The sequence below is a fragment of the Mauremys mutica genome, chromosome 25, assembly GCF_020497125.1.
Source record: "Mauremys mutica isolate MM-2020 ecotype Southern chromosome 25, ASM2049712v1, whole genome shotgun sequence".
NCBI classification, from domain to species: Eukaryota; Metazoa; Chordata; order Testudines; family Geoemydidae; genus Mauremys; species Mauremys mutica.
The window spans coordinates 2,391,935-2,463,480 of record NC_059096.1 but is presented as its reverse complement, the minus strand read 5'-3'; the positions used below and the strand labels follow the sequence as shown (position 1 = coordinate 2,463,480).

The 71,546-nt window shown below is 43.2% G+C and overlaps 3 protein-coding genes across 3 annotated transcripts; all 3 read right to left on the bottom strand.

Annotated features, from left to right (window-relative positions):
* Positions 1–7,468: 7,468 nt before the first annotated feature.
* On the bottom strand, positions 7,469–14,014 carry LOC123356435 (keratin, type I cytoskeletal 15-like). Its single transcript, XM_044999692.1, has 8 exons — positions 13,412–14,014; positions 12,400–12,482; positions 11,023–11,179; positions 9,954–10,115; positions 9,525–9,650; positions 9,188–9,408; positions 8,132–8,157; positions 7,469–7,563 (listed from the first exon to the last, which is right to left on the bottom strand). Exons 1-8 carry the CDS (start codon positions 14,012–14,014, stop codon positions 7,469–7,471), a joined length of 1,473 nt encoding a protein of 490 aa, XP_044855627.1.
* Positions 14,015–22,810: 8,796 nt separating this feature from the next.
* On the bottom strand, positions 22,811–31,985 carry LOC123356439 (keratin, type I cytoskeletal 19-like). The gene is made up of 8 exons (XM_044999696.1): positions 31,329–31,985; positions 28,784–28,866; positions 26,854–27,010; positions 26,415–26,576; positions 26,163–26,288; positions 25,782–26,002; positions 24,907–24,935; positions 22,811–23,116 (listed from the first exon to the last, which is right to left on the bottom strand). Coding segments are annotated over exons 1-7 (1,176 nt in total). The 5' UTR covers positions 31,755–31,985; the 3' UTR covers positions 22,811–23,116; positions 24,907–24,934.
* Positions 31,986–60,649: 28,664 nt separating this feature from the next.
* Positions 60,650–70,242, bottom strand: LOC123356429 (keratin, type I cytoskeletal 13-like). The gene is made up of 8 exons (XM_044999680.1): positions 69,568–70,242; positions 66,668–66,750; positions 65,719–65,875; positions 64,834–64,995; positions 63,242–63,367; positions 62,776–63,002; positions 61,475–61,923; positions 60,650–60,766 (listed from the first exon to the last, which is right to left on the bottom strand). The coding sequence occupies exons 1-8, from the start codon at positions 70,240–70,242 to the stop codon at positions 60,741–60,743; spliced, it is 1,905 nt and encodes a 634-aa protein (XP_044855615.1). The 3' UTR covers positions 60,650–60,740.
* Positions 70,243–71,546: the final 1,304 nt, after the last annotated feature.

The window sequence follows — 71,546 nt, the reverse complement described above, 5'->3', positions numbered from 1 at the left end:
TGTTGAAATGGTAAGAAGTTCAGCACCTTCAAGAGAATAGGACTGAGATTCGTAAAGCCAACTAGGGGATTTAGACACCCATTCCCATTAACTTCCCTTGGAAGTGTGCATCCAAAGCCATGAGGTAGCTATGAAAATCTTAGCCTAGGCTCTTCATGGTAAGTCTTGAGTATAGTGTATTTTCTCTACTACCGTTCTGTGTCTTTGTCCTGATGCCTTAAATCAGTGTTTCTGCTGCTGAGGATTTTCAAATATGACAGATTTTAGTGGTGACCCAGGTTACTGATGAACAGGGACTGCGGCCTGATGCACAGGCTGGTGCACAGGGATTGTAGCAGGCCAGAGCCAGGTTTGGTTCAATCATTGGAACACAGAGGCTGCAGTCAGGAGGAAAAGCTCATGCACAGATTGGTTCTGGTGCACAGTCTGGTTTGCAAACTGATGAGCAGATGGAGGTTGTACTTTCTGAGTTACAAGGGTAGTGAGGCAGCCTGGTAAAACAAAATCATTTTGGATAGATTTAATGTGAGGTGAATGGACTTTACAGAAATCATCGTGAAACAAAAAATAAGCAATGTGGGAAATGTACAATAAAATGCTATATAGTAAATCTAAATCTAGAGAACTCAACTTTGAGCAATTTGAATCCTTTCCTTTATATAGCCGAAGTTTAAAAAAGGGAAAGCTGGGCTGCCTTGGAGTGCAAGAGGATTTTCTTTTATAATTCATTTTAAGGTATGTCTACACAACAGCTGGAAGGGAGATACCCATGGAGGCTAAAAATAGAAGTGAAGGCATGAGGGGCTAGCTGCCTTGAGTATGATCCCATATGAGACCCTACGTACATACCTGGGTCAGCTAGCCCTTCCTGCTGCTTGTATTGCTGCAGCTACATTTCTGTTTTTATTGTGATAGCTAGATCAGACTTAGAGTGGGTATTTGCACTCAAGCCGGAAATAACACCTTTCCTGCAACAGGGCAGACATACCCTTAGAGGCATAACCTCAGCATCGAGGACAAGACTTCCTAATATGTACCTGCAGCCCTTTCCATCCAGAAGCCTCCAGTACGTACTGATTGCACAGTCCAGCTGGCACTTGGCACCCAGGAGGACCTTGTACTCGCAGTTTTGGTGTTCTATGTCTGCTGTTTGTGCCACCCCACTGCTGATCAGGCACTGGAGCTCTGGTAGCTGGTTACTACAGCGAGTTTCTGTTTCTGCCAAGGTGTTTTACAGAGCAGCGTTCTGAGACGGGGAAAAAATGGAAGTAAGGGATATTGTTATTCATGCAAGCCAGGGCTTGCAAATATGAGTACCCGGTGTTTGCCTGTGGTCTACAGACAAACCCACATACTCCTGTTCAATTCTCAGGGTCCGGAACGTTCTAATCTATAAAACCTGATGACCTGTCACGTGCCCTGTTTCTAACTACATCTTATGAAGATGCACTTAACTGGGAGGCTGCCTCTCTTCAAATATACCTTATTCTGAGAATGGAATAAACATCCACTAAAGACTAGGCTGAGAAAGGTGAACTTTTCTGTCTAATTTTAAATCCATTCCATGAGAGATGAAATGGCAGTGCCTTATTCTCCCTGTGCTCCAAAGCAACTTGTCACGTATATGTCTGAAGGGTGGTTGCAATTGCAGTGTAGCAAAACGCTCAGATATACCAATAAATATACAGCCAGCCGTTATTTCGGGCTTCCTCTACAGTGCTGTGTCATATCTGCCTGTTAATTCATTTTCAGACATTCCAGAAATGTTGTGAGTGCTTTGAGTGTTACACACCATACTGACAGGTTTCAGAGTAGCAGCCGTGTTAGTCTGTATCCGCAAAAAAAACAGGAGTATTTTTTTAAATACTTTTTAAAAATTTTAAAAAGTTAAATTTAAATTTAAAATTTAAATACTTTTTAAAAATTTTAAAAAAATTTAAAAAACACCATACTGGTTTGGGCCTGCAGGTCAATTTCCAGAGCCTGAACTGTGTGTCTTAGCTCAGTGACCCATGTCTGGCAGCTCTGCAGGCTGTTCTCCACTGGAGATCACCTCCTTATTCAGTTCCTCTGTCTGAAATACAAATAAGGTGAAAGCAAACAGTCAGAAAATGCACTTTATAGGCAGTCTGGCACCCTCTGGCTTTGGAATTTGATTTTGATTTGTCTACCACAAGATACCACCTGGGCACAGTACCAATCCTCAACTTCACACCGGTTCTTTTCAACTAAGATCTCATAATGATATCTTATCTCTCCCAGGACCTTGTTTAGGTCACATGATGGAGCTGCATCCACCTCCACTTTGATTCGGTCACCAAACTGACTGCGAAGTAGTTTGGCTTCCTGAGGAGATCAAAGAGTAAGAGGTTGAACAATACAGAAAGGATCTTTTCCTCTTATTGATCACCAAGCACCCTCTGAAATTTTCCTGACCCTCTTCGTGATCTCTCCCTGCTCTCACTTTTCTATCAGAAATGACCCACATTTTCAGATGTACTGAACCCAGTTCATTATGAATGCCAGTAGGCCCAGTACAGAAATAGAAGCGAATGCCCTAAGCATTTTAGAACTGCCACCAAAATCCACTGTGTATCCCAAAGGGGAAACATAATATTCCTTCTTTGTGTGTGTGTGTGGGGGGGAAATATTTTTGTGGAAATAACACCTTGTTGACTAACAGACGTTTTGCAGCATGAGCTTTCGTGGGTGAATAGCCACTTCGCCTCTTGCATCCGACGAAATGGGTATTCACCCACGAAAGCTCATGCTGCAAAACGTCTGTTAGTCTATAAGGTGCCACAGGACTCTTTGCTGCTTTTACAGATCCAGACTAACACGGCTACCCCTCTGATACTTAACACCTTGTTGTTGGCTTTGAGTGCAGTTAGTGTAGAGATGTGATGAACAGCCAGTTGGAAATCACACCTTTTCATCTCTCCTCTTTTTTGGCGGGGGGGGGGCAGTTGTCAGTGAGGTTATAGAGAAACTGTGTAGATTATAAATGTATTTGGGTCTATGTCAAAGGCAAGATTTGCTCAAGCTTGGAACAATTTAGACAAATAATAGTGAAATATGTGTATGGAAAAAACTGTTCAAAGAAGTATGAGGAGGAACTAATAGAAAGAGGTTAGAAGGGAACTCAGCCACTGAGGTATTGAAGAACATTATTCAAATAATGGCTGAGAGTAGATGAATTTTCTATGCTTCTCTCTAGAGATATAACATTCCTTTATCTACTTTGTATTTAATAAATACCCGTCAGTTCTCATACCCTAGTCTGTTGCAAGTATTGCAAGTGCTTTGGAGGATAGGATTAAAATTCAAAATAAGTTGCATAAATTGGAGAAACGGTCTGAAGTAAATAGGATGAAATTCAATAAGGACAAATGCGAAGTACTCCACTTAGGAAGGCAATGGGAAATGACTGCCTAGGAAAGAGCACTGCAGAAAGGGATCTGGGGGTCATAGAGGATCACAAGCTAAATATGTGTCAACAGTGTAACGCTGTTGCAAAAAAAGCGAACGTTATTCTGGCATGTATTAGCAGGAGTGTTGTAAGCAAAACACGAGAAGTAATTCTTCCGCTGTACTCTGCTCTGATTAGGCCTCAACTGGAGTATTGTGTCCAGTTCTGGGCACCACATTTCAGGATGGATGTGGACAAATTGGAGAGAGTCTAGAGAAGAACAACAAAAATGAGTAAAGGTCTAGAAAACATGACCTATGAGGGAAGATTGGAAAAAAATGGGTTTGTTTAGTCTGGAAAAGAGAAGACTGAGAGGGGACATAAGTTTTCAAGTATGTAAAAGGTTGTTACAAGGAGGAAGAAGAAAAATTATTTTTCTTAACCTCCGAGGATAGGACAAGAAGCAATAGGCTTAAATTGCAGCAAGGGAGGTTTAAGTTGGACATTAGGAAAAATGTCCTATCTGTCAGGATGATAAAGCACTGGAATACATTGCCTAGGGAGTTTGTGGAATTTCCATCATTGGGGATTTTTAAGATCAGGTTAGACAATACCTGTCAGGAATGGTCTAGATAATTAGTCCTGCCACGAGTGCAGGGGACTGGACTAGATGACCTCTCGAGGTCCCTTCCAGTTCTATGATTCTATAATTCCTTGCAAATCTTGAGGGAGCCAAAAGATGGAATAAGGCCCTGAAGCTGAAACAAAAGATGTTGCACGACTTCAGTGATATGAAAATTTTGCTCAGTCACACTAACAGGGATGTGGGCTGAGACTCATACACAAATGAAGACTTTGCATTTTAAGGATTACCCTAGTTCAACTATATGATGTTTGAGCCAACAGTGACATGAAGGAAACCATCACCAGAGTAGTGAGGCAGCATAGCCAGTTGAAAACTGAGCTTATGTGACTGGGTCATGGTAAAACAGATAGAGAATGACAAGAAGCTGGGTACACTCTAGTTGATCAAACCCATTTAACAATTAATACTGCTGCACTACTGCAGTCTTACGCACCAGAAGAAGATGGAGACAGATTTCTCATATCTGTTGACTAAGGTGGAGAAAGCTGTACAGAAGTCCTGGAATATTGAGAGGGCAAAGATAGCTGAGAAGCAAAAATGAAAAGTCATTGATATGCCCTGTGAGAGAACGTGAGAGCCATAAATATATTCTCAAAGAACCATGAAAAAGAACTGACAAATAAATATAGGGGTATGTCAGCCAGGTGGATGCAAAGAAAAAGTTGCAGTGGGGGAGGTTTAGGTTGGATAGTAGGAAACACTATTTCACTAGGAGGGTGGTGAAGCACTGGAATGGGTTACCTAGGGAGGTGGTGGAATCTCCTTCCTTAGGAGTTTTTCAAGGCCTGGCTTGACAAAGCCCTGGCTGGGATGATTTAGTTGGGAATTGGTCCTGCTTTGAGCAGGGGCTTGGACTAGACACCTCCTGAGGACCCTTCCAACCCTGAGATTCTATGATTCTATTCTGAGATTCTGTGAAAAAAGACTTGGAACAAACCAGTCTTGCAAAAATACAAAACTAAACCTAAAAGTAGAACGAGGTCAATGGAAGAACGTGAATGAATTGCACCAAAACAGATACAATTAGTATGGTGCTCGCCTTGGCAATGGAAAATGAATGTTGCTGAAAATACTGAGAAGTGCAGAAGCACACTCAGATTTCCTAGAGAAAATAAATGTTGTTCAAAAGATACATTGTGTTCTAAAAGCAGCTGGAATAAAGGCCACTGGGGTCAGAAACAATTAAATTGAGTCTGCTTTTACCAAGCAAAGAAAATACCATGGTTAGAGGGCAAAATTAGATTTGATTCCTTTACTATCTTATGCTTTATTGGAAAATACCTAGAAAATAAACGGTGCTGTAGTGGTGGAACATCAAATCTATACACAAGTGCATGGCCAGCCCAATAAGAGGTGAGAACACTGAATACTATACAAGTTAAATGATGGAAAGGGGATGGGGAGAAAGCAAAGAGGAGAGAGATGCACTGTGCTGTTGAAATATATTAACTTGAAAAATTGTATATGCTTCTGAGTGTCCAGGATTTAATGGTGCACCTTCTGTATGATTGTTTGGACTGGTCCCTCACTGTGGGCTGGCAGGGGCTAATAGCATTCTGATTGCAGTGTGATCAGGTCCTGTGGGAGGGAATGCTGTTACTTTTTATCAATCCTTCTGGTTGATTGATAGCGTTGAGGGGTTTACCGTTGACGCTTTGGAGGAGTTGTAAACAAGGAGACAAATGGGAAAATATTTTTTCAGCTAAGCTAATGGGGATTTCCCATTGCAGTACCTTACTGTTGCATCGGGTGTGGTAGGACATGGCCCAGGGCAAGAGGTGCAGGAGATGGGTCTAACATATGCCATCCCATGCTATCACACTTTCAGAGCCCTGGGCTGGGATCCAGCAGAGCAGGAGGTCCTGGATCCCCCTAACAACCTCAAATTCCCCTACGCCTAGCCCTAGGATAGGCAGGATTAGGGGATTATCAACAAAGAAGCTGACCCAGCTGAACACCATTCAGGGAGCTCAGAACACATTGAACTAAAAGGGAGACTGGAGCAGCAGGCTCTCACTACTAGGCCTGCTGACTGAACAGCCAGCCCTGCTACACAGTCCTTCGGTCCTTGTATAATTAGGACTCCATTGTCCCACTGTTCTCGGTCAGAGTACTGTTTATTAATCTGTCCCATAAATGGGAATATGCAGAGGACAATCAAAGGAGAAATGGAGGTTACTTACCTGTAACCGAGGTTCTTCAAGGTAGACTCTGCATAGTCACAGACCCCACCCACCTTTCTCCACTACCTCAGAGTCCTACTTTCCTATTTCAACGCTCCAAATGACATTATAGGGAAAAGGAACTTCCTGATCTAAAAGGGCACGTCCGTTTCTCCTTTTCAGGAAGTAATGAAGACTCCATATGAAAAGGTGCTAAGCAGGGCTTCAGCTGTTTGGAGGTGGTTATTATATTTGTCCTATTGTGTCCCTAGTAAGCCATGGCATAAATGTTTAGTTCTTTAAATCTTTCCTCTTAAATCAGTCTGTCCAGTTCCTTGATCATTTTTTTCTTATTCTTTCCTAAATCCTTCCAGTTTCTGGATATCGTTCCTCCACTGAACTGGTGCCTAAAGGTATATCCCAGGTGCAATCTCAACATTACAGGTATAAGCACTGAATATCAAGGGACTATTGCCTTCTTGCACCATGACCTAGTGCCTGTATGTATGCAGCCCCAAATCATACTGACATTTTGCTTCCAAATCACATTATAAGCGCATGTCTAGCTTGCTCTCCTCTATCATCCGTCTCTGTAAGCATTACTGCTTTCCAGGGTTCTCCCTCACCTTCACTACCTGTATTTTAGATGATTTTCCCCAGATGTATTAAATGTAGCCTAATTTTGTTTTATTTCTGCCAATGTATTATTAGGAGTAGTGTTGGGAACTTAATAGTATATAGAATTATTCATATCTGAGTTACTCCAAAAGCTGTTCAGAATTAGAGACAATTGCAGGCAGATGTATGATGATGGTAATTTGGTTTGGATTGTCCTGGACACGTGACATGGGGGCCACACCTAACACACAAAACCATGTTGCTGATTATGAAAATGTTTTAAACAAAAACTTAACATACATTTATTTCAAGCCAGGAGAGAAATTTTATTATCCAGACTCATACAATACAGTAAAGCTGCTGCTATGCAGTAAAATGAGCCCTTCACCTCAGGATTTAAGAACAGTCAGTGTAAAAGACAGAGAGGAAATTATTATAAAGACACCAAGCTGTGTGCACTGTTGGATTACACTGTTATGACTATATAATTATCATTTCCGTTAGCATTTTCTAGTGTGCGTATTGAACAGATTCCTTGTTACTCTGTTGGCAGGTATTTCGTGATTCCCCTCTCAGATGCCTCCTGTCGTTAGAGCTGGTACAATACAGGTGGTCTCATGTTGGTGAAGGGAATCAGTATTTCCTTTCCTGGGTCGAAATTACTTTTCCATCTACTGAATCTTCCACACTGATGCGAACCTTACCGCTGCTGCTGCTGCTAAAGGATGCTGTGATGAAGAGAAAGGGAAACAGTAATTACAACTGGGAAAATAAATATACATTCATAGAACACTGAAGAATCCTGGTTTTCTCCCACTAGAAGCTTCCTTCACTTATCATACACACAGCCCTGCCTCTTCTCACGACATTAGACTGTCACAGTCTTGAAATATGAGGATCATGAGATCTAAGTAAAGCTTACGTAATTTCCATATGAAAATTACATATCAAAATTGGCAGTACCTTACTGTTGGTATGACTCAGCAGAAGCCGATCAAGGGACAACCCGCTCTCCATAATTATTTAGGTTTCAGAGGTATGAGTACAAGTGATCAGGTGCCTACCAGTTTGCTAGACCAGGGATAAAATAATTTTGGTCCTAAAAAAGCTGTGGGGGCTATGGAGACTGTATGATCAATCTTTGGGGGGAGAAATGGAGATACTGTCTGTAATCCCTCTAGTCAATAGAGGATGGGCTTGTTCAGTTCTATTTTGCCATAAGGATGGTGGTTGCATCCACCAACCTCACTACTAAATGTATTTTATTTCCCCTCTTTATTTCAAAATCCTCCTTACCATCCTTAGAGCTCCATCCCGACAGCCTGTGGAAGAGAAGAGATATGGGATTAAACTAATGAGTCCCACTGCAACTGTGCACTGTGCAGCAGATTCAATCCTACTGATGTAGTCTGACCATTGAACGGCCTCTAAGTTGGAACATGCAAATTTTGTGTACAAAAGATCAACTGTGAAAAACTGCAGATGCAAAATGGAGACTCTTTTGAAAATGTGGCCCTTAAATGACCATTCAGTAGTTACAATGTTTTGGTTGTTATTGATCTTATTGCTTATCCTTTTTTGATAATTCTGAAGGTCCAGTAACAGTAAAGAACGTGAACAGCAGTCAGTACAGCTGTAGCTCTTTAGATTCCTATTCCCATTCTTGACATTTCTACATTTTTACTTCTCTTAAAATTTCATTATTTAAAAAAATAAAAACTAAGAGCTGATTTCCCCCTCAAAAGTAGTGCTTCAGTGCACCCACAAATGTCCGACTAGCATTAATGCCAGTTCTGTTTGTGGATCAGAGTCCCCAACAAGTGAAAAGTTTATTTAAGAAGTGTTCTACACACTGGAAACATGAGGAAATAGCTTAGAATTACACTGAATAACAGTGCATATTTTCATCGTTCTATAGAGGAAGCAGGAGCGTGACATTTACAGGAGTAGTGAGAAGAGACTTTAATAGATGGTTCTATACTTATGGCAATGATTCCCATGCAGCAAGAAACATGCAGGACCTTTATCTATTGCTCATCTTATAGCTCATCTTAGTTAATATGAGTCCATTCCCACTTGCATAATTAAAGTTTTCATTATCAGCTCATTTGCCTTTGAAGATGGACTTGCATTTTGGCAGCCTTTGGGGTTTTCCTGGACACCTATTGACAGCCCACAATAGGCCCAGCACCCAGTCAGTACAATTCAGAAATCTGCAGTAGTTCTGGTTGTAATGAGGCTCAAGTCCACCTAATTTCAGGGCAGATTCCATACATTACAGTTATAACATATGCCATGTTAACAAGATTATGTAATTGCCATTAGGGTTTTCTTTTGGACATAGTTACATACTGGGAGTCCTGGCCTTCCAACAGACGGCGGTAAGTGGCAATCTCCTGCTCTAATCTGGTTTTGATGTCCAGGAGCATCCTGTACTCTTGGTTCTGCCGTTCCATGTCACATCGAAGCTCCGCCAGTTGCTCCTCAATGCTGGTGATCATGGCCTGAAGTTGTGCTAGCTGTGCACAGTATCTTCCTTCTGTTTCTGCCAAGTTGGCTTCCAACCCAGCTTTCTAATATAAAACAGTTAAAGTGGGTTATCATACAGATTCATTCCGTAGTAGAGCAAGAGATCAAAGGGAGGCATGTGCTAATAGTGACTTATTGTGTGCATGGAACAGCCACATACCATGCTCAGCTGGGATTGGAGTTCTATCTCCAGGCCCTGCAATGTGCGTCTCAGTTCTGTAATCTCGCTCTTGCTGGTATGTATCTGTTCAGTACTGGTGGCTACTTCACGGTTCAGCTCCTCAGTCTGGTAGAAAAACAAATACAGTAAAAAATCAAATGCAAATTGGATTATCAAATGTTTTATTTCCCAAAAGGAAAGTACCATTCTAATCACCGTCGTAGTGCTGCTTGCTTTGGATCTGATTCTAAGCAATGGTCCAATGGTGAAAAGAGGATGAATGTTTAAAATCTTGGTAAGTGTATCAGGACTCTTAGCTTCTTACCTAATGCAGAAACTGATCAGCAAATGCAGGAGTGTTGCAAAGAAATTGAGGCCATTGATGAGCTGCTAATGCATCAATTTTTTTGTTCATTGGGATAGCCATACCTGTTTATAGAACCAGGCCTCAGCATCTCGACGGTTCTTATCAGCCAGTATTTCATATTGCTCTCTCATCTCAGCCAGGATACTGGTGAGATCAACCCCAGGAGCAGCATCCATCTCTACGCTGACCTTTCCACCCAGCTGATTGCTGTATTCTTTCATTTCCTGCAGAGACAGAAGGACACAAAAGAGATTATACTTTCTTCCCTTGTACACTTTCTGCCCTCAGCAATCTATATAACTTAATTGGGAAATGTGTGGTTTGAGTTATGGTTATTACATACCTCACTGCCTGCTACCCTTAATTCCCCATTTCATTTTAAATGGGCTCCTACAGCATGTGTAAATCCCTTATGCTTAACAATCCGTCCCAATTTGTAATGAGCTCAGACACTGTGATTTCCTTCCCCAGACTTGAAGATGAACTCTGAGAAGCTCGAAAGCTTGTGCCTTTCTCCAACAGAATTTGGTCCAATAAAAGATATTACCTCACTACCTTGATACAGGTTGCAACATCCTCTGTTAAATTAGAAGTTTTTATTTTCTTTCCTTATATAGAATTTAACTTTAGTATGTATAATTTCTGTTGCATGTATTATAACTTTAATATCTTAACTCATGGGTTCTTTAGCAGTTCCTTTTCATAAAGAAATTTATTCAGACATTGAATTTTTGTTTCCATATGTGGTTGGAGCTGAAATTTTTAAATGAAATATCTTGATTACTGTGGATTGATGTTTATCTATGTATGTGATCTTTTTTTAAATAAAATGTCTGGAAAAGTCATATTTTGTTTCTAAATGAATGGGAACATTTCATGTAACAAATGTTGTCTATGGAGTAATTTAAAAATTTCTGATCGCACGCTCATGCATGTCAAAGCAGGTACACAACTCACATCTTTAACACAGTTTGGAATCAGAGGGATGTTAGCCTGGGGATTTGTTTTTAAGGTTAAAGATATTTTATAAGTCATCCAGTTGTGAAACTATCATTCCTTGGGGTATTTTTTAATCCCAAACTGAATTCTAAATGTGGATGGTTCTCCCCACTCCATGTTTAAAGCACTCACTTCCTCATGGTTCTTCTTGAGGAAAGCCAACTCTTCCTTCAGGTTTTCGATCTGCATCTCCAGATCAGCTCTGGACAGAGTCAGCTCATCCAAGACTCTACGCAGGCCATTGATATCAGCCTCCACACTCTGGCGAAGGAACAACTCGTTCTCATATCTGCAATTTTAAAAAAAGAAACAGACATTTGAAAACACATGGCTTTGTATCCTATGTAATTATAAAAACAGGGAATCTTATGCCTGTTGTGTCAGAGAGGAACAGGACAACAGAAAGTCAGAAGAGAGACCAAAAATAGTAAGCTAGACTGTTTGTTCCAATTTTAAAGTATGCTATGCAAAATTTGTGATAGACATCTTGGTCCTTTGTTGACATTTGACGCCATCATACCACCAAATAAATTGGCATTTTCGGCAATCCCAAAATGCCAGCACCTAATTACAACAGTGATACAGTGATTAGTACTATAAGACAGACTGGCAGACAGATCAGGATTTAGGTGCAATGCCTGAACTGTATGTGGGAACTTACAAAATGTCCACCTACTGGGTTATCAGGCTGGTGCTCACAAGCAGTAAGAAAATCACTATATTTAAAGAGGAAAACTTGAAAATAACAAATGTATTTGGACTTGAACTAGATTTCTGAAGTACTGATAAATATGAGCTTTGTGTGTTTGTATAACTAGAGGGGGATATTAAGATCTATAAAAAAGATAATGGACAATCCAGTTTTAGTGACCTGTCAGTTATGAAGAAAGGTATATGCTGTTAGCTTTGCCCAGGCCACTACAGGAGAAAATATAATCCCAGAGCTACTTCATTGTAAGAGAAAGTAGTTGGTGGAATCTTGGTATCTTGACAGCAGTGCCCTGAAGACAAGCTCATTTCAACAGCGTCCCTGAATGTCAGTAAACAGTCACTCTTTGGCTTTCCTATCTAGCTTTCCTCTCCTAATGCCTACATCCTCTGAGAGAGAATGAGTACAAGAAAGAGATTATCCCCCCCATCCTATCATGCCACTTCTAGCTGAAAGCAAATTCAGACCCTTTCTCATTTTAATATCTTTAAGTGATAATTTTTTCGGCGAGAATGAACTGTACCGAAAGTTAATAACAGTACAGAAAGCTAAGACATGAGGTATAACAAAACAGGAAAACATCTTGATTGGCTTGGTGTCATTGCTGATAACGTTTCTTCTCCCATTTCTTCCTTTAGCATATCTATTCTTTTGCCAGGATTTTCTCTTGTAAATTATAAGGGAGAAAATTCCATCCCTAAACTTGTGAGCAGCGGTTGGGAATCCATACTCTCTGCTACTATGATGAGATATTCAGCTTCAGAAATATTCATTTGAGACAGAGAGCAAAATTAACTTACTTCAGTCTGAAATCATCTGCAGCCAGCCTAGCATTGTCAATCTCCAAAATGACTCTGGAATTGTCAATAGTAGCTGCAAGAATCTGGCAATTGGGAGACAGAAAAAAGATTCCTGTGAATAATGGCGAAAAATGACTGTACAGGGATGGGCAAACTTTTTGGCCTGAGAGCCACATCTGGGGATGAAAATTGTATGGCGGGTCATGAATACTCACAAAATTGGGGAGGGAGTGAAGGCTCCGTCTGGGGGTGTGGGCTCTGGGGTGGGGCCAGGGATGAGGGGTTCAGGGTGTGGGAGGGGGCTCCAGGCTGGAGCAGGGGGTTGGGATGCGGGAGAGGATGAGGGCTCCGGCTGAAGGTGTGGGCTCTGGGGTGGGGCCAGGGATGAGGGGTTTGGGATGCAGGAAGGGGCTGTGGGCTGGGGGTGGAGCAGAGGGGTTCGAAGTATGAGAGGGGGCTCTGGGCTGAGTCAGGGGGTTGGGGTGTGGGAGGGGTTAGATAGTTGTAGATAGTAGATAGCTACTGAGACAAGTAAAGCAGTAAAGAAGGGAGAAGGATTGGATCTGGGTGATAAATCATTAATCAAAACACAATTTAGGGATTCCAAAAAACCACATTTCATTATATCACCCTTACCCCACACCATACTATTCATAGCTTATACATGGAAAAATAAAAAAAAGCTAAACACTATTCATATTCTAAACATGGACCCGGGAGCTGAGTGGATAAACTTTAATGTATTGTGTCACATTTTGTTACCATCTTAGAGCTTTCAATTAACATAAAAAAAGCCTCCGTTTTCAGTGTGAGACTTTTATTTCAATACAATAAACAGCAATAGCTGTTCCCTTCTTTTCTGCTGGAGTGTTTTTATCTGCAACACATTTACTTTTTTGGAAAGAAATTATGACTTTGTAATTCTTTCTAATTGGTTTAAAAAGTTGGAATGTGAAATTCACTAATAATAACAAATTGCTATAACAATCCCTTCTAAATATGAATGACATACCTTGTCTCGGAGTTCATCAATTATCTTGTAATAAGGACTGTAGTCACGGTCTGGACTAGTGGGGCCTTGGTTCTTATACCAGTCTCGGATTTTGATCTCTAGATCAGAATTTGCTTGCTCCAGAGCTCGCACCTTGTCCAGATAGGATGCCAGACGATCGTTCAGGTTCTGCATAGTTATCTTTTCGTTTCCAGATAGGAGGCCTCCATCACCACCACCCAAGCCACCACCAAAGTCATAAACACCACCAAAGCCACCACCAGCACCTCCTCCAAAGCCGCCACCAGCACCTCCTCCAAAGCAAGCACCAGCATCTCCTCCAAAGCCAGAATAAAAGCCACTACTTCCTCCATAGCCCCCACCCAAGCCAGAACCATATCCAGCCCCATAGCTACTCCCCAAGCCACCACCATATCCACTTCCAGAAGAGACGTACTTAGTGGAAGAGACAGAAACACCTCTGCCACCAGATCCTCCATGGATACTTGGGGCTCTGTAGGATCCTCCCATTCGGACTGAAGAAACACGAGAGGAGCCACCGCCCCCACCCCCTAGACCACCACCATAGTTAGAAGAGGTGCTCTGCATAAAGGAAGTAGCCATGGCAGCAGCACTGAAGGATCTGGTGTCAGTTACTCAGCTTGGCCTAGGAGAAGAGAGTAAGTCTTTGCACTGTAGTGGTGCTCCATTTATACCAACCACGGTGGGTGTTATATGACAAACCCACTCTCCAACCCTCCCCCAAAAGATCTCCACCCTTAAGGATGGTGCCAAGTTATAATAATTTTGCTTACTAACACAACTGGCTGTACATCCCACAGCTGGCTGTACATCCCGAGGAGTGGGACTTTTTTTCTTCAGTTAAACAAAAGGTATGATTCAGGATGAATGCATGTGTTTTTTTCTTGAGGCTACAGTTCTGACACTTGGATTATGTTTTACTTTTTTTTTACATTCAAGAAAAGAAAAACCAAGTGAGTTTGACCACACCCAATTTATGCATTAACGAAAACTGCTGTAGTCGCTTTAAGAAAAAGTCTTCCACAAAAGTGAAGTTTATTTTATATGAAATTCCACAGTCATTTAAAATGCATCTTTAGCAGCTTATCCATTGCTGCTGCTTGTCCTCCCACCCCTTTTGAAAAAATAAATCAATCATGGTTTGTTTCCATCAAGACTTTGGAATCAGCTACTTTTTTATTTCTATTCTTTGCTCAGAATCATCCTTAAGGGTTTGGAACTTCAATGTTTAAGACATAAAACACATAATCCTGCTGGTGTGTGAATCTCAAATGAACAGTGATCAATGACCAGGAGACAGTATTCATAGTTATTAAAATAACTGAATAATTATTGGGAGGTAACAGTCAAGAGAAAACAGAAGAACGGGGATGATACGAGATGAGTGAAAAGTAATTAAAAGGCTGCTGCAAAGAAGAGGTGGCAGAGCTTCCCACTGCTAACTATTGTGAAAGCTAAACATACTGGATAGAACATTAAACAGAAAAGTTTCAGTCAGATAGAAGTTAACGTTTTAATGGTGATATCCACTTGGAAATTGAACACATTTCTGAAAATGAAGGTGCAATCAATATCAAATTGTTATTGTAAAAATCACAGCCTGAGGAGTACCTATCAGAAATTATCTTAAGATATTAGTCCTGCATTAAAAGCAGGGGAGTAAACTATGTGTCCCTTTCAGTCCTAACAATTCTCTGATGAAATTCCACAACACAGATCAATCATCTGTTAGTGTAATTGTGCAACATGAACTGGATGCTGTTAAGAAACATCTTTATTTCCTCTGCGGACAGGATGAGACTGAACTTGTGAGATTTCTGATGCAAGTGTTATTTGTTCTAGCCTGCTAGAGTGGTGTGTGTGTGCATATGTGTGTGTGCATATGTGTGTGTGTGTGTGTGTGAGAGAGAGAGAATGGAAACAAAGTAGCATTGCTCTTAAAACCCCTTTCCCCTCTGCCCCTGCATCCCTTTTGCGGCGCTTGAATGACAGTTTCCAAGGAGATTGTTCTTTAGATGAAAGCAGTGGTTTTTATTGGGGACTGGGGGTTAGCATGAGGAGTAGTAGGGAATCCTACAAGTCAGAATTGTAGATTTAGGGAGCTGGAAATGCTGCTGGTCAGGACTTACTGTCATTGGCAGTGATGTATACGGAGCCAAGTACCGGAAGCAGAGGTTGTACTGTAGGACCTGATGTGTATTGACAGGGAGAAATTATTCCTGCCCTTCACTTCATAAGCACTAAATGTACATTAAAATCAAACATTTAAAGAAGAACAACAAATGTTATGTGTTTGCTGGCAACATCAATAAAAGAGGTTTCTATCCATCACAGCTGCCCAATTGGATAAAGATAAATACATTGGAAAATGGGATGGGAGGTTTCAGATTAACTCTCCTCAGTATCAAGGTTTTTGTGAGGTTGCATAGTTGACATTTGAATGGAGCACTAGAGATACATCACCAGAAAGACATGGCACTGGGAACCAAGAACTATATCAACTGCCCATCTTTGATCCACACCTTAACCATCTGCTTGTGATACTGCCCTCTCACAATCTGTTTTCTCACCTTTCCTACTCTAGAGAAGAGGCAGTATATTTCCAAATGTTGATAGCATGTTTCAAACTGACCTTGGAATTAAGCCATGGAGGCTTTGTCTTGCCATGGGCTTGATTGATAGTTTTTAGTAGCTTGCCAAATCTATATATCACCAAGTCTTTAGTATCTTAAAGAACAAGTTTCAACAAACTCTTCTAACAGTGAAGAATGTTCCATAAAACCCCTGTAATGTAAGCATGCTGAAACTTCCATGCTACTAGGCTCAGTTTAACTCCTACTGATCCTCTAATAAGCAAGATCAAGTTCTGTTTCACTAAAATCCTGGGTTTCAGCAGAAGCCTTTGTGGAAAATATCATAGATTTTAAAGGGATACTGGACAGATTTTTCATAATTTTAAATCTTTTTTGCACTTTCTGTTCATAATAACCCCTTTGGAAGCTTGAGAGTGAAATATGCTTTACTGATTTTATTTTACTCCGTGCACACACTGGATTGTTATTGGACAGGATCTCATGAACGGTAGGTAGCAGATGCAGCCGAAAAAATAAAAGCAATCTGGTGGCAAGACAGCTTAATTTATTCTCCTATAACATAACTCAGAAGAGCAGCCTGACAGAGAGTCAGATTTTTTTATTCCTCCTTCTGGAACATTGAGCCTGAATTCTCAGGGCATATTTCACGTGATCAAGATCCTGCAATCCCAAAAGGCCACAGCAGTTGCAGATCTCAGCCCTTTCCATCTTTCCATCTTCTTATTCTTGATTTGTCTTTCATTTTAAATGACAAGGCCAGCTTTGTTCCAATAGTTTATAATATTTTTTCTCTATATTGTTTGTAATATTTTCTTACCAAAGGTGCCAAACACCTGTGAATTTTGGAAAAGTTCAGTTCTGGATCAAGTCTTTACAGCATGAACCAACTGCTGTTTCTTACAGATGCTTTCACAATAAAGTTCATTTCAGTGAGTCCTAGTCTGAGTGTTGCTTCTTCTTATGAAAGAAAAATGATCAAATTGTCCACAGTGAGTGAAGATTGCTGGTAAACAATTTGTCTGTATCTATAGTTCACAATTCACATTCTGTTGGTTATTTATATAAACCTCATAATATTATCACTGGCTCTTGTTTGGATTACTTCTCTAACTAGCCAATATATTATTTTATAGTCAAATAGACAGTGTGAAATTAATTGGCTTTTGTCAAATTGAGCTAAGATGTTGCTTTTCTTGAGTATTCACATTAGTGAAACTTGAGAGATCAAAAGTTACTTTGGCTAATCAAAGTTCATTTTTGAATTTGAATAAATATTCACTGAATTTCACCCTCCACCCCCATATTAGCTCAGCTCTAGCTCTAGGTGTGAATCCTGATATTAACAAATGTGGGTTTCTTTTTCTAGAGACTATTTCTGTATGTTACTCTTGTTGTATGAACCGCCTAAACAATTCTTTACATTTCCCCAGACATTGACTTCTCCCAGTTTCACCATCCTCCTGTGTTCAAATGAACCTTTCTTTGAGGTCAGTGGAGCGATGCCGTTTTACACCAGCTGAGATCTAGTTCACTCTCTTGTTCATCCAGCACTTTTCTGCAGCTGGGTATGAAGTGGAAATGATGCTACTTAGGGAGTCACAGCAGAGCCTCCCATCCACTGAGATGGTAGGAGCTGTATTGAGCTTGCCACTTGTGGTCTTTGCACACTTCACATTAACCTTTCCCTAAGATTTAATACCTCATGACTTGACCCTTCCACTCAGTACAGTGCCTCTGCAAATGAGGAATTCCAAACTAAGCTGTGTATAAACTACTCCATTTGTCCTGTCTTGGCAGAGCTTTGTTGGCAGACGTACTCTGGCATGTCTGCACTTTGCAAACTCTGTTTTTGTCAGAGTTTTGTTAATGGATTTCTAAAAAAGAATAGCCTGTCAGCTCATGCAGACAAAGAGCTCCATTCAGAAAGAGGCTTGTTTGTCACCATGACCTACCCAGCCTTTGTGTGGTCAAACCATAATGATTCATCACATGCCCTTGAAGGGGAGGCTGTCTATTTCTGAATGAACTGAGAGAGCCAGACTTCAGATTTAAGATGACACTATCTGAATGATTTTACATTGAATATTTCACCTGAAACCTTCCAGTACAGTAAGAGTATGTGCCAACATTTTCAAATTTTGGTGCTTAAAATTCGGCACTAAAATCCATATTTTGGTGCCTAAATAAAGGTGTCCTGATTTTCAGGGCTGCTGAGCATCTGCAGGTAGGGCTTCAATAAAATTTGTGAATATTTAGCACCTCTAAAAATCAGGACATTCCTTTACATTGTTAAATGTACATTGTTAAATGTTTAGTACCTAACTTTAGATACTGAAATTTGAAAATGTTGGCTGTAGGATGTCCATGCAGGAAAGTGTCCCCATACATCTTACTTTCTACCCTGTAGCATTTAATTACACAAACGATGCATGATAGAAATACTCAGCCTCATGAGTCCACATAATGCAAAGCACTTTGAGGGTTAAGCATTTTTCACATATTGTTTTAACTATTGCAGTGCCAAAGAACCTGACTTACTGTGTGAGCATGTAACTTGCTGTAAGCTAACTAATGTCAGTACTCTATTGGGACACCCTCTCTGTTCAGACACTTGGAATAAAGAGAACTTTGACAAAAATTACAAACCCGCATGGAATGGGCTCCTGTGTATAGCCTTTGGAGAATAAAGACAGAACCAGAGATCTTTGCTGTTCTGGAATGGATTCCAGGTGTAACCACTGAGTTTAGGAGACAAAGGATTTGCGATTTGATATGAAACATTTGTTAGAAAGTGAGTCAGCAACTTTGAATGAGAGATACAGAAGCCTCTTTGTGTTTGATGCGTTACAGACTGCTCCCACAGGCAGATGTAAAATATAAAGGTGTACTGTTTTAGAACAAGCTTCATCTCTACCAAAGCTAATGCCTTTATTCGTGACTGCAATACTCCCAGCTCTTCTGATTCTGTGCTCACCTCCAGCTCTGCCAAAGCACCTCAGGGCAACTTCTGTTCCTGTCTTAGTCTCCCCCTCACTCCCTTGCCTTTGTCAATGCACCTCAGTCCTGATCTGTGGTGGGGTCAAGAGGTGTTTTCATTATTTCCCCCCCCCTGTGGTTACTTTTCACTCAGACAACTTTCTAATGTGATCTTGCCAGAGTCCAACAAATTAAGCAGGGACAGGTTGTGTCAGTACTTGGGAAGAAATCGCCAAGGAATACCCAGGGTGCTGCAGGAAATGGTGTTGGCAATTCCCAGGAGTCACTACCAAACGAATGCACCAGTATGGTGTTTGCCCCCATGATTAAAGGGTTTGCTCACACTTTGTGGATGAGATTCATGGTCTTGGGATACTTCCGGATACCCAGATGCTCTCGCAATCCCAGGTACTGTATGAGCCAGATGTGCCTTTTCTTGTCCGTGCTTGGCACAGAGAATGCAGCTGTTCTCTCTAATGTGGAAGTTGTCACAGTACTCCATGCCTTTGCCACCTACCGATTAGAATTACTGCCGTGCTACACTTGAAGACCATTCTGAAACGAACATGGATGCAAAATGCTTTGGTTGGTTTACTTATCGGTGCTAATTAGAGGGGATGTGTTACATCAACACTGCAGAGGTTGAACTGGCTTCCTGGTCACTTCCCAATACAATTCAAAGTGCTGATAATAACCTTTAAATCCCTGCATACTTTGGGACCCAAGAGCTCTCCTTTCTCTCCATATTCTACTGCAATGTTGAGATCTGCCTCTGTGGTTTTATTCAGAGTCCTTATTAGAGGTAAATGTCAGTGCTGGTAGCAGAATGTTTTAAATAGAGATGCCTCAACTATTGAATTCACTCCCCACTTTGCTCTAACAAACCGCAAATGTATCCATTTTAAGGGCACGTCTAAATATGTGTGTTTGCTTGAGCTTTTGTCTGAATGGGTAAGATGGGTGTATTTTTATTTAGAGCTATGTGTGAGGTTGAGTTAATAGGTTTTGGCTGACATTGGTCAGCTCATCATAAGGTTTTTAATAAAATTATTATAATTGTTCTTGTTATTTATCTAACAATTACATTGCACTAGAACCCAGAGGCCTGATTTAGGATCAGGGCCTCATTATGTCAGGTGCTGTATAACCACATAACAAGTAACAGTGTCTGCCTCAAATGGTCTCTGCATATGTGACTGAAATGACTGATTGGCACATTTTTTTAAATAAAAAAATAGCAAACAGGAAATTTAGAAAAAGCATTCTTCACTTTCTTTCCAAAACTGTTGGATACTATTGCTCTGTGCTGTTAACCAGCTGATACGTAGCTGTAATTAATTAAATTATCTCTGTGTATAATATTTTCAGCACTCTGTTAAGTTTGTAAAATGCTCTGGGAAACTTCAAGATGAAAGCAGTATATAATGTACAATAGTACTTCCTAGTAGATTTATCTCTTCATTTTACTTCAGTTACCATTAAAAATGCATAATTTCAATGTTTTTTATAAAAGCCTCTTTTAGAGATGAGATTAAGAACACCAAATTCATTTCACAACCGACTGAGTCTCTTTTTAGCGATTTGAAAACAGGTCGCACTCTCCAGCTGTGGAAAAGCTAATTTGCTAACTTCTGTTTGTCTAATTGTAACTTCTAAACTGTGTATCTTCCCTAGCTGGCCTCATTCTTCTGCAGCATGGCTAGAAACAATTTTCAGAAAAATGTACATAAAAGTGCTATTAATTCCAAGAGGGTTACCCCCTCTTACTTCTCTGCCAAACTCTGCTTGGACTGTGACTCAAGCCCTGGACAAGAGAGCAGGGCTACTCCTCACTGTGAGCAAGTAGGCAGGGAAGAGGTGGGGAGGGAAAGGAGCGGAGCCTCAGCCCTGGCTTACTTGCTGACCAAAGTTTCCGGGTGGGTGCTCAGAGAAGAATTCTTTATTTCATAAAAAAATGGAAAAGTATTTTACTCCTTCCCCAGAGCAAGCAGAAGGAGGGGAACCATTGTTACCCTCTGAGACACAATTTGCAATTTGGTCTGTTCCTAGGGGATACAGCTATGCATTGCCCCTTACTCAGGGCCCATTGTAAAGCAGCTCTCCAGCCCTTGGTGACTAATCGATAACATGGCCATCATGATACTTGGAGATGCGGATGTGTTACACTACAGGTAGGCAGGTACTCTGAGTATTTTGCATGTTGAGCTGCCTTTTAACATGAAGCCGATAAGGATGCCACTGGTTTATGTCACAACCCCAGTAATAACATACAGTTTCCAAAGCAATGGCTGCGAATGAAATTTGATACTTGGGGGACTGAACAATTCTCTTCAGTGCCTCGACTATGATAAATCTTCAAGAGACTTTGGAATGAAAATTGTGCCCTTTGAATCTTAAAAAACATCAGCTCTCCTGCTTCTTTGAACTACTTTTTGTTTTTTAAGTTATTGTTTTTCTTTCTGTGAATCTATAACTCTGGTTAATTCCTGCCTCTTAGGGGGTCTGGGTGAAGGAAATGCAGGAATGCAGAGGGTTAACATTGGAGAAGATTGCAGAAATCTGACTTAATTCTGTGTGGATCACTGACTGACATTTCTCAGATCTCTGTATCCTGTTGCACTCATAATGCTTTATCAGTGAAAAACTTTATGGGAGGGAATAACCTTCAAAACTAAAGCTGGGTCCCAGCTTAAAGTCTCCAAAATTCTAGGTCACAAAGCCATCTTGGTTAGAACATATCATGGCTTATACTGGTTGCTATTTGCAGAAATCAAGGAGCCCTAATAACCCCAATAAGGCTACCACAGCACTATTTGATGGTTGCTAATGTTGTAGAACAGGGGTAGGCAACCTATGGCACGAAGGTGGCACACAAGCTGATTTTCAGTGGCACTCACACTGCCTGGGACCTGGCCACCGCTCTGGGGGGCTCTGCATTTTAATTTAATTTTAAATGAAGCTTCTTAAACATTTAAAAAACCTTATTTACTTGACATACAACAATAGTTTAGTTATATATTATAGACTTATAGAAAGAGACCTTCTAAAAACGTTAAATGTATGACTGACACGCAAAACCTTAAATCAGAGTGAATAAATGAAGACTCGGCACAGCACTTCTGAAAGGTTGCCGACCTCTGTTGTAGAACAACCAAGTAAGTATCAGTGCCAACTCAGCAAGCATACAGTATAGCAAATAATGAACCAGTCTTGTGCTCCTGTCTGGGAAGCTGGAAAGCTTTGCAGTCAGGCATTGGAGACTACTACCATTCACTCTAAATGACTTTGGGTCTGATCCTGTCTGATCCTGGCTCTAGTGTGCTGAGTCTGCTCAATTCCTGTTGAAGTCAATGGAAGTTGAGGGTGCTCATAACTTGCAGAAGATGCTCAGTATGTTGTAGGATAGGATCAGGCCTTTTACAATGGCACAGTTACGTTGTTGTAAGTATTCAGAGACTGAAGGTTTGTTGCAATTGGATGCAGATTGGATATGCATTTGCCACTTAACGGGGTATGGAGTAGAGGTTTATCTTTTAGTTTGAGAATAAATGTGTTTGAACATATAGTGCATGAAAAGATTTTACATAACTTTCCATCTTGAGGGATCTTATATGTTTCAATTGGATCTCACTCCATTGACATACTTTTGACATACTTCATTCTCCACCCATGAACACCGATTCCCACTCACCATGTTTTTACCAAGAGTACCGTACTTTAATAGTCCTTTTCAGTTGGCCACAGTCATTGCTATTCATAATAATATCTATTCAGTATATCACAATAACCAGACAGAAGTGAAGTTGCATAAATCAGATGATTTTATTAGACAGTAGAAACAGCAAAGATAGTAGTAAAAGAGAACTGGAAATGTAAGAACAGCTAACCCAGTTCATAAATGTATCACTAATAAATGGCCCTATTCTACCTTGACCATTGTGTGGTCTAGAATTTCTTAGAAGTGAAGATCTCAAAGCACTACTGTCTGTCTGTGATGGCACCCTTGGGTTCCTGCTTGTCTAGTGTTTTTATTCTTCGAGAGTAAGATAGTCCAAGTCTCTTCAGTAGTTCTTTCCATCAGCCACCTTGTCTCTTTTGCTGCTGCTTTGAGAGCCTGCAGTAAATAAGGAGGTAAAGAACAACAATTACACAGGTGAAAACAGCTTCAGCGGGTGGAGAGAAAAGTTTCGCTCCAACCTCCACTCTCAATCCTCCCTCTCAGAACTTTTCTTTGTAATATCATTGAATTTGAAGCATGTGTCACTTCCACAGTATTTTGCAAGATACTGTGGACCCAAGAACATTCACAGCAAATTCTCCTTCGATGTGTGCATAATAGTTCTGAACTGGTCAGTCTTGAATTTCTTCATAGTCCTCTCACCCATAGGAATGACTATGTGCTTGGCTGTGTATATAGCCATTTATTGTGCTTAGATACTACACACACACCCCTTTAGTATCTTGCTGTGACTATATAAAGATCCCTAGCAAGGAGCTGTAATCAGTTAAAACTTTCTAACTAGACTGAATGGGATTCATTGTTTGAACTCTACCAGTCACGGGGAGTAATGTAGGGTTGCCAACGCTCTGATTTCCCTTTCCCTTCCCTCTACCCTGCCCCTTCCCTGAGACCCCACCCCTGTTCCGCCCTGCTCCCACCTCACTCCATTGCCCGTCCCTCCGTCCCTCACTCTCCCCCCACCCTCGCTTACGTGCTCATTTTCACCAGGCTGGGGCAGGGGGTTAGGGTGCAGGAGGGGGTGAGAGCTCCAGCTGGGGTTGCAGGCTCTGGGGTGGGGCCGGGAATGAGGGATTTGGGGTATAGGAGAGGGCTGGGGCTGGGGCGTGGGGGTTGGAGTGCAGGGGGTTGAGGGCTCCAGAGTGGGGCTAGAAATGAGGGGTTCAGGGGGCAGGAGGGGGCTCCAGGCTGGGGAGTGGGTTGGAGTGTGGGGAGGGTGAGGGCTCCAGCTGGTGGTGCGGGCACTGGGGTGGGGCTGGAAGGGGCATGGCAGGTGGCAGGGCAGGGTTGTTCGGTTTTGTGCAATTAGAAAGTTGGCGACCCTAGAGGGGGTGTGGGGTGAAGGCTTTAGGAGGGACTCAAGGCTGGGGTGGGGGGATGGGATGTGGGAGGGGGGTGCGGGCTCCAGGCAGCACTTACCTCAGGCGGCTCCCTGAAGCGGCCAGCAGGTGCCTGTGGCCCCTATGTGCAGGGGTGGCCAGGGAGGCTTCACGCGCAGCCCTCGCCTGCATGCACTGCCCCTGCAGCTCCCATTGGCCATGGTTCCAGGCCAATGGAAGCTGTGGAGCCGGCTCTTGGGGCAGGGGCAGCGTGCAGAGCCTCCTTGGCTGCTCCTGCGCCTAGGAGCCGCAGGGATGGTGGCGGACGATTCTGGGAGCCTGCCTTAGCCCCGCTACACCTTTAACGGCCCAGTCAGCAGGGCCGACACTTCCATTTAGGTGACCTAGGCAGTCGCCTAGGGCACCAGGATTTGCGGGGGTGGCATTTTGCCGCCCTCAGCGGCAATTCGGCAGCGGGGGATCCTTCCACGCTCCGGATCTTCGGCGGCAATTCTGCAGCGGGTCCTTCACTCGCTCCGGGACCCACCGCCGAAGTGCCCCAAAGACCGGGAGCACGGAAGGACCCCCCTCGCCACAGAATTGCCGCCAACGACTGGGAGCGCAGAAGGACCCCCGCCTAGGGCGCCAAAAGCCCTGGCGCCGCTCCTGCCAGTCAGCAGTACTGACCGGAGCCACCAGGGTCCCTTTTCGACCAGGCGTTCCAGTTGAAGACTGGACGTGTGTCATAGGCACCAAGATGGATACCACTCATCAATAGATTCTTCTTTTTATAACATAAAAATACTCTGCCTTTTAAAGGTTCCCATAAAGAGAAAGAATCCTTACCAGCAGTTCCATAAAGGGTCCGAAACATCCTGTGGCACAAAGAGAAAATAATTATAGCAAAGAACAATCACAAATATCAAGTGTTGGATGAGAGGAAGATATGAAAAAGTCAAGTCTCTCTATCAGACACCCTTTTCAGCATCAGGAAAGAGAGGTTTATCTCCTTGCTGGCTCCTGTACTGACTCTTCTGCTCCTTAGCTCAGGGAAGAGGAGACTATAGAAAATGTGTCAGAAAAGGACAGAAGTGGCAAAGAGGATTCTGGAACTAAGGAAATAAATTAAATATGAGAAATTTAAGAATCTGTCCAACCCCAAATCGTTTTTCATGTTCCAGAATATGAGGAATGTTTTCCCTTTGGTGCCACACATGAACTGAGAGAAGGCTATGGCACCATGTCTGGGGTAAAGTTATACTGCTGTTTGAAATTAGCTAGATAACTGGGTCTGCATTCAAATCCCTCCTTAAGATTTGCTTCCACCATGATGCCTACAAGAAAAGAACCAGCTGTGAATATTTGGAGATAATCTATTTAAATTATAAAACAACACTAACAACATTGTGTTATTAAGACATTGTGTAACTATGGTGTAGGCATTACTGGAAACAAATAATAAATTAGAAATAATTAATAACAATAATAAACAATTAATGTAGATATATATAATGCAAAATAATAATTCCCATCTGCACAACATTGGTAGGATCACTGACATTTGCGGATTTGTCATGTATCCTGGAAATGTCGTCCACTGGACATTTTAGAGTCTCCAAGTGTATTTTAAATTGAACATACTGTGGTGCAGAGTTACCACAGAAGTATCATGATAGTGTAACAACCCTCAAATGTCTTTTGCAGTGAGTATAGCTACATACTAGGAGTCATGGCCTTCCAGCAGCTGGCGGTAAGTGGCAATCTCCTGCTCCAGACGGGTCTTGATGTCCATGAGTATCTTGTAGTCACTGTTCTGCCGCTCCATATCAGCTCGAAGGTCGGTCAGCTGTGCCTCAATGTTTCCAATCAGGTGCTGGATCTGTGCCAGCTGGGCACCATAGCGATTCTCAGTGTCTGCCAAGGTGCCTTCCAAGGCAGCTTTCTGAGAATAGAGAAGTTGGAAGAAAAAAAATTCAAAGGCTGTCACCAAATACAGGATTGGTCTTTAGAAAGGAAACACCCTTGATTAGGGGTCACTTATCACTATATCTTTCCTAGCAGGGATTTATAAATTGCAAACCTTGGGAGAAATTTCCACATACCATGCTAAGCTGGGACTGAAGCTCTATCTCCAGGCCTTGGAGGGTGCGTCTCAGATCTGTGATTTCAGTCTTGCTGGTCTGCAGCTGTTCAGTATTGATGGCTACTTCTTGGTTTAGCTCTTCAATCTGAAGCAGGGAAAACATTTAAAAACTGGAGCAGTTTTCTGAAGATCATGAAAGGCTGTAGGAGCCCTTTTCTACAAGAGGTAGGAAATTCTTTTCTTCTGTCGTGTATTGTTTTATTTTTTTTACCTTGCTGTTGAACGAAGTTTCAGCATCCTTCCTGTTCTTCTCAGCCATGACTTCATACTGGTCTCTCATGTCAGCCAGGACCTTGGTCAGATCAATACCTGGAGCAGAGTCAACCTCAACACTGACTTGGCCACCTGTTTGCCCACCCAGGGCTTTCATTTCCTATAGTAACATTGCAGAGAAAGACACAAGAAGGCACAAGCATTAGTGAAAGACACTACTAATCTCTCTTGAATTCACCCACTCTCCTCAAGGGCTAACCTCTGATTGACCATTCTCAAATATTTGCAGGTGGGAGGCTTTATTTACCCAATCTATAAAGAAGCTTTTGATATTCTATTAGAAAGCCCAACATAACTGAGAAATTTCAGATTCCCTCCTACATATTAGTCATCTTTTTCCTACTGCTATTTTCAGATGTATGCTTTGGGTTTTTTACCTCCTCGTGGTTCTTCTTTAGGTAAGCCAGCTCCTCCTTCAGGCTTTCTATCTGCATCTCCAGGTCAGTTCTGGCCAGGGTCAGTTCATCCAGGACTCTTCGCAGGCCACTGATGTCAGCCTCAACACTCATGCGCAGCGCCTGCTCTGTTTCATACCTTCAAAAAAGCAGACAAAAACAGAACAACACCAAGAGTTATTAAAATCTAGAACAAGGGGCAAATAGTATTTATTACCATTTGCATTTGACTTTGACTTTAGTTTTCTTCATCATATAACAAAGCCCTATATTTGTAATAGTGAATCTATCCCAATACTTTGCACATAGGTTTATATGAGCAGTATAACTTACGTGACATGTACAGCACTGCTCTAATTTAATGTATGGAATTTAATGATACACCTCTACCTCGATATAATGCTGTCCTCGGGAGCCAAAAAATCTGACTGCGTTATAGGTGAAACCGCGTTATATTGAACTTGCTTTGATCCACCGGAGTGTGCAGCCCTGCAACCCCCCGGAGCACTGCTTTACCACGTTATATCCGAATTCGTGTTATATCGGGTCGTGTTATATCGAGGTAGCGGTGTATTACTTTAATAGAGCAAGACATTGTGCAGGAAGGTGTTGTGTGACCTTCCCTCTACACTCTATACATTTACCTTGTAGGATGCTATACTACAATTTTTCTAATCCTTATACAGCTCCTTATATGGTTCTGCAGAGTCATTTTCAGCATCCTCGTTATTGTAGCTATTATTAACTTTGTTGAATTGTGTCATGATTTTATAGACTGGTGTCTGCTAACATATAGGAGGAGGTCCACCTAATGCATTAAGGTTGGTTGATTAAGCCAGGTACATTGTGAAACCCATATTACCGGTATATATTGGCGATATCCATTTTCAGACCATATTTTTATTGTCTAGTTTTAATGCATGGGCTTTAGTGACATTCCTTTTGCTTTTCCCAATAATAATGACATGAATATCTGCCTGCCTTTCAGTTAGGGTTGCCAACTTTCTAATCACACAAAACCAAACACCCCTGCCCCGCTCCTTCTCCGAGGCCCCACCCCCGCTCACTCCATCCCTCTTCCCCTCCATAACTCGCTCTCCCCCACCCTCACTCACTTTTACTGGGCTGGGGCAGAGGGTTGGGGTGCAGGAGTGGGGTGACGGCTCCAGCTGGGGGTGTGGGCTCTGGGTGGGGCCAGGGATTTGGGGTTTGGGAAAGGGCTCTGGGCAGGGGTTGGGGTGCAGGGAGGCATGGGCTCTGGGCTGGGGGTGCAGGCTCTGAGTGGGGCCAGAAATTAGGGGTTCAGGGTGCGGAAGAGGGCTCTGGGCTAGGGTAGGGGATGAAGGGTTTGGGGTGCAGGAAGGGGCTGGGGCAGGGTGTTCGGGAGGTGTGGGCTCCGGGAGGGAGTTTGGGTGTTGGCGGGAACTCTGGGCTGGGGTAAGGGGTTCAGGGTGCAGGCTCCCAGCGGCACTTACCACGGCTCCCAGGAATCAGCTGCCAGGTCCCTACAGCCTCTAGACACATGGGTGGTCAGGGAGGCTCTGTACACTGCCCTCGTGCCCACAGGCGCCACTCCCACAGCTCCCATTGGTCATGGTTCCTGGCCAATGGGAACTACGGAGCCGGCCCTCAGGGTTGGGGCAGCGCACGGAGCCTTCCTGGCCATCCATGAGCCATGGGGCTGCAGAGACCTGGTGGCTGCTTCCGGGAGACATGGGGAGCTATGGCTGGCAGGGAGCCTGCCTTAGCCCCGGGTCTCCAATGCACCGCTGACCGGACTTTTAATGACCCAGTTGTGGTGCTGACCGGAGCCACCAGGGTCTCTTTTTGACCGGGTGTTCCAGTCGAAAACTAGATGCCTGGCAACCCGACTTTCAGTATGTATCTCCTTGCCTTAGAGGAATTTACTCACTTGGTTTTGAAGTCATCAGCAGCCAGCCTGGCATTATCAATCTGCAGAACAAACTTGGAGTTGTCAATGGTGGCAGCAAAAATCTGGAAGAAGCCAAGTGGCACAGCGTGAGTCACAGTCTAGTCTGAAATGGCCGTATGCCTCCATTCATTACAATCCAGGATAAAATACGTAAGAAATTCAGGTGAAATTCTAACAAAACTATGGGGGGCTTTAAAGTTGAGTAACTGACATTTCAGGTCCTTTTATTTTATTCTTAAAGTAGGCCCTGTCTCTCTTTGATCAAGGGCAGTAGGGTCTTCAGTTAACATACTGGACAAAATTAATCTCTGATGTAACTCCACTCAAGGCTGTGAAGCTACGCCAGGAATGGATTTGCCCCTTTCTTTGTGTGATCTGCCATTAAGGATCTACCCATCAGTTTCTGAGATGTAGCATGTAAATCAGGAAATGGCTCCTCCTCTGGGCAGGCTCACTGAATTCCACCGACATGGTCAGAGTTAACCCTACCACCGGATTAAAGAGCCACAAGAAGACAGAGGTGCTGAGCAAAGGAAGTCTACTGAGTCTTCCCGGCCAGAAATTCTGCTCAGGAGGCTTTTATCTGTGTTAGCCCTGACCTGAGATTTGGGGGTTCATATTACTTTTATATAAATAAAAACAAATTATGCCTTTGTATATAACTCTATAATGGAACACAATATAATAATAATAATATATGAAAATTCTATATCACATTTGTATAGAGTTTGAATGTATTTTATCTCCTAGCCTAATCATACAGCAGGTTCCCCAGCTCCAGAATGCTGAGTGATTCCTGTAACACACCATGAAGAGAGAGTTCTGTTTACTTAAAACTTTTTCCCAGTGTACCTTACCTGACAAATGTACTTTTATGGGCCACCTTATGTGGAGTTGGGAAGGAATTTTCCCCCGGGTCAGATTGGTGGGGACCTTGGCAGGGTTTCACCTTTCTCTGCGGTGTGTGGACGCAGGTCACTTGCCAGAATTATCTGCATATATGTCACTTTATCATTTCCCTTCCATTGCAGGGCCTTGGACATTGGTCTCTCCAGTTCTCTGCCTGTGGCACATAATAGTCTGTTCTCTTGTGGGCTGTAATACTTTGCTCTAATTTTGATGGTTGAGTTTAGTGTGTGGATTTTGGGTGGTGTTGGTGGCCTGTGGTTTATGGAAGATCATACTAGTTGATCTGGTAGTCTCGTGTGGCCTTAAATTCTATGACTATCAGAAACCAATAGGTCACCTGGAAAGCAGCGGAAGCTGTTCACTCTCATGAGTTGGGAATAAAGAGCAAGAGCCCAGGAGATTTCAAATGAGAGAATCTAATTCCAGCTCTTCTTTTTCAGAGGTTCATTTCCCAAATCAGTACAGTGTGAGCGAGGTAAGCCCTAAGGAAAGGAAACTGTGTGGGTGGGGTCATGAACTCCATACTAAGATCTGAAAAATAAACTTTAGGTTTTCTCATGAGACTGAGTGTTTACATAGTTCAGTCAGCAATCATGTATGTCTTCTAAGGTGTGTACCACCCTTAAACAAACTGTTACTGTGCACTAATGGATTTGCTGAGGCAGAATAAATCCTGTATTGTATGCACTTAATTTAGTTAATGTCGGCTTTTTCTTTTTTCATTAAGTAACATATTTAAACACTTCTTCAAAGTTCAAGCTCAGAAGGCAAAATAAAAAGGGTTAAAAAAATCTCAGTTTCATGTGTTAAAATTCTGAAGTGCTCAAGTTCACATTTGCAAACCCCTATATTTGGTCAGTTCTTATTTTAACTGTAAATATCAACTCAGAGATAGTCATCTTTTCCGACAACTGTTAAAGCAGTGCACATACTGGCTGTCCAGAGTCTTCAACAAAAGTGTATGATTGGTCGGTGATTGCAGAGATAGACAGATACCTACAGTAGTTCCACAAGATTTAAATTGAAGGATGCCAAATTCATTCCAAAACCAAATTGATACAACCTCGTTGACTTCAGTAGGAATTACCTTCACTTACACCAAGGCTAAATTTGGTACAATAACTGTGCAGAATTAATTGAGAAAAATGTAAGGACTTTACTAGTATTTTCAGGGGCATTGAGCAAATGTGTTTGTGGGAGTGAGTGGGGCCCTCAAATCATTTCACCATTGACTGTTAAAGGTGTCACTTGTGCACATTTTCTTAGCTAACAATTTTAATAGCAGATATATTTCATACTGGGCATTTTCATTGTCCATCCCTTCTGATTCATTACATACTCACATCACCCTTCTACTCTCCCATAACCCACCATTCCTTTTGGCTGGTTTTCTATTGAGGCTTTTCTTTTCATTTCTTATTACATTTCAGAAATGTAATTGAGGCTGAATTTGTCTTTCATTATTACTGGAAACTACATAATAAAACAGTTATCATTATTTACAGATAATAACATTTTCCTTTCAACTGCTAATAATAGTCACATGATATATATGCTGTTTTAACAAACATTTGGGTCTATCCTTAGGTGGTTTTTAATAAACTTTAACACCTACCTTGTCTCGAAGATCTTCAATAGTCTTGTAATATTGGCTGTAGTCATGGGCTGGCCCTGGTCCTTGTTTCTGGTACCAGTCTCGGATTTTAACTTCTAGCTCAGAATTTGTCTCCTCCAGAGTACGTACTTTCTCCAGGTAGGACGCCAGGCGGTCATTCAAGTTCTGCATAGTTGTCTTTTCATTTCCAGAAAGGAGGCCATCACCACCACCAAAGCCACTGTACAAACCACCACTATAGCCACCACCAAGGCCACCTCCTACCCCAGAAGAGACAAACCGAGCCGTAGAGACAGAAATACCCCTGCCACCAGATCCTCCATGGATACTTGGAGCCCTGAAGGAACCAACAGCCTGACCGAGTGAAGAACCACTAATATTACCTAACCCAGAAGAAGTTATTAGCTTCGAGCTGTAAGTGGACATGGTGAGTAGATAGCAAGGATCCAACTCTAAGCACAATTCACACCGTTTGTGCTCTTGAAGCAGGAGTGAAAGATTCTTTCTCTGACCTGGTGTCTTTTATGCCTTTATGCCTGTGACAATGGGAGTTGTCCATAGAACATGATATGTAAGCCCTGTGGAATTCACCAGCCGTAAGCCTTTTGCCAACACTGAAATTCTTCTTATTGGTCAGTCGATATGAAGTGGGCTGTGTTTCTTTGCCAAATACTTTCAGTCATACCAGATTTCTTTTTTTTCTCCCTTCTCTTCCTCTTCAGACAAAAGGTGTGATTTACAGTATGTGGCTCTCTGCTCAAAGAGACATTTGTGACTCTAGAATGCTAGTTTACTTATACTGAAACAAAAGACTCTTAAGCACACACCCCTTCTGCACTGTACAGTGCCTCTATTGTGAAAACTTTCCTTAGGTAATTTCAGAAGAAGGTTTATAATACACAGTAATGCAGTTAGTGGCTGCTAGGCTGTTAATAGAGCCTTGTACAGACGGAGCCCAGATGACAAACAGCACTGTGAGGAGAGAGCTTTGGAAAAATAAATTCCCACACTTACCCAACTTTTTCATTACTTCTCCTATAAAATTCTTCGTTCAAAGAAAAATTTCTCAAACGCTGGTTCTTTGCTCTCAGTTCCTTCTAGGAGCACCACAGCCCGAAGGGTTTGATCGTAGAAGGGGCTTACATGAAAATATTTGTTTCTTTTCATAATCTGACAGCCTCTTTCAGTGAGCCATGGTTTGATTTTTTCTTCCTCTAGCCCTAATTCATAGAATCATATAATTGTAAATCTGGAAGGGGCCTCGAGAGGTCATCTAGTCCAGTCCCCTGAACTCCTGGCAGGACTTAGTATTATCTAGACCATCCCTGACAGGTGTGTGTCTAATCTGCTCTTAAAAATCTCCAGCGATGGAGATTCCACCACCTCCCTAGGCAATTTAGCCCACTGCTTAATCACCCTGACAGTTAGGAAGTTTTTCCTAATGTTTTTCAGATAGTCCTTTAACCTTCACTCTCACAGCATTTCTGGATTGAGCAGCAGAGTGACAGGTGCATGATTATAAACTCGTCCTTTCACTTAGCAGAGGGTACAACTGCCACTGAAAGCAGGGGAATAGGAGCAGGTGGAGCAGCATCCCTTACTCCTGTAGTCTTTGACATTAATGGAAACAGTATTTCTAAAATGTGTAAAAATCCTTTGTTTTCCAAGATGAATTGGCCAGAAAAGTCTTGCTGTTGGTGCTTCTGACTTATCTACAGGAACCCTTACAGCTGGGCCTGTCTTTGTCCTTTTGTTTGCTTCTCTTTCTTTAGTTGTTTCCCCTCAGCCCTGTCAAGAAATCTTACTTATAGAATGGCAGGAGCAAAGCAGCCCACCAGCATTTTGCATTGCTGTGGAACAATCCTATTAGTACCACTGCAGGATGGGAGAAGCCCTTCCAAGAACAGAGGCGCATTGCACCATTTGGAAATGCTTCCACTATGGGGAACATTTGCAGTATAGGGTGCCAGACTGGGGCACTCCTCAGCACCCACCAGCAGCCCTGCAGATCAGTGCCTCCCCCTTCCCCCAGTGCCTCGGGCCTCACCGATCAGCTCCTCCTCCTCCCTTCCAGCGCCTCCCGCCCACTGTGGATCAGCTGTTCAGCAGCATGTAGGAGGCGCTGGGGCGGGGGGAGCATGGGCAGGAAGAGACAGGGGAGAGGGTGGGAAGAGGAGGGGTGGGGGTGAGGAAGGGGCGGGGGCTTAGGGGAAGGGGTGGAGTGGGGGCAGGGCCTGTGGTGGAGCAGGGGCGGGAAGAGGTAGGGAAGGGGTGGAGTGGGGGTAGGACCTGGGGTGGATCAGGGGTCGAGCACCCCCTGGCAACTAAAAAAGACGGTGCCTCTGCTCCTGGGGTACAGACCGAACAATACAAAAATAAGAAAATGAGAGCTAAGCCAAACAAGATACCTACTCCAACTCAGTGCCTGTGGATAATCCTCCCATACACAGTGAAATGCAGCAGGTGTTTAAAAGTGCCCAGCAGTGTTACATGCAACTTGTTCAAATAACTCCACTGACTGAAAACTTCAGGCCAAATTTACATAGACAGAGTGTAAATACCCAAGTTGCAAAGTAGAAATTGCAGGTCACCTGGACCAAGAAGTTTATTTTTTCTTCCAAAAAGTTCTATGCACAGGCAGTGGCGGCGCAAGCTTTCCTCACATTGCTCTTTCAACCCTGCTATGAAAGTAACACATCTGGGAGAGCAGAGTTTCCATGCTTCACACTTGCTCAGTGCTTGGCCTCTCTTCTGGGTCTTAAGGAAGCACTAAGATACTACCGTGCAATTAGAGCCAATTCTAATAGTATTTGTTATGCCCCCTAGGAACTGCACTGAGACCACCAATTCGTTTAACAAAGACCATGATCAGACATCAGATGGTAATGATTTTTAGTCACCAGTTAGTACCTATGACCAATAGATGAAGAACTCCATACTCCATTATTGTCCCATGAGTCATCTATACCATTAAAAAACTGTAGCAAAAAGAACTTTCTGTCTCAAGAGCTGGGCTCTTCAAAGTTTCACTATATTGATCAACAGGTTAGACTTGTTTAATTGTACCAGCAGTTCTGCGCACAATTTCTTCACCAAGTATTGGGACTCAGTTTCCAGAGGACAGAAATTTGAATGAACAGATAAATAGCTTGTAGCTAGGAGCTACAATCCAATTTAACAAAGGCTTGTATGCTAGCTGGGCTTATTTTCTTTCTTCTTGTTTCCTTGTATATGTCTTTTTTTAAACATGTCACAAGATAAATCACAGAGTGTAATCTATTGTATTCAGGCATTGTTGTTTTGAAAGTTTGTGATTTGCACTTACATTTAATATGAGAAATGTCCACTTCAGCATCTGGTTTATATAGTCCTGTTGGCAAATGTGTGACAAACATCAGACTACGCATCCTAAAAATGCCTATTATATCCTGGATAGGGCTGGCTGTTAATGGCCATTTCTAACATATGGTGACTAGATATCTGAGGCACTTCCATATTTTGCCATGCTGTCTGTTTGAGAGAGCCGTATTTCCAACACAAGCTCCTCTAAACCTAATTATGGACACTCACTCTGCCTCTAATTCCTTTGTTTTAAAAGGCCAGAATATAAAAAAAGGCAATGCAATATTTATTCCTTTCCAAAATATAGTGTTGTGCCAACATCGCAATGCCATATACAAAGGTACAGTCGTCCTTCCACTTTTACTCACTACTTACCTCTTTATACATCCAAGGGTCGCATTGGCCCTTTTTGCCTCAGCATCCCACTGGGAACTCATGTTGAGTTGCTTGTCCACCATGACCCCTAAATCCTTTTCAGTCACTGCTTTCCAGGATACAGTCCACCATTCTCTAAGTATGGCCTGTGCTCTTTGTTCCTAGATGTATAACTTTTCATTTGGCTGTAGCAAAATGCATTTTGTTTGAATGTTTCAGTTACAAAGCGATCCAGTTTGCTCTGTATGATTGTCCTGTCCTCATCATTGCTTAGCACTCCACTGGCAGTGGTTTTATATTTATTTCCAGATCATTTATGAAAATGTTGAATGGCATCAGGCTCTGATCCCTGTGGAACGCCACTAGAAACACCCCCCATTCAATTATGATTCCCCACAGACACCTACTTTTGGTCCATTTGCCAGTTCATAATCGACTTAATGTGTGCTTTCTTCATATTGTATGGTTCTATTGATTTAAGCAGAATCTCATGCAAGACCAGGTCAAATGCCTCATAAAAATCTAAGGGTTGAAAGCACTGAATGCCAAGCCACACCCTGGGACTTTCACTGCACTGTAGCATTGTCCACACAGTGAGTTAGTGCACACCACACTGGAGCAGCATAGATTGACATCCTGGCTAGCCACACACTAACATGGTATGTAGACAAGCCTAAGTATATTGCATCTCTATAGTTACCTTTATCAACCAAATTTGCAGTCTGCCAAAGAAGGAAATCAGGCTTGTTTGACAAGAGCTATTTCCCATAAAGCCAGGTTGACTGGCATAAATTATATTCCTATCCTTTAATTTTTTATCAGTTGAATCCTGTATTAAGTTTGCCATTATTTTGCTCAGGACTGATATCAGGATAACAGAGCGATACTTATCCAGGTCATCCCACTTGCTGTTTTTGAATATTGGCATGACAACAGCACTCTTCCAGTCTTCTGGCATTTCCCCTGTATTCCAAGATTTATTAAAAATTAACAACAGTGAACCAGAGAGATCCTCGGCCAATTCCTGTAAACTCTTAGGTGAATGTTATATGGGCCTGCTGATGCAGATATCATTTAACATCTTCCTCTGTTACTAATGGACTGGAAAGTACATCATCCTTATGTGATTCAAGTACATTATCATGCTTTTTTCAAAATATTGAACAGAAATATTTGTTGAACGCTTTTGCCTTTTCTGCATCATTATAAACAGTTTTACTGTCTCCATTTAGTAATGCTAGTAATCCTACCGTTGCTAGGATTTCTTTTGTTCCTAATATACATAAAAAACTTCTTATTGGCCCTAGGCCTGCCAGCCATGGATATTTCCCTAATGTCTTTAGCTTCTCTTATCAATTTTCTATACTTCATAATTTCTAATTTATATTGATGGCTATTTCCCCTTTTTTCCAGTTGCTATATAGTGCTTTTTCATTTCTAATTACTGTTTTCACTTCACTAGTGAACCAGCAGTGGCTTATGATAATACATAAAGAGCAAATATCTGCACATCACCTGACAGTTCATTACAAGGCATCTAATAGTGATATGGTCACTCTAGAGCAGTATTTCCCAAAGGTGGGTCCCAACCCACCAGTGGGTTGTGGGAAAAGTGTATATGTGTCACCATATCCAGGGCTGGATTAACCCATCACTGGCCTTGGCCTCGGCAAACATACACTTCTCCCAGTGCAGAGAGGAAGCCTGGTGCAGTGGGGTAGGTTGGAGTGTGAGTCCACCTGGTACTTACCCCCCAGCAGCAGGCCTGGTTTTCTGCTCCAGGTGACCTGGCACAGGGGGTCACAGCACCAAACTTGAGTGACTCTGTGATTCTGTCCATCACGTCACAACACTCAGACTGGGGAGCCAGGACCAGCTTGACAGAGCCCTGGCTGGGATGATTTAGTTGGGGTTGGTCCTGTTTGGGGTTTGGACTAGATGACCTCCAGAGGTCTCTTCCAGCCCTAATCTTCTATGATTCTAATACCCATAGGACAGGAGCATCCCTAGAACCCCCCTCTCTCCTCTCCACCCTGGGCCAGGATTACAGTTGTGGTACCAGGGTGGAGAGTGGATATATATAATGGTGGGTTGCAAAAAAAGACAACTAGCGGTTGGTGGGCTGCCTTAGTAAAAAGTTTGGGAAACACTGCTCTAGAGGCAGCACAGTCGAATTCCTTTCTATCAATATGGGCTGCTGTGTTCACACAGCTCTCCCAAGCTTGGGATATAAATATAGAATGGCCTTTAGAAAGAAACAAAGATGACAGTTTTGCCTGCGGAAGTTCTGTGTCCTGCTCAGCCCAGGGCAGGAAAAACCTGCCCAACAGGTAACTGATCCAAATTTGCTCAGGAGGTGAAACATCTCAACATGTTCGAGTATCTGCATGAACAGAGAGGAAAATCATGTGTAGCTACAGCAATTTTACTGTGTTATATGGTCATTGTGAACGCTGGAGTGTGTAGTTAGAGCATAAAGTGGCATCAAAGAAATTTTGGATCTGTCATTGCCCAATGATGAAGCTTCATGAGGGAATTCCATCGACTCTCTGCCTTTTCCACCTAAATGTTCAGTGGAACAACTGGGCAGCCATGCCACTCTACATCCCCTATCACGCCAGACACCGCATCCTCAGGAGAAATCAAGCCAGTGACAAATAGGACCTTCCATAATTTTAGGATTTAAAATATAAAACCTTTTATAAATGATGAGACACAAACAAACAAAACAAAATAATATCAAGGTGCACTAACCAAAGCAGCCACATGATCTTGTAACTTCTGTCTCCTGTCCCTGTACTCCCTTGAAGCTAGATTCTTGCCTGTTAAGTCCACTTTTGATTAATTACATAAGAACATAAGAATGGCCATACTGGGTCAGACCAATGGTCCATCTAGCCCAGTATCCTGTCTTCCGACAGCGGCCAATGCCAGGTGCCCCAGAGGGAATGAACAGAACAGGTAATTGTCAAGTGATCCATCCTCTGTCGACCATTCCCAGCTTCTGGCAAACAGAGGCTAGGGACACCATCCCTGCCCATTCTAGCTAATAGCCATTGATGGACCTGTCCTCCATGGACTTACCTAGTTCTTTTTTGAACCCTGTTATAGTCTTGGCCTTCACAACATCCTCTGGCAAAGAGTTATGCATATGTGGTGCAAAGTGAACTTAAAATGGCTGGAGATGGCTAGGAGACAATTCCCTCCGTGCAGGAGAACTCTCCACCAGTGGAAAGCTGGCAGCAGCTCAGGGTCAGGAACCCAACTTCAATCAGTGAAGAATCTTCTCCTCAGTGTTTGGAACCAGCCCTCACCTTTGACATCTTAGATGTTAAGTTATTGGGAGTGGACATTGTCTTTTACTTGTCTGTACAGCAACATACACATTTATGGTGCAATATGAAATGTATCATGATCATTAAGGTCATGCTCTGGCAGCCTTCCTGGATTCTTGATTCACTGAGATCTCAAATACAGACATTAATTGCCCAGATGAGACAACAGAAGAATATTAATAGTGTACTATAGTCAGATTAGATCTGGCTCAGGTCATAGGGACTAACCATTGCACCATGGCTACACCACAGATACCACTGCAGCAAAATACTTCTAAAATTTCCCGGTGTAGATGCACCTTTACTGTGATCATCCTTAAAGCTTCTGGGTGCCTCAGTATGAGGAGAGTCTAAGAGTCCATTTAGGTTCTGAGATTTTATGTTTTTCGCTGTGATGGCCACATGAATTCACTTTTTCCAGCACTCCCCAAGCCTGGCTGTGCTCACAGCTGCAGCTCAGTTTATTCAGTTGATCTAATTTACCTAAATGCATGGAGAAATGCTTCCCAGGCCTACTGAACTTTGTCCCTACCCTGCCTTTTGATCACTGCTGCTTTTTTTGTGATGTATAATTCTTCTTCGAGTGATTGCTCATGTGTATTCCACAATAGGTGTGCGTGCTCGCCACGTGCACCGGTGCTGGAAGTTTTTCCCCTAGCAGTTCCCGTAGAGGAGTGCCCCAGTGACCCCTGGAGAGGTGCCTCCACGGTGCAATATAAGGGACACTGCATGCTCCCCCCACCCTCAGTTCCTTCTTGCCACCGATGAAGGTGCTTCAGAGCTGCTCTGCTTCAGCTTTGCTGTAGCTCGTCCCCAAAGCTTCTTGATCGTTCAGCGTATGGTACCTGTAGATAGATAGTTGTTTAGTTTAGCTAGAGTGCCCAGGCCAGGGCATGCCCTGTGTCCTGGGTTTTAAGTCGTGTGACACTTGTAGGCGATCTATGCCAGTGAGTGATCCACACATGGACTGTCTACGCTGTTTGGGGAAAACCCATCTCAGTGATTGCTGCAAGATTTGCAAGTCATTTAAGCCTCGAGCCAAGAGAGAAAGGGACATTAGGCTTTGGGCTATTCTGATGGAGTCAGTGCTGACCCCGGCTCCGGCGCACCGCTCTGAGTTGGCACCGGGCACCATGGTGTCAGTGCGTGGTGACCCTTCAGTGCCATTGACTAGTTGGCACCACTCCCCATCCCCGGGGCACACCAAGAAGGCTAGGAAGAGGCCTTCTTCGCCGCGGCACCGGAGTAAACCCGGGACAGAGGCTAGACCCATGATGAGTGGGGATGGAGCCCGTGACTGTAGCAGCCACATAGAGAGTTTGTGAGCCACGCTGCTGCACAGACCACCTTATTGTTGCTCCAAAGAGGAGCAGTTCCCTACCCCCATCATGTGCTATCAACTGTAGCCTGCACACAAGGATCAGAGGTGAGGCATGGCACACTGATTCTCTAGGATTCAGACTCAAATTCTCCTTCATTTTTTTTTCCTTTCAGTTTCTTGTTGGAAATAACACACAGTAAAAGGAGCTAGTCTGTGGCTCTTTATGACTAGGCATTTGGCAAATGACTGTATAAAATGCAATCCTTAGGGCATCTTGTCTGCGTATCTCAGCGTATCCCATCATTAATCATTCACTTGCAAATCTCCACAGTGTTTGCCTACTCCATGTAGGTGCCAACAAATTCAAAGACAAGAATGTTTACATGTGTCAAAGGCAGGTTCTAACACATACACAACCGTTAATAAACTCGGAAGAAACATTTATCAAGATGATTTTCTAGGTGAAAAAGATACTGTATCGTTCTCTCTGCTGGATTTGAATGTGTTACCTGTCACTGGTGTGGAGGATGAAGCACATAAACCCTGTCCCCACAGAGAATGAAGCAATGTCTGCTCTTTTTATCTCCCTGCACTGTTTCTTAGTTCTAACTAAGGACAACTTCCAGATCTAAATATCACTTTTCCATTTTAGAATACACAGCAATCTGCTATATTGTAACCTTCCCAATATTACTATGCAGCCAATAAGAAAGAAGTAGAAAAAGATAATTTTGACAAATGAGGAGATTGTGACTAGGTGAAGGATGTACAGAATGTGAGAGAGACAAATACTTCAAGTAGATGGGCTGGTAGATCTAATAGTCTGTACAAATTGATGCATAGATACTCTGAACAGATAAAATGAAAGCAGAGACAGAGAGATGCTGTATAAAGGTCTGTTTTAGAGAAAACTCCAAGAATAGTATCCCGTATTATCCAGGGACCCAATTCTTCCAGTTCAGGAAAGGAAAGATGATCCCATGGTTAAGACACTCACCTAAGAATTGCAAGACGAAGGGTGAATTCTCTGCTGTGCCACACACTTCCTGTTTGACCTTGGGGCATGTCACTTAACCTATTTTTGCTATAATGGCACTTCCCAAGGGTGTTGTGAGGAGAAGTACATTAAAGATTGTGACGCGCTCAGAAACTGTGATATTAGGGACCATATAAGTACCTAGAATAAATAGATATGTGAAATTCTCATTAACCTCACTGGGAGAATTGGGCTTCAGGCTGTATTATACCAGGACATTTCAAGGCAGGTTAAAACCGATGCAATATAGTTTCATACTGTGCTCTACCGGGCCAGAAACTGATCAGTGGTCAGTTTGAGCATGAATTGCGAGATTTTCAAAGCTATTTAGGTGCCTAAATATGTGGCTAGAGGGATTTTCAAAAGCATCTAAACCAGAGGTGGGCAAACTTTTGGCCTGACGGCCGCATCAGCTTTCATAAATTGAATGGAAGGCCGGTTAGGGGTGGGGGTTGTGGCCCCCACTTCCTATCTGCCCCCCCTGGACTCCTGCCCCATCCTCCTATCTGCCCCCCCTGGACTCCTGCCCCATCCAACCCCCCATTCCCTGAAGGCCCCCCCAGGACTCCTGTCCCCTGACCATCCCCGGACCCCACTGCCCCATCCAACCCCTCCTCTCATTCCTGATGACCCCCCCTGGGACCCCTGCCCATCCCTTCTCCCTGTCCCCTGCCGCCCCATCCAACCCCCCCTCCTTCCTGACTGCCCCCCAGACCCCTGTCCCCATTCAACCCCCTGTTCCCCCCAACTGCCTGACCCCTATCCACACTCCCGCCTCTGACCACCACCCCAAACTCCCCTGCCCTCTATCCAATTCCCCCGCTCCTTGACCCCTTATCGCACTGCCTGGAGCACCGGTGGCTGGCGGTGCTACAGCCCCGCTGCCCAGCTGGAGTCGGGCACCGACGCCGCCACCACGCAGCACAGAGACCAGGTCAGGTCTGGCTCTGCAGCTGCGCTGCCCCAGGAGCTCACAGCCCCGCTGCCGAGAGCATGGCAGCGGAGCGAGCGAGCTGAGGCTGCGGGGAAGGGAAGCAGCAAGGGAGGGGCCGGGGCTAGCCTCCCAGGCCAGGGGCTTGGGGGCCAAGCAGGACAGTCCGGCCCGTGGGCCGTAGTTTGCCCACCTCTGATCTAAACAGATCAAGTGCCTAACTCCCACTGAAAGTTAGTGGGGCGCAGGGGTTGTCTACATGGTGGAATAAAGTGCATTAGAGGTCTGCGATTTGTAAAGAGTTCTGATGTGCTGGCACACTCTAAAAAGTACCTAGTTTGCATTAATGTATTTAATGTTGTTCTAAAATGGATTTCCATCCAGAATGATTAAAAATCATGTGGCGAGAAAGGATCTGGTGCTATGATCAGTGAAAAATAAGTCCCTGAATTTTTCTTATACATCTTGTACAATCTGTCCTCTGCTGCGTAAATACTAGCATGGATGTGCTGAGACTGGAGTCTATTATTAGGAGCCAGACTTCTGAAACAAACATGTTGATTTGTCCCAGAAGTCAGGTTTCAGCAAGCATCAAGAAGTAAAACCTGTTCGGAGGAAGCCGCCAGAGCCAAGTAGATTAAACCTTTCCAGGGCTGCAGGGAACTCCAGAAACATTTTGCATGGTTCACATGTCAATTACAGCCCTGTCCTGAGTCATTTAGAGCAGAAGCGCAAAAAATCTGAGTATGGGGGAAGTGGCCTGCGGGGCTGTAGTTCTCTTCTGCCTTTTACTCCCCAACCATCCCCATTAGCTGCATTTCACAACTTTTTATATCTCTGTTAATTGCAACCTGATTGCACATTCATCAGGTAGGAGACAGACCACAACCTCCCTGGACCTGGGCGTTGCGCTGAGGACAGGAATACGTAGTCACGTAGGATCAGAAGCAGCTGCAAACTTTTCATGTTCTGAATGGTTTGATGATGACTTCTCTGCATCTCTAATATTGTAGGCAGAGCTGGTAGCGCTGCCTATTATTCAGGTTACCTGATATGTCCCATTATAAGACCTGTTTACAGTTGCTTATTATTTTGCCAAGCTTAAGTAGTTCAGCGGTTTCCAAGAATGAGGCCAGGGAAGAACACGGCCCATGTTAAAAAATTATGGCAACCATTTCTTTGAAGAGTTCTAGAGTTCTAGCGCTTCCATGGTTTGGAGCAGGGACTTGAAATTTGGCACGGGGGATCGGAGGGGAAAGGGGGTCCTAAACTGAATGAAGCAGAGGGCCTGTGCAAAAAATAGTATGTGGCTCTGTAATAAAGATGATATCATAATGCATACACACAAGGGAGCCGAATTAAGGTGCACAGGAAGCCTGAATTCTGGAATTTCCAAATCTTCAAGTGCTTGATTTTGCAATCTTAATAAGATTTTTAACATATTTTTGTGTGCAATATAGAATCATAGAATCATACAAATGTAGGGCTGGAAAAATACTTTTAGGCTGGGATTTTGAAAAGAGCCTAAGGGAGTAGGGAGCTCTTGTCCCATTGAATATTCCTGGGATTTGGGCAACTAAAATAAGCAGAAACTAAAAAAGCCTATGGACACAGAGGAAAGCAAAATAGGCAAGGAGGGATGCTTGCTAAAACAGCACGTGGGGAGATCTTGCACAGATTTGATTAGCTAATGGTTGTAAACTATTTTGAGGGTTCAATGTGCCATGTGAGTGCTATATTATTATTATTATTTTGTATTCTGGTAGTACCATTCAGGATCATGTTCAAAAGAGTGCAAGACATTACACAAATATACAGGTAGGTGAGAACAGGCAGCTATGCCAGAAAGCAAGGATGTCTCTTCAGGTCCTTGTTCTCATAGCAGCTGGTCAGGTGCTGGGAGAAGGCACACTGCAGTATTCACCTGACCAATCTGGCAACACAAGTACAAGGTAGGCGAGGTGGCATTACTAATCAGTCTAATATTTCTCTGTGTATCTGGAAGATTGTTCCATTTTTTAAAGAAGCATGCAGAAAAACTTGGAAGAATTTATTTATATATGCCAACCGGGTGCAAGTCAGACACCCAATTGGATCACAATATAGATGCCTGCCTGAGTTGCCTGGCTACATTAACTGTAGCTGAAACTTGGATGTATGTGGGAGTCTCTGGAGAGGTTGTTCACTTTACAGTCTCTTTATAGTTTGTTTGTTAAACCCTAAAATCTACCCTCTGTTTAGCAAATAACTTCAGTTGCTTTTGGTGCTGCTGCCCCCAAATGCAGCCACCTGGAAGCCCTTAAAAAGGTGTGTTCAGCACTCCTTAAAAATGCTATTGTGGAATTAACCAAAAATGCAAATGCTACATTTTGGTTAAATGTCTAATTTCCACCTGAAAGTAATTTATTTTAATTTTCTCTGTGTGAGAGATTATTATGGGCTTTACGGCCCCCTCGGCTCCTGGTAGATTTGTGTCTGGGGCAGCGAAAGGCAGAGTAAAACTTCAGTTTGTGTGGTAGGCTCTCTGTCATCAGGCTGTGGGACAGGTTTGACCTGAGATCATAAATACTGTAGGAACAAATAAGCTTACATGATTTGAAATGCCTCTAATGCACCCTTGTGTTAGTTCAACCAGGCAAGACTACATTCCAGTCAAAAGATATTCCCTGCAGCCAGCCACTCTTCTGTACCTCTGAGTGTAGGTTCATAGATAATGGGCTATTAGAATTAATTACAGAGTGCATACATTTCTCTCTAGGCACTACTAAACAAACTTTTAGAAGTCATCTTATGTGGACCTGAAATTGCCTATTCAGTGCACCAGTCGTAAAGAAGCATTGTCTCTTGGGGTTTGTTTTGATGATGGGCAAATTTCAAGAAGTTCCCAAATTGTTTGGATTTCTACTCAGAACTGTGGATGCTTATCTTGAAATTTAACAAAAATAATTTTCATATAAGAATTCCTGTACTTCCTTAGTTTGACCATTATTATGTTTATTATTTCTATTGCTATAATACATATTTAAAATACTATATGAGCAGCTTTCCTTGCAGTATTTTGTTTCCAGCGTTTCTTGTCAAAAGCATGGAGAGTCACAAAGATCTTTTTTAAGTAACCAAGTTGTTTGGAAGGGGGAGTTGCCTCAAAAAAGGCTTATTTGGCATTCTGTGAGGAGATTAGACCAGACTACGATTTTATCCAGATCAACTCATGATTGTCTAGTCATATATTTGGAAATGCAGATAAATTCTGGAATGATCTGTTTGTCAGCTCATAGAAAATTTCTCTCTCCTGTGCAAACAGCAAAAAATTGAATTTGAGTTACAGTTGGATAGTGGGAGTATGAGACATTGTACGCATTTAAAGTTAGATTTTCCAAAGAGACTTCAATGAAGGATCAGAATAATCATCTGAGCATGGAAGGATATCTCTGTTGATACACATTTCTTATGCTGACTTACAGAAATTCAGTCTGCAGGCATAGTTTTCCATGACCAATACAGTGGATTTCCTCCTTGCACACATCTGCTGAACATTATTATATTAACACTGGCAATTGTGCCAAACCAGGGAATTACTAAAAAGCCTACGTTAAATTCTGCTGCCTAGGGTGGGGCTTGGTAAGGAACACAAACCACTTTCATTTCACTAATCATGACATTACTATTCTATCGTTCTTTCTCAACTAAAACTGACCCCTGCATGTAAGATTTTCATGTCCATCGCTAGATCCCAGAGATGGCATGACAATTTCAAAAAGCCATTTTCTCCCCCAAAAATATTTTGATGGAAAATTTTCCATCAGCTGTAGTCATCACTTTGTGATAGAGCAGCATAGCATCATTACTTTATCTCAGCCTTGAAGATATGGTATTTTGAGATGCTTTTAATGCAAGATGCAAGTCAGCTGTCAAAATCAGGGGTATCCCATTAAATTAGGATAGATAGTGACCCTGTTTGAAATGTCATTGGTTCTCTAAAATTTTCCCATAACAGTTTTAATAGTATTTTTTAACTATTGATGGTTTTGTATCCCTCTCTCATCTTCAGTTCCCACAGATGTTGGATATACAGCCAGCATAAATTACCTATCTTTGAGGTCGCTGCAGAAGTACGCTTTGTATTCTATAGCTATGTGCTTTGTGCCCTCATAGACCCTTCAAATGAATTGCACTCTCTTGAGTGAACGTAGCATTTCCTACAAAACAATGTAGAGCCATTTTCAGTGCAATGTATAGGAGGTAATAGCCCAGGAACCATACTGGGGATGTCTCTTTATTCACCAACTTGTGTTGGCCCCTCTAATAGAAAAATCAGGTCTCCCAAGTTCTTCTTGGCAAGTTTATCTTTAATGTCTATTTGCTGTAAGCTAAGTCTAGGGTTACAGTCTCATTTCAGTCTTTGGGGGGAGATCCTCAGGTGGTGTAAATCAGATTCAGTGGAGTTCTGCTAATTTACACCAGCTGAGGATCTGTCCCTCAGTGTTTAGCCTGATTTTCATGCTCTGAGATCAGCAGACTGTAGTGGCTGAAAGTGTCTTGTGCTGCATGAAGCAGCAATGCTGTCAGAGTCACAGAGGAGAAGATAGTTGGCTGCTACAGGGAAAGAGATAGGAATAGAATCTGTGCCAACTCATGAACAGGTGTCAGTCTGGGACCTCACCAAGATGAACCCTTATGCACTCAGGATACGGCACTGGGTTCTTATCTTTGTTTTCTCCTTTTCAGTTAGCACATTACCCACAGGATCATCTATCATCACATTCCACAAACATGGCCTCATCTGCTTTCCTGCGTGTTTCTGTTATACAAGCAGAGATTATTAATTCCCAGATTGAAGAAAAACAAACACACTTGAAGGTTGAAATGTAGTCTCTCTCCTCCCTTGGAGACAGTAACCACATAACACAAAGCAACAGTAACAAATGCAGTCATCTCTTGAGGACTACATTATAAACACATGACAGATCTATTAAACCTCATTCTTAATAAAAGTGCCCTCATTTTTAAATTGACAATATCAGGCTCCCCCTCATTTTATGATTGTGCACCTCTGTCAGTATGTAGGTGAGCTGGCCACAAGGACAGAATAACATGCATGCTAAATCAAGTGCACACAAACACAGCACTGGCAAACTCTGGCTTCAGTTAGATCTCCTGGCTCCTTATGGAATGATCTGAAAAGATTCAGAGACGATCATGCCTAAATAACTAGAATTTCCTCTCATTCTCTCCCTTGTTCTTTAGTGCCAGTGACATTTCCATTATCTTTTTTTCTATGAATGTCCATCTGCTCCTTCTGTTTATTTCCCCATTTGAAATCACAACACTGCAGTTGTGAAAAATGTATCAATTTTATTAATATATTTTGCATTAAAAGCCAATGTTTTCATGAGCTTGTATGTGGATTTTCTCAGAAGCAATTTGTTCCTCCAATTCTGTTCATCAAACACATTAGTGAAATTTCACCCTGGAAGAAATAGCAAGTGCATGTTTACACACTTGTTCGGGGTTAGAATAATTTATTTTCATAAACAACTTTCACCACATTTGCTAATGAAAAATAAGCTCTTACTTTTTGTGGAAAATAGCAGTTAATTCAGAGAGAAACCACAAGATGTTCTTGTTTTGAGGAACTGGTTAAGAATTTTTTTCTCTGGTCTATTTCAGAATCATCTATTTGTGATGTCATCAACTTCCCAGCAAACAAGTGTGATGTCTTAACAGAGAATTATGCCTTTATGTGGGGAAGAAGCAGCAGGAGCTGGGTTTTTTAAATGTTTCAAAACTTATATCATTCATATACTGGCCAAAGTGTGGAGAGGATGGGAGTGGGTTGGTTAGGATCAGGAACTAGAGGGCATGTTTTCTGGGAGGTTAAGGGCACATATTGGTGGGGGAAAAAGGTCACAGTGTGTGTGAAAGACTGCTGTATCTTGAGGATACAGAACAAGGAGACGGTAGAAGCTTCATAGTCTTTTAATGGTAGCTATTACGAAGTTATAAAGTATGTTACTTTCATGAGGCTGTCCCTTTCTCTGGTCATATATGTGAATGATGGTCCCTCAGCCTGTGAAGCTTGGGACTATATTAAAGAGTTTGTGTTTAAATTTTCTGTGCTTGCCACTAGAGGATGCCACATGAGCATATTATATGATTGGCTATGCTAAAGAAGACGTCTTCCAGCAGAAAAAAGGAGATACCCAAGTGTATACCCAAGTACATAGAACTACCTTAAGCCAGGAAAAAACATATTGAAACAAACACCTGAAAGCTGAGAGTTCAAGCTGTATTTCCTGTCTGAGCTGAGTTCATGCCATTGTGTCTTGATACAGCAGCAGACAAATTATACCCAGTCACACCATGCCATAAGAATTTAGCCATGATGGCTTGAGTGATACCAAAGATGGGTGGGATCAGGTGAGCCACCTGGATACAATTGTGAGGATAGTTTCTTTCATTCACAGATAATAAAATGATACGCTAAGTTGTTTACAAGTGTGTCCAGCAATGAGCTTTTCTTCCTATTTCACAAGTAATTAATTTAGCAGAGTTTAAGTAGGGAATCACAATCGTGGTTCCAGAGAAAGCCTAAAAAAACAAGTCTGTGAACTCTAATTTCCTGCGCTTTAAAACATTCTTAATGCTTAAACCGATCATCAGCTGAGGTCAGAAAGACATTGCATCCCAAGGTATAGTATAATTAGGTAATACAACTTGGTATAATCTGGAGGTTTTAGTTCTTTCTCTGATGTATTCAGTACTGGCGACTGTCAGAGACAGAACAGAGGACTAGATAGACCATTGGCCCTATGTGCTTTGTACTGTGACATGAGAAGGCTTTTGTGTCTTAAAGGGGGGTTTCTTTGTTCAATCATATAAATCTCTCTTCTTTTCTAAGCAAAGGATTCCGGTTGTCTCCTCACTTCTTGTGTTCAATAACGAGAAGCATGCTTTGGAATGTAAATGTGCCGAATTTACTGTGAAACTGAATTTCCCAGATATCCCCTATTTCCTCCCTCTAGGTGTCACTCTTGTGTCTAATAACAGTATTTTTCTTCTAGTCTAGTAATTTTATTCATACATTGTCTGATTAATGTTATTACATGACAGCTTTCTTTGGGAAAGTGTAATTGGCCCAACTTTATATACCATTTATAGCTTGGTATTAGTACCTGAGTTAGAATATTGATAAAAATTTTGTTAAATTAGATCACTTCCCAGACACAGGTTTCTTATTTGCATAAGAAAGAAGTAGTTTTGTTAGAGAATATTTTTCAGCAAATGGTAGGTAACCAATCATGGTACAGACTGACTTAATTGACAGTGATTGGATGAAAAGAGCATTATAGAGTGGAAGACGCGGGTAGCATGATAGGCTGGGAAGTGTCTCATCCGAACTGTTCTATTAGCATTGATAGTGCTGCACAACGACTTGCTCTTTGCATATGTGTGCAGCAAATGCCCTGGGTGCACTCTCACTTTGTCCATGGGTCTGTTAAGAGAGTCTTGGACTGGAAGATACCAGTATTGCTGCTCAGTCCTAGCATTTTCTTGTCTGCCCTGGGGAAAGACAGAGAAAATTATTAGTTTGCATAATGGGGAAATCAAATCTATCCTGCAGCACTGGGCTGTGAAACGCATCATGTTAGCAAAATGGCAGGAGAAGAAACTCAAATTCAAGTTTAGAAATACTCTAGAACAAGGTACTCCAGGGGGTCCACGAGTCACGTCCAGGGCCAGCGACCCTGCTGATCAACTCCTCCCCCTCCCTCCCAGTGCCTCTTGCATGCCACGGAACAGCTGACCGGGGGGAATGTAAATTTGATCCAGAAGCCCTGTGCAACTTACATCTTCCTACCTCTGTGTTCTCATCGCTTCATAATAGCATCACTACTACTGTAGGTCACCTAGCGGAGTCCAATTCAGAAGTAAAATGCTAATAAATCAATATACCCTTATAAAGCTAATTCTTCCCTATCATATTACCATACGAGGAGTGTCACTGAGACTGGGATGGTGATGAGTAGCCCTACTTGAGGGATACTGTGAAAAGGAGAAAGTTTTGGGGACTGAAACAATAAATAAATTCAGAAAAAGGGATCTGTGCATTTTACAGGAGGGGTACGAGAGCTGGACCTTTCTTGAAGCTTTGAAATGTTTGGTTTATTTCCTGATTTTTTCCCCACTTTTGTTGCTTGCTCTGCACTTCCTGAAACTCTCAGGAAATGGAAATAACAAAATACTGCAAGAAAAGTTCTTCCCATTGTATTGCTCAGCTGATAGAAGGAAGTACAATACAATATAATTTTGCATGGCAATTTTTCTCATGAGATTTACATCCCCGTGGTGCAGAACAAGTTGGATAGGGTGAGGTTGGGATCAATTTTTTGGTGCTTATCTGAACTACATCTCCAAATCTTTTGAGGTGTGCTCATTACAATAAGAATAATCCCATTTCAATGCAGATATTGTGGCTGCACAATCCAGTGCACCAGCTTCCCACTCACAGAGTTTCCATTGTTGCTAAAATAACTAGAAGTCACTTTAAACAGACAACTGCACTGGTATTTTACTTTATGCCCTGACTTCTCTACAGAGTATATATACAAGGTCTTGCTGTCCTTCCTGCAGCAGCTCCCAGCATTGACAGATCTGTTCCAGTTGGATCTTAATGCCAAGGAGCGTTTTGTACTCTCAGTTTGGAATCTCCATGTCACATCACAAACAGGCCAGTTCCTCTGTGGGGCCCCGCCTGTCTCCCTGGAGCTGAGCCACCTGGGGCTGGTGTAGAAGCCTGGCGAGTTTCTGCCAATTGGGGAAGAGACAGTGTGGGGGGCTTGGCTTTGCCACTCCAGGCAAGTGGATCCTGAGGAAGCCCAGCTGGGGCAGGCCCATGCCTGGCTGATCATGCCACTCCCAAGGGGCTGGAGCGATTCCCCACCCCGGGCTCAGCCCAGCAGACACAGTCACCCCCCAGAAGGGCTGGTGAGTGTGGCTGGGAGGCAGAGCGTGGGGCAGTGAGTCTCTGGAGGGCCTGGGGGTGCTGGGAAGATGTGTATGTGTTGGGGCACTAAATCAGTGTGTGTTGGGGGTTCTGTGTGGGGTGCTGGGAAGTTGTGGTGGCGCTGTCAGCAGGGGGCGCTGGGCAGGGGTGGTGTTGTGCAGGGTGCTGTGCATTTATGGCAGGGTCTGGGGGCACACTGGGCATAGCAGGTTTAGGGGGTCTCTGGCCATAGGGAATCGGGGGTGGGGGGGGTGTTCCAGGATTGGGCAGGGGGCTGTGAGGGGAAGGGGCAGGCTGGCAGCACAGGGCCGGGCGGGCCACTGTGCGCCTGGCAACCGCTGGTTTGTAAATAGAACCTTCACACTGGGCTGGATGGAGCGGGGCCGCCCCTGCCATGCCATGCCCCTGGCCAGTCCCTGGCTCCGGGGACCGACCTCCCCACACCATGCTCCATTGCCCCCATGGGGGCTGTGATGTTTTCTGATTAAAATATAACCATGCAAACCATGGTTGCTGCCACTGTTATATAACTGTAACAAATCTTATGCAAAGTATAACACCTGGCCAGAAAGGGGTAAACAGTTTGCAGGCTAACTAACCCAAAGCCAACCTTCAGAGACATGTTCGAAAGTATGCAAATGGTCATTAGGGCCATTCCATGTTAAATGGGCTAGAACTTTGAAATGCAAACCTATATTGTTAGAAGTTAGAGGTGATGCTAATTGTGTGTGTAGACTTATATCTTAGATGCTAGCCATGTAAACAGACAGTTCCTGTCTGTCACCATAGCTGTTAATTCAGAGATCAAAAGGGAATATTAACGGTTAGATGAATCTTGGGTGCAATAATGTCATTGTCTATTTGTCTCTTTAAAGTTTGTGATAAACTGCTTAATGGATAAATTATTTTATGTTAATCCATGTAGTTAATTACCGGTGAGGTTTAGGAAACAGAAGCCACCGGAGCCCCAGGGCTCATGGCTGCTACCCAGGGCTCCGGCAGCAGGGCTCTGGCAGCGATTTAAAGGGCCAGGGGCTCTAGCTGCTGCCCGAAGCCCAGGACCCTTTTAAATTGCTGGCCTGGGGAAGCTGCCCCCTGCCGGTATGGTCAGCTGTATACCGGCTCTTGCTGGAACGCCGTACTGTACCGGCTTACTTTCACCTCCAATTTTAGTGTAGTTAATACGAATTGGCTGTAAGTATGTATTTGGGTAAGATCTGGAATATTCACTAACCTGGAAGATAATGTGTCTGATCCTTTGGGATTGGTAGAACTTTTTTATATCATGAATCAAGATTTTCAGTAATCCTCAACATATTTGACTTGGGTGTTTTGGTGGAGACCTGAGGCTGGGTTGCTTTAAAGGAACTGTGTTGTTTTCTCATGGGTAACCAGTGAGGTATTATAGAAGTTGTTTTGTGCTGGCTTGGTAAATCTAAGTATTGGAATATCCACCAGTTTGGGGGATTGTCTGCCACATTCTTTGCAGTTCACCCTAACTGAGTGACCACGGTTGGCTCCCCTGGGATTCCGGTCACAAGGGCCCACAAATATGTTTGACACCAGGCCCACAAAAGGTTAATCCGGTCTTGCTTTCTGGTGGTAAAGGATTCTCTACTTCGTTATCAAATTACAAATGCTGTGCAAATGGTTTTCACAAATGTGTATAAATAAGGTTTTCTGTCTGCTTTCACATGTACACTAGTTAACAGAGACAGTGGAAATGTTACCATCAATGGTAACATCTCAGAAGGAACTTTACAAAGCCCCTAGAATAAGATCTATACAATAACAAGCCAGATATTATCCTTCCCTGAGTACTCAATCGATACTGACATTTCAGGGAAGAAACTGATAGCCCGCTGTGTTAAAAAAGACATTCTCTCCATGTTCTAATATAGGAAGGGAAATTGGGATGCACTGTGTGAGTTTTACCTCGTCCTCTGATGTGTCCAGCACCGGGTACTGTCAGACACAGGATACTGAACAAAACAGATAACTGCTTTCTTCCAACATGAGAATTCTTTTTTCCTTGAGGGAGACTGTTTCTTGGTTTCTATATTACAGAACTATCCTCTTTTCTGAGAAGGAGATTCACATGCAGCCATCTCTGTGTGTCTGAGGGCCCAAGACACCTGCTTTGGAATTTGCGATATTTACAATAAAACTGGCTTCCCTTAACTTCCCCCATTCTCTCTCTGTAGCTATCAACTTTGAGTTTGTTTAACAGTATTTTCTCTTCAGGTTCCATAGTTTTATTGAGTCATGCAGGATCCCAGGGGGATACAACCTCAGATTCAAAAAGGTTTTCTTTAGGGAAGAAACAGAAAATAATAATGAGAGGGAAGCCCCGCAAAAGATCCCAGTTCTTATTGGCTCTATATAGATCCATCCTCTTCTGCAGCAGGTTAATTGGGTGATGATAATTACTAATTAGGTAACAAATTCATTTCATGTGGCTTTTTTCACTTTTAAAATCTACAATTATGGCATTTCTGTTTGTATTTGGCTAAATCGTTTGGGATTATGAATGATTTTTCTTGTCTTCTTCCTTTTTCTTTTAAATTGAATGTTTCTGCACAAACTGATCACTAGATTCCACATTTTCAAGTTTACACTGTACAGTTTTATTCATTCAAGATCTCACAAAGCCAAAACTGGATCAGTGCTTAAATCTCACGTCTGGGCTGTATCATTACTCAGATCTCATTGAGTCATGACCAATTGGTGTTAGTTGTGAATGTTTAGAGCCACTATTCAGAGTGGTCACTAGGGGCAAATAGTAAGGAAGTAAGGCCTTGTCTACACTACAAGACTATTTCGAATCTACTTAAGTCGAATTTGTGGATTCGACCTTATGAAGTCGAATTTGTGTATCCACAGTAAATACACTAATTCGAATTTCTGAGTCCACAGTAACGGGGCTGGCGTCGACTTTGGAAGCGGTGCACTGTGGGAAGCTATCCCACAGTTCCCGCAGTCCCCGCTGCCCATTGGAATGCTGGGTAGAGCTCCCAATGCCTCCTGGGGGAAAAATGTGTCGAGGGTGCTTTTGGGTAACTGTTGTCATTGAACCGTCAATCACGCCCTCCCTCCCTGAAAGCTCCGGCGGGAAATCTGTTCGCGCCCTTCTCTTGTCAGTTACAGCGCGTACGCCACAGCACTGCGAGCATGGAGCCCGCTGCGATCATCGCTGCACTTATGGCCGTTGTCAACTCCTCGCACCTTATCGTCCACCTCTTCCACAGTCAGCTGCTGAGAAATTGGGCGAGGAGGCTCCGGCAGCGCAGTGAGGACAGGAATTCACAGAGTGGCGCAGACCTCTCACAAAGCAGGGTACGCCGCGCCGTGGAGATCATGGTGGCAATGGGTCAAGTTCATGGTGTGGAACGGCGATTCTGGGCCCGGGAAACAAGCACGGACTGGTGGGACCGCATAGTGCTGCAGGTCTGGGATGAATCACAGTGGCTGCGAAACTTCAGGATGCGTAAGGGCACTTTCCTTGAACTCTGTGACTTGCTGGCCCCTGCCCTGAAGCGCCAGGACACACGGATGCGAGCAGCCCTGAGTGTGCAGAAGCGAGTGGCCATAGCCCTCTGGAAACTTGCAACGCCAGACAGCTACCGGTCAGTAGCGAACCACTTTGGCGTGGGCAAATCTACCGTGGGGGTTGCTGTGATTCAAGTAGCCCACGCAATCGTTGAGCAACTTCTCTCAAAGGTAGTGACTCTCAGAAACGTCCAGGACATCACAGATGGCTTCGCCACGATGGGATTCCCAAACTGCGGTGGGGCTATAGATGGGACTCACATCCCTATCCTGGCACCAGCCCACCAGGCCAGCGAGTACATTAACCGAAAGGGCTACTTTTCAATGGTGCTGCAAGCACTGGTAGACCATAGGGGACGTTTTACCAACATCTTCGTTGGGTGGGCGGGCAAGGTTCATGACGCGCGTGTGTTCAGGAACTCTGGTCTGTTTAAACGCCTCCAGGCAGGTACTTTCTTCCCGGACCACAAAATAACGGTTGGGGATGTGCAGATGCCTACAGTGATCCTCGGGGACCCAGCCTACCTGCTAATGCCCTGGCTCATGAAGCCCTATACAGGCGCCTTGGACAGAGAGAAGGAACTCTTCAACTACCGGCTGAGCAAGTGCAGAATGGTGGTGGAGTGTGCTTTTGGACGTCTCAAGGGGAGATGGCGGAGCTTACTGACTCGCTCGGACATCAGCGAAAAGAATATCCCCGTAGTTATTGCTGCTTGCTGTGTGCTAAACAATCTCTGTGAGAGCAAGGGCGAGACATTTTTGTCCGGATGGGAGGTTGAGGCAAATCGCCTGGCTGCAGTTTACGCTCAGCCAGACACCCGTGCCGAGAGAATATCCCAGCGGGAAGCGCTGTGTATCCGGGAGGCTTTGAAAGCAAGTTTCCTCGGAGAGCAGGGTAACCTATGACTCTCCACTTGCTTTCAAGAGAAACTGACCCTGGGCCTGTGTCTGTATGTGTCGATTTCGATCTGCGGTTACATACCCCGTTCTCCAAGTTTCCCCCACTTCCAAAGCACGTTTTAAAGCAAATTAATTGTAACACTCATTATTAATAAATCTTTGTTTTACTTTGCATTTCTGTTCAGGTGTTGAAACATGGACGCATACTGTGCTGGGCACGGTGTGCACTGATGTACAGACCGCTTGTTCCATAGAGGAATGACATCCTCCTGCTCCTACATAGGTCTCTGGGGTGGGGGACGGTTGCAAGTGGTTGTGCATGAAGGGGAGGGTTTGCAGGAAGGGGTGGGTTTGCAGGAAGGGGCGAGTGGTGCCTTCTTTGGATAGGGGTTTGGATGACGGCAGTGGGCTGCGGGTTTGGGCGTAGGAAGGGGTGAGGGGTGTGGGGGAAGGGAGTATCTGTCCGTGGATGAGGGCTCTTGTTGGGGCTCAGGGCAGCGGAGAGGCTCGTTGCTACGGTGGAAGTGCATGGTAAGGGCAGTGTGCCTTAACATTAAGGGGGTGGCAGGCGCTAGGACCCTGGACAAGCATACACATCACAGAATGACCCGGGGCAGCATACACCACACAGAGTGACCCTGGTGCCTACTGACTGCAGTGTGTGTGTGCCCTGCAGTTGATCATGCCCCCAAGTCTGTACCCTGGTAATGTAGGCTATACCGTGCAATTATAAATCCCCTCCCCCCCCATACACAAAAAAATCCTCTGACACGAAAGACGTGACCGAAACAGTGAATAACAGCAAACAGCTTTTAATAATCTAATACACAGTGGGGGGATGAAACTTGGATTTGGGACTGGGTGAGCCTGTAAGGGAAGCACTTCTACAAATGTATAGCGTGAGAGGTGTGTGGTACATTAGCGCTATGCAGTGGTGCAGTGACAGTTCTCACGGCCCCTACCGCCCCTCCGTCTTGTACTTTTGGGTGAGGGGGGGGGCAGGACTTCTTGGCGGGGGAGGGCGGTTGCAGATACACTGCAGGGGGGCTCTGTCCTCCTGCCTGCGGTCCTGCAGAACATCAACAAGGCGCCGGAGCGTGTCTGTTTGCTCCCTCATTAGCCCAAGCAGCGTTTGAGTCGCCTGCTGGTCTTCCTGCCGCCACCTGTCCTCCCGTTCGATGTGTGTGCGATGCTGTTGACATAGGGTCTCCCTCCACTGTCTCTGCTCTGCCGCCTCGGCTCTGGAGCAGGCCATCAGTTCCGCGAACATCTCGTCCCTAGTCTTTTTCTTTCGCCGCCTAATCTGCGCCAGCCTCTGCGAGGGGGATGCCGGGGCAGTCCGGGAAAGAGCCGAAGCTGTGTGATGGGAAAAGTAAGTGATTTCCTTGAACAGATACATGTTTGCGAACAGTGAACACAGATTGACAGAGCCAGAAGAGTACCCAGAAGCCACCTACTACAGGACAGGCCTAAAAAAGAAAATAACAGAACACCACTAGCCATCACCTACAGCCCCCAACTAAAACCTCTCCAGCACATCATCAAAGATTTACAACCTATCCTTAAAGATGATCCCTCACTCTCACAGATCTTGGGAGACAGGCCAGTCCTCGCTTATAGACAGCCTCCCAACCTGAAGCAAATACTCACCAGCAACCGCACACCATACAACATAAACACTAACCCAGGAACCTATCCTTGCAATAAAGCCCGATGCCAGCTCTGTCCACATATCCATTCAAGTGACACCATCACAGGACCTAATCACATCAGACACACCATCAGGGGCTCGTACACCTGCACATCTACCAACGTGATATATGCCATCATGTGCCAGCAATGCCCCTCTGCCATGTACATTGGCCAAACCGGACAGTCTCTACGCAAAAGAATAAATGGACACAAATCTGACATCAGGAATCATAACATTCAAAAACCAGTGGGAGAACACTTCAACCTTTCTAACCACTCAGTGACAGACTTGAAGGTGGCAATTTTGCAACAAAAAAACTTCAAAAACAGACTCCAAAGAGAGACTGCTGAACTTGAATTAATATGCAAACTAGATACAATTAACTGTGGTTTAAACAAAGACTGGGAATGGTTGGGTCATTACACCAATTGAATCTATTTCCCTATGTTAAGTTCTCCTCACACCTTCTATGGGCCATCTTAATTATCACTTCAAAAAGTTTTTTTTCCTCCTGCTAACGATAGCTCATCTCAATTGATTAGACTCTGCCTGTTGGTATGCATACTTCCACCTTTTCATGTTCTCTGTATGTATAAATATCTCCTGTCTGTGTGTTCCATTCTATGCATCCGAAGAAGTGAGCTTTAGCTCACGAAAGCTCATGCTAAAATAAATTTGTTAGTCTTTAAGGTGCCACAAGTACTCCTGATTTTTTTTGCGGATACAGACTAACACGGCTGCTACTCTGAAAACAGTCTAGTCAGTTTCTCTGAACAAGACCATACAGGGCAACAAGTCTCACGAGATCTCAGGACAAGTTCGAGATTTCGGAATACGCTCTCATTGGCTGCGGCATTGCACAGGAGAGCGGACAAGTGGGGAGAGACAGCTGAATCCGTCTAGCAGACAGTCCTGGTAAGCCTTACAGTACATTCTGCTTATCAGTTAATGGACAGCTGTGCCCTCCCGCTAAAGGCAATCTGGAAATCATATACTCTGACCCTTTTCCAGCCACTCCCGCCAGTGCACGGGAAAGATCAATGTATGCTTTTCCTATGTGGCCTACAACACGTGGCTGTTAAGCGAGGGTCATTGTTATGCAAAGTAAAAGTCAACCATTCACAACAGTAACAATACACTAATTGCCCTAATTAGATGCAGCATTTCATGAACGAGATCACCCTGAGGCAGGTCCCTCGGAGTCACAAAGAGTGGATGCTAAGGGAAGCCCTGCAGAGACCAGGACCATATGCGGCCATGCTTGTGGAGGCGATGATTCCCATGTACATAAGGATGTCCTGGCGCGGAAGAGTGTGCTTCCACGGAGCACCCAACAAGGCACCTCTCCCCAGGAACCTCCTGCGGAGGCTTTTCGAGGATCTCTATGAGACCTTTGTTGAATTGTCCCTGGAGGATTATTGTTCAATCCCTATATGTGTGGACCTACTTTTCATATAGCTTTTCATTGAAAATTTTATATATAGTATTTCTATTTTTTTAGACCTGTTTTATAAAAAATAAATGTTTACATGTTTATAGCACTTACCGCCTGATCCTTCCCCTGATTCAGAGTCCGGGTTAACGGCCGGGGAGGGTTGGTAGGGGATCTCTGTGAGGGTGATGAAGAGATCCTGGCTGTCAGGGAAAGCGGTTTTGTGTTCGCTGTTGCCTGCGCCGTCCTCCACAGACCCTTCCTCATCTTCCACATCGGCGAACATCGAAGAGGAACTGTCCAGGTTCACTATGCCATCCACTGAGTCCACGGTCACTGGTGGGGCAGTGGTGGCAGACCCACCTAGAATGGCATGCAGTGCCTCGTAGAAGCGGCATGTCTGGGGCTGGGCTCCGGAGCGTCCGTTTGCCGCTCTGACTTTTTGGTAGCCTTGTCTCAGGTCCTTGATTTTCACGCGGCACTGCATTGCATCCCGGCTGTATCCTTTCTCGATCATTGCTTTGGAGACCTTCTCGAAGGTCTTTGCATTCCGCTTGCTGGAGCGCAGCTCCGACAGCACAGACTCCTCGCCCCACACACCGATCAGATCCAGGACTTCCCGGTCTGTCCATGCTGGGGACCTCTTTCTATTCTTGGATTGGCCGGACTCCTCTGCTGGAGAGCTCTGCATCGTTGCAGGTGCTGCGGAGCTCGCCCCGATGTCCAGCCAGGACGTCAGATTCAAAGTGCCCAGACAGGAAAAGGAATTCAAATTTTCCCGGGTCATTTCCTGTGTGGCTGGTCAGAGAATCCAAGCTCGGACTGCTGTCCAGAGCGTCAACAGAGTGGTGCACTGTGGGATAGCTCCCGGAGCTACTAAGTTCGATTTGCATCCACACCTAGCCTAATTCGAGCTAGCCATGTCGAATTTAGCGTTACTCCACCTGTCGGGGTGGAGTACCGAATTCGAACTAAAGAGCCCTCTAGTTCGAATTAAATGGCTTCCTGGTGTGGACGGTTGAGCGGTTAGTTCGAATTAACGCTGCTAAATTCGATTTAAAGTCCTAGTGTAGACCAGGCCTAAGAGTTTGTGTAAGTCAGTCTTGTATTCACCCCAACCATCACGCTGTCCTGGGGCACTGTTATCTCTGCAGACTGGACCAGCACTGATTTCGCACAGTCTTGATTCACTTGGTTGAGTGATCTTATGGAGTCTGGCTACATTGGCACTAAGAACATAAGAATGGCTATACTGGGTCAAACCAATGGTCTATCAAGTCTAGTATCCTATCTTCCGACAGCGGCCTGTGCCAGATACCTCAGAGGGAATTAACAGAACAGGGCAATTGTTGAGTAGAGTGACCAGATGTCCCAATTGTATAGGGACAGTCCCGATTTGTGGGTCTTTTTCTTCTATAGGTTCCTATACCCCCCACCCCCTGTCCTGATTTTTCACATTTGCTGTCTGGTCACCCTATTGTTGAGTAATCCAATATTGAGTCATCTATTCCCAGCTTCTGGCAGTTAGAGTTTTAGGAACACCCAGAGCTAATAGCCATTGATGTACTGATCCTGCATGAACTTATCTAATTCTTTTTTGAACCCAGTTATGCTTTTGGTCTTCACAGTAAGCCCTGGCAACAAGTTCCGCAGTTTGACTGTGCGTGTGAAGAAGTGCTTCCATATGTTTGTTTTAAACCTCCATGAATTTATTCAATTCTTTTTTGAACCTAGTTATATTTTTGGCCTTCACAGCATCCCCTGGTAGTGAATTCCACAGGGAGACCTGCCTTGTGTGAAGCAGTACTTCCTTATGCTTGTTTATTTATTATTTGCTGAGTGCCACAGGAGTAGTTGGTCCATTACTAAAAGATGAAGACATGGTCGCAGCCCCAAGGAGTTTACAATCTACACTGAACAGTCAGAAAAAGACCGGTGTTAAATGCACTGGATAATCTGGGACTGAAGTACATGACCACTAAGAGATGCAGATGTATTTTCTCTCAATTTAATTCTTTTGCTTTAAGTATAACACCTTCAACTACTGCAATGTATAACTGACCCATATACTCCTATATACTCTGTGTGAGGATGGGTTGGTATTTGCATCTGAATTGGATACCGACAAAAAGTGTATTAAAGAAAAATACTTCCCAGACACAGGTTTCTGATTGCATCAAGCAGAAATAAAGCTTTATTAGAGACATTTTTCACTGAAAGGCAGATTATCAACCTTGGTACAGATTGTCAGAACATTACAGAATGGAATTACAGAATGGAAAAAGCAGGGAGCAATAGGCAGGAAAGTAGCCCATCTGAACAGCTCTGATGGACCCCTGTGGATAGATGGCAGCAGCACTGAATAATTATTAGGAGCATTTCTCCTTGCTCTTTGTTTAGGCATGCAGGAAATGTGGTGAGTTCACTCTAACTTTGTCTGAAGTTTGCTCAAATGGATGGTGTTTGGCTGGAGGATCGTCGACATGTCTGGTTAATCAAAGGATTTTCTTGAGTATCCTGTTGAGAGATAGGGGGCCATTAATTTGTTTAGTGAGGTGGGGGAATCTCTTTGCACTACTGTTTAATACACAGAAAACAGGCTGGGGACAAATGCTAGGATGGCTGTAAGTACTCCAGAGCTTTATTACAAATTTTTATTTTTGATGGGGTTCTGCAGAAAGTACATCAGCTGTGGTTGTAATTAAAGGCTTAGAGAATTGTGTTAGGTTTGAAATAAAACATTGCAATCATCTAACCAGATATAGATGAAAAGGGTGGTTTTGGCCAACAGTGCAATTTGGAGTCGAAGAACACTCCCAAATTGCAAACTTCCTCTGTAGCGGGGGCAGAAACTTCCCCTCTGTACTTTTGAGATCCCACCCAACCAACTAATATCATTATTGCCATGTCCAAATTGAACCTCATCCAGCTCACTCTCATTAAGGCTCTGTGACACCCAGATAATGGAAAAGACAGAGTATTTGGGCCTGATTAAAAATGAGGTACAGAGCAGTGCAGTGTACCAGTTGCATATCAATGATACTGCAATCCAATTCACTTCAGTCTCTCCAACAGCCTCATGTACACTTTGAAGAAAAAAGAGACTTAATAAAACATTGCAGAGCCTCACACAAGGAATCCTTTGAGCCAAATGAGCAATTAGCCTACTGTTTGAATTAGACCGTAAAGAACAAGGAAACAATTATCCTTAAAACAAGTTCTTACCGTGGATTTCACCAGACTTGGATGGCTGAGAAGATGAGTGGCCATGGGTAGATGAATAGGAGTGGGTAGAACTACTACTACCTCCTGAAATTCTCTCTCCTCCTCCAGTTATACCACATGATCTTCCTCCTGTTCCATCCCCTGGGCAAATTTCACCTCCTCTTACTGTGCTACCTCCAGTATAATGGATACTACTTTCTCTTGTTTCTGTTCTACTTCCTGATCCTCTTCTTTCACCTCCTCTTCCTCCCCCTGTGCTACTTCCATAAGTAATGCTACTTCCTCCAGTTCTGTCGCCTGATCCTCCACTGACAGTGATACTTCCTGCTCTTCCTCCCCCTGTGCTACTTCCATAAGTAATGCTACTTCCTCCAGTTCTGCCTCCTGATCCTCCACCTCCAATGACTCTTCCTCCTCCTGAAGAAAAGCCACCTCCTCCTCGTGGAACACTGCAAAAGGAAAAGAGAAAAGTGAATTAAACAACCAATCATTTCACAAAAGGAGACCCACACACTGAAGATGCATGGAAGCCTGACCAGCACTCTTCTTCCTGTCCATTACCCAGCACCCTCAACCCCCAGAGCCAGTGCAGATCATCAAGAAAATGACACTCAAATTCATCCCCCCACCAACCTCAAGTCCACAGGTTGAATTTTCCCATGGCCCTGCTCAGAGATTTTTTGCCAGATTTGGTTCTGCTGCCCCACCAGTTCTGAAAGCCTACTGTGTCACTGGTATCCAAAGTTGAAATGCATAAAGCTAACTAATTTTTGCGTGTTTCATGGTATGGGTTAAGACCAATCAGAATTAAGGACAGGCCGACTGCTTCAGGTAAAATAAAGAATAACCTGAATTTTCACCAGAACTTCAAACTAAAATTCTTTTCTATTTTCACTGCTCCCTCTGTACTTCCTAGCTTTTTCTAGAATCAAAAATAACAAGAGAATGGAAAAAGGGCTCTTTTCATGGTATTTCCTGCCCAGCCCAAAGTAGTACAGCAAAAGAACAATTTTTAAATTATAATTTTACTCATAAGATTTCTATTCCAATTCTAAAATCCAAGAATGCCATGAGTTTTGGAGCACCTTATGGTTTATGAAACAAATCTCCAAATATTTTGAGGATCACTCAGTGGCATGAAATTAGGCCCCTTTCCTTGCAGATTTTGTGACTGCAGAATCTGTTCTACCAGTTCTTCACCCTGCATGATTCTCTTTGCTCCTAAGTACTATAATTCACACTCAGGAATTACCAGCTTTGAGGTTTCATGTAATGCCCTGATATCTCAATAGTTTACATACCTAATGTCTTGATTTCCTTCATCAAGTAGATGCCGGTACTGAGCGATCTCCTGTTCCAGCTGGTTCTTGATGCCAAGGAGCAGCCTGTACTCTTGATTCTGATTATCTATTTCACATCGGATACTTGCCAGTTCTTCTTCCACAGAGACAATAAGAGTCTGGAGCTGTTGCAGCTGTACGTTGTAGCGACCTTCTGTGTCAGCCAAGGAGGACTGCAAAGACTGTAGCTGAGAATTGAACAGGAAGAACAGGGTCTGTAGGAATGTGGCAAGTTTAACCTATTTTGATGCAGAAAACTGGGATTCTCCAGGGCAAAAAGAATAAGGCAAATCCTTCACAGCAACAGATGTACCAGCCATCTCACCCTTTACTAATGGAGCACTAGCTATGGCTGGTCTCCCATCATGCCTGTAATCCATATGTCCTGTTTCATTTGTGAGATACAGAAGCAAATGCTGTTACATACCGTGCTGAGAAGGGACTGCAGCTCGATTTCCACGTTCTGATATTCACGTCTCAGCTCTGTGACCTGTTTGTTGCTTGACTCTATGTCGTGACCACTCGAGTGGACTTCGTGATTAACTTCTGCAATCTGAAAAATGCAAATACACAATCAAGATGTTTTTGCTTTAATTATAGGGTGAATATGGTGAATTTATCATCATGAAAGCAACTACAAAAATAAGTAAATCTGGCTAGAGGCTGAATGAGTTGGTGAGGTTCTGTGGCCTGCAATGTCAGGAGGTCAGACTGGTTGATCATAATGGTGCCTTCTGACCTTAAAGTCTATGAGTCTGAGTCTATGAATAATGTAAACTGGGCTGTGTAAACTTTCCACACACAGTTCTGCAGTGCCAGTGCAGCCCAGGCCTGGTTTGAATTCCCCTTGCTATTTAATACAGGGATTCCACATATCTACTAGTCCACCTCAGGGAAATGTGGTCTAGATAAAGTTACTAAATGGTGGATGCACAACTGATTGAAAGATCGTACTTAGAGAGTAGCTATCAGTGGTTCGCTGTTAAATTTGGAGGGTGTATGTAGTAGGTTCTTCAGGGGTCAATCCTGGATCCAGTGCTATTCAATATTTTCATTAGTGACTTGGATAATGGAGTGGAAAGAGTGCTTATAAAATCTGCAGGGGACACCAAGCTGAGAAGGACTGCATGAGGAATAACTGTTCAGATGGTGGTACTGCTGAAAAATATCTGGGAGTTCCGGTGGATAGCAAATGGAACCTGAGTCAACAATGTGATGCATCTGTGAAAAAAGGCTAATATCATTCTGGGGCGTATTAACAGAGTGTTCTATGTTAGACATGGGAGGTAATTGTCTCACTCTACTCCGCACTGTTGAGGCCCCAGCCAGAGAACTGTGTCCAATTCTGGATGCCCCACTTTAGGAAAGACAGGACAAATTTGAAAGAATCCAAAGGAGAGTATCAAAAATGGTTAAAGGTTTGGAAAACCTGACCTCTGAGGAAAGGTTAACAAAAACTGAGCATGCTTTATCTTAAGAAAAGGAGTCTTGAAGGAAGACCTGATATCAGTCTTCAAATATGTTAAGGGCTGCGGTAAAAAATGATTAATTGTTCTCCCTGTCCACTGGAAGTAGGACAAGAAGTAATTGGCTTAATTTGCAGCAAGGGAAATTTAGGTTAGATATTAGGGAAAACTTTCTAACTATAAGGGCAGTTAAGCTGTGGAACAGGCTTCCAAGGGAAGTTGTAGAATCCCCATCATTGAAGGGTTTTAAAAACATGTTGGACAAACACCTGTCAGGGATGGTCTAGGTTCACGTGGTCCTGCCATCGGTGCAGGGAGCTGGACCTGACTTCTCAAGGTCCGTTCCAGCCCCACATTTCTATGATTCTGTGAATTCTAGCTCGCAGCAAACCTTTCGCTCCAATTCTGAACTTCTCATGCTAAACTGTCAGCATAATTTAAAGATGATCTGCATTAAGTAACATGTGAACAATTGTCCTACCACTGTTATACTTGTGTGTGCTAACAAAGTATGTCAAGTCTTTTTGTGAGAGATATAACTACTGCAACTTACCTTGGTTTCATACCATTTTTCCACCTCTTTACGGTTGTTCTCAATGATTTGCTCATATTCTCTTCTCAAGTCATTTAGTGTTTCTGTCAGATCAAAGCTTGGAGTAGCATTGACCTCCACATTAACATCACCACTGGTCTGTGGGTGCAGTCCTTTAATTTCCTGCAGTGAAAACCCAGGCCCCCGAAAACAAATATCTCATTCTGAGCTCATATTTTAGCAAAGAAGGTTTGGAAGACAACCCTCCCACTGCCAACACAACCCTTTCTCATGTGGCCAGATTCTGACATTCACCCCTTATGTCTCACAAGACCCTCCTCTGTCATATGCCAGGAGAGGAGCAGGATCCACACCTTTGACTCCCTAGTTAAACTACACAATGGCCAACACTGTTTTACTCTGTGAAAGGGCCAGTTTTGTATGCTCAGCCTCAACTCTGCCTCCTGTGGGGTGTTTGATTTGCAGGGGACCTTGCATGTTGAGTGTTCATTATGATATTCAGCTTATGCATCACACTTCTTCCATGACAAATATTTTCACAAGAAGCTTAAATATTTCCTTGTGGCTTTTACGTACATGAAATCTATTGTTTTCTTCCCTGGCTTCACCAATGTATTGAATTTGGGGCATGAAAGCTGCTCATTTCCCTAATCTAGTTTGGTCTAACGTTCAAAGTAGACGTCACCTAGCCATCCCTTTCCCGAACAAGAAGTGTACCTGGTTAAGTCAGTGAGAGCGGTGAGCAATTAGCAGCTCTGAAAATCAGACCCATGATGTCTCAAGTTGGACACTCAAAATCAGTGGGCAAAATTTGGCAACTAGTAGCCAAGGAAGCTCTTTGAATATTGAATTTTCATTAATTATTATTTTAAGGGGGGATTTTACCTCCTCGTGGTTCTTCTTGAGAGAAATCAGTTCCTCCGTCAGGGATTCAAACTGTATCTCCAGGTCAGACCTGGTTAGGGTCAGTTGGTCCAACAGGGGGCGTAAGCCATTAATATCACTCTCCACATTCTGGCGGAGGCCCAGTTCAGTTTCATATCTAAACCACAGAAAAGAAAGTCAGTAAGAGCGGTGCCAGAGGAATACTAGGTTAGTGTTCTGAGCACTATCAGGTTTGTTTATGAGCAGGTCCTCATCACCCAGTTGCCCTCTTCTACCTTATTTTAATCTCTTTGCTTATTCCTGATTCTCTTTGCATTTATATTGACTTTACACTGTTTTAATCCCATTGGCTGCAATGGAGCTACTCCTGATTAACACCGGTGCAGGCTCAGACCCACAGCACTTCCTGACCATCTGACCTATTAGTTCAATGTCATGGACTGGATTTTTAGTACTCCTTCCTCAGTCTTCTCCATGTTCCCACTCACTGTAGGCATTGTACAGATATCACCTACCAGTGTCTCCTGTTTTCAGTGAGGAATCATCAATTTTTTGTTCAGTTACCGTGTAAAACTAAGGGTCAGATCCTCAGTGGGTAAAAATCAGCAAAATCCCGTTGTTGTCAATGGCGCTACACTGATTTATACCAGCTGAGGATCTGACCCTAAATTTGTAATACCTAAGAAACACAAGAAAAATTGTGGGTGACAACAAACTGAAGTCCTTGAAATGCTCCTGTTCAAAAGCATCTCTAGAGAAAAATGATAGTGTAACTCTTAAAAAGCCAGTGGTTGCTGGAGTACTTCTCTTTCCAATAACTGGTCTGTCGTGTAGCTGGAAGTAAAATACTGTAACCCCCTGTATGAATTGCTTTGGATAGTGGATTCATGGAACTGATGTGAAGAGGTGGAAATGACTGGATCAAGCAGGAAGGAAGAGAGCTACTCACTTCAGTTTAAAGTCATCAATAGTCATCCTAGTGTTATCAATGTTCAGAAAGGCCTTGTTAAGATCCACAGATGAATTAACAATCTGAAAAAGAGGTGACAGATGACATTCAGCCCTGCAGTCTCTTTTGTCTGACACAGAGAAAAAGGGAGCAAACAAGTGCAGTATCATATATAAACAGTGTGGGAGAATCCAAAGCTCTGAGAAACAAGTGTCTGTTGCTTCTTTTTCACCTACAAAGCAAATACAATGGTGCTCTTCCTATGAAAATCAGCAGATGTATATATTAATGAGGCATTCACTGCACTAATGATTTACATGTCTTGTAAAACCCTGTTTAAGAGAATAATTAAACAAACATCCCATATCCTGCAAAATAACAGTGCAAAAAAAAACCAACCATTATTCCCATTGCATGTAACAACAGGTGCATTCAAATAAAGGATACTGGAATATTCATACATCTTGGAGGTCTACTTCGGTTCTGTGTAAAGATTAGAAACTAGGCTCATCTCGTGGCCCATCCTACACACCCACGCGGGGCCAAAATGCACACACCCTGTGCTGGCTAGTCGCATTGCAGATAGCAGGACAAGATTGGGAAGCAATCTTTGCAGTCACTCCACCGTCTCTCATGCAAGTGAGTGAGGTATGGGCAGGTAGGGAAACTGGGAATGAGTGGAACAATGATCAGGCCCCTATAATGTGCTGGATATCAGTTAGTGTCTGACTGCTTTCTAGACTTAGAGTTCTCTTCCTTTTATTGAAAAGATCCACAACACTTTAATTCATTGACGTGATGTCAAAAGCATGTAGTTTTATGTTTGGGCTTTTTACCACCAAAAATAGCATTGGCGGGATCAAATAGCATTGACAAGACGACATTTGGAAAATTTTTGCTTTTTGTCGTCTAAACTGTGAAGATTATATATGAAAGATTAAGTATGAATATTTAGTATTTAGTAATATTTAGTAATATATTTAGTAATATATACATATATAGTTATAGAGAGAGAGAGTTAAATATATATAGTGATATTATAATATATACACAGGTATATAGATATAGATAAGACTATTCTGTATGTTGTCAAATATGATTTAATGTTTGTGGTATGAGTTAATTATTTACCTTCAAAGTTTGTTATTCAGTCCTGTGCCTTAGGTTGATATCAGTTATTTATACATTTCTTCAGAATAAACTTTGAAAGCAATTTTTTTCTAAATGCCTGGTTAGAGCTAATTAGATCACTGAAATATTTATTATTTTATTTTAGGAAAAAGTCTTTTCATACTTCAGTAGAGAAGCTTGATAATTGTTAAGTATCAGAGGGGTAGCCGTGTTAGTCTGGTTCTGTAGAAGCAGCAAATAATCCTGTGGCACCTTATAGACTAACAGACGTTTTGCAGCATGAGCTTTCGTGGGTGAATACCCACTTCTTCGGATGCTTGTATTCACCCACGAAAGCTCATGCTGCAAAACGTCTGTTAGTCTATAAGGTGCCACAGGATTCTTTGCTGCTTCTTGATAATTGTTGTTACACCAGACTGTGTTGTCCTTTTACTCATTATATTTAAGAATATTTTATTAAAACATCCTAGTTCCAACTTCACCTATAAGGAATATTTTTCATTAACTCAGATTAGTAAAATTTTCCCCATAAACCATGACTAAAACCTATTTGTCTTTTTAAAAATGTTGTTCTATTAAGGAAAGGGTCCATTATAAATGGATTACAAGAGTATTGATGCCCTCACAAAAGAGTTTTTTATAATGGTCTTCATTTGTGTCTGCAATATGTATTGCAAGGGGCACACGTAGTGATGCCTAAAGTTAAGGTTGCCTGATGCTTTCCTGTACCAGCCTGTTTCAGTTGCTTACAGCTTTACCAAACGTTACCAGAATTTTTCCCTGCCAGGTGTCTGCTTCAGGTTGTTTTGTTTTTTATCTCCCGCCCAGTGGCGTGCGCAGGGATTGAACTGTGAATACTTTTGGAGGGAAATGACAGGTTTGCATGACACCCCATTTCTTGGGACGCCTCTGGGGTCGCCACCCAGCAGCGAAGAGGCAGCCGCCCCCCCTGCAGCAGCTCGCTCCGTGTCCCTGCAGCCTGGGCCGAGAGAACTGGAAGCCACATGACAGCTGGCTGCAGGGTCCTTCCCCAGCCCTACAGCTGCAGCCTGCTACGGCTCCGGCCATGCTGCTGGAGTCCCAGCACCGCCGGCTGCTGTCCAGGTGAGGCAGGGGCAGCACGTGGGAGTCCAACAGCAAGGAAGGAGAAGCAGCGGCCTGCAGCTGCAGGGATGAGCAGAGCAGGAGCTCTGAGCTGGCAGCCAGTCGCCCTACTGCTTCCTCCCTCTCACCGCACGGAGATTGGGGGGTGCCCCTGCTTGCCCCTCGGCTTGTGCACGCCAGAGTCCCGCCTCCTTTTTAAAATATATAATTTAGCAGAATCAGTTCAGCTATTTCTCTAGACAAGGTTAGGTAAAATACAATGTTTTGTCTATGTAAAAAAAAAAGCTCTTACTAACATTTTGTTGAGTTTTAGCACCTCCATCTTTTGGAACAGAGACTCGGAATTTGGCAGGAGGGTGTGCCCTGGCATAAAGGACATGCCTTTTGCTGCCTCCCTAAAATCACCCCCAAACTGGCCAAGTTATGAGCCTGTGAAAATCTGAGATTGCACATGCTCAGTAGATACTTGTTAGAGTTTAGTAAAGCCTCCAAAGATTCCATCTGTACAGGTAACCTTAATGCTGCCATGTCCTAATTTTTGATTGCTTGTATGTCATCTCATACTACATGAAATATTTTACCTGCTGTCTGCCTAAGTAGCTGTGCATAGTCTCAAAGAGAAGCCTTTATAATTAATAGAACTTGTCTGAAAAATAATAGCTTACCTGATTGTTAAGGTCTTCAATTTCTTTATAATAGCGACTGTAGTCCTTTAATGTAGCAATTGGACCTTGCTTCTGATACCATTCCTTGATTAAATTCTCAAGATTAGCATTTTCTTCTTCCAAAGCTCGCACCTTATGCAGGTAAGAAGCCAGGCGGTCATTAAGGTTCTGCATGGTTATCTTTTCGTTGTTGGAGAGGATGCCAGTATCATCACCACCAAAACCACCACCTCCACCAAAGCCACCAAAGCCACCTCCGTAACCGCCATCAAATCCCCCGAAGCCACAACTTGATCCAAAGCCCCCTCCATAACCACCACCAACTATTCCCCCTCCACAACTGCCACCGCTTATTCCCCCTCCATAACCACCACCAACTATTCCCCCTCCACAACTGCCACCGCTTATTCCCCCTCCATAACCACCACCAACTATTCCCCCTCCACAACTGCCACCGCTTATTCCTCCTCCATAACCACCACTGCTTATTCCCCCTCCATAACCACATCTGGAACCTCCTCCACCATAACTTCTACCAGAAAAGCTTCCACCACTGGTTATCCTTCTAGTGGAGCTTGAAGAATGCCCACCACCACCTCCACTAGAGCTACGTCCTCCACCGCCACCTCCAACAACTGAAGAAGAAGTAATCGTAGTCTTAGTGCTACGACTCATAGTGATAGCAGTTAAGCGTCCAACCCAAAGCCCAAGTTTAGTTGCACAGCCTGATAAAGACTCAGACTGTAAATTTTTGATGTCCTCCAGTTTCTATTTATACCTTACACATTGGGTGTCACCATTAGGGTGTTTCCTCTTCCCAGGGCATTTGGCAACCATATTGTTGATGCCAAGAAAAGTTTGCCAAAGGGATTTTTTTAATATCAAAACAATCAAGCACACGTTGCTTATTTTTTTCAGTGTATCTTTGTTTGAGACAAAAAAAATGTAATTTCACTCATCTCATTTGCACCTCACTCATCTCATTTGCACCTCTTTCATCATAGCAAGAAGGTTTCTGTAGTACAATAAACTGCAAAAGGCAACTACTGAATAGTGTCTCTCTGGCATAATTGGTCAATAAAGTTCTTTTCCAAATTCCATTTCCCTGTATGAAATAGAGAAAATTAATCCTAAAGCCCTCAGATTCATGTTGGGTATTTATTCTTCCATTTTGTTTGCTCTGATTGTTGTAGTTAACTACTGTTTTAGAATGTTACTGTTCTCTTTTGTATTTTCATATTCTGTATATTTCCATTTTCATTCTGCTCATATTTTTGTCTCAGTGGACAAAACATTGCAATATATTTTTACTACTGAAGCTATTTAACTTGTCTGGAATGTGTATTTTTGCTACAACAATCCTGGTATCAAGACAGTTATTATACATATCCGAAGTCTATTCCAACCAATGCATCAGTATTAATATTTTTAAATCATCAACTTTTCTTTATGAAGAAAACTATACTACAGCCCTCAGAATATTACAGAGAAAGAATAATTACAGTTTATTTGCAGCAAAGAGCTCTTCAGCATATACCTCTTTAACTATTCTTATCTAGGAGAGCGATATTCAATATGAAATCATAATAAAATCAATTGTACTATAATGTTGTTATAAAATCAGTTGCAGTGCAGTGAGAAGCTGGATTAAGCTGAAGAGTTTTCATAAACCATAGTGCTGAAAGGTCTTAGAGTGGTAGAAAGTGTCAATTCCATCTATTGTTAGAGTGTTATGTATTCTCATAGTAAAGAGATCTTGAGAGTCTGAAATAGTATCCAGGGGAAATGTTGGAAGTCCCATAACTTGAATCAATTAAAATTATACTGGACAAAGCACTAGAGAAGATACTTTATGGAAGAATCTTGCTCTGACCCTAAAGGGGTAAGGACCACATGGCCTATAGGTCTTTTCTATCTTAAATTTTGAAATTCTGTGCTAAAGTAGGGAATCAGAAGGTGTGGGTAGCTTCAAAAATTCT

Coding starts and splice junctions, on each gene's coding strand:
- LOC123356429 (XM_044999680.1), bottom strand. CDS start 70,242: ATGAGTCGTAGCACTAAGACTACGATTACTTCTTCTTCAGTTGTTGGA. Junction 65,876..66,667: donor ATTGATGACTTTAAACTGAA/GTGAGTAGCTCT, acceptor TCTGTGGTTTAG/ATATGAAACTGAACTGGGCC. Junction 63,368..64,833: donor AAAAATGGTATGAAACCAAG/GTAAGTTGCAGT, acceptor TGCATTTTTCAG/ATTGCAGAAGTTAATCACGA.
- LOC123356435 (XM_044999692.1), bottom strand. CDS start 14,014: ATGGCTACTTCCTTTATGCAGAGCACCTCTTCTAACTATGGTGGTGGT. Junction 11,180..12,399: donor GCAGATGATTTCAGACTGAA/GTAAGTTAATTT, acceptor TTAAAATTGCAG/ATATGAGAACGAGTTGTTCC. Junction 10,116..11,022: donor TCAAGAAGAACCATGAGGAA/GTGAGTGCTTTA, acceptor CTGTCTCTGCAG/GAAATGAAAGAATACAGCAA.
- LOC123356439 (XM_044999696.1), bottom strand. CDS start 31,754: ATGTCCACTTACAGCTCGAAGCTAATAACTTCTTCTGGGTTAGGTAAT. Junction 28,867..31,328: donor TTGAAGATCTTCGAGACAAG/GTAGGTGTTAAA, acceptor GGCTTCTTCCAG/ATTTTTGCTGCCACCATTGA. Junction 26,289..26,414: donor AAACTTCGTTCAACAGCAAG/GTAAAAAAAATA, acceptor TCCCTGCTTCAG/ATTGAAGAGCTAAACCAAGA.